The sequence below is a fragment of the Olea europaea genome, unplaced genomic scaffold (assembly GCF_002742605.1).
Source record: "Olea europaea var. sylvestris unplaced genomic scaffold, O_europaea_v1 scaffold1507, whole genome shotgun sequence".
NCBI lineage: Eukaryota > Viridiplantae > Streptophyta > Magnoliopsida > Lamiales > Oleaceae > Olea > Olea europaea.
Window position 1 is genome coordinate 38,261 of NW_019232646.1, and position 72,089 is coordinate 110,349.

Sequence of the window (72,089 nt, forward strand, 5' to 3'; positions counted from 1 at the left end):
AAAAAGAGGAAGAAAGAGCAAAAATAGTAAGATGAAAATATGGTGACCATCTACAACAGTCTAAGCATTAAATACTCAAATACATAAAGTGTAAGAAAATTTGATGACTATATATAACATAACAATCAAAGTTCAAAAAGGCCAAAGAATGTAAAATAAACCTTCTTTTTCTCAAGTTTGTCGTGCCCAAAAATGGTTAATCTTTCTTCAACAACATGTAAGTGTTATGCCTTAAATCCAATCGATTTAGGTTGTAAACACTTTTAATGTGTTTAATACATTTATATTTTGGCAAGATCTGTTATTTATTTAAATTAATATTCTGATAAATAACATTAAATAATAAAGTCTGAAGATTCAAGTTTAAATGATTTGTTAATCAAAAGAAGTTGTGATTATGAGATACAAATTACATATGATTGGATCTTGAATAATTCATGGTCGTAAGTAATAATGAAATACGGATATCGTTATTACGGATAAACCATCACGTGTGACATTTCTTACTTGTGAAGTAAGGAGCTGACCTCAAGAGCTACAGTGTGGTGACACTTAAATGAACGCATGGATGTTTTGTTATAGAACGAAATATTGGAGATCCACTAAGAGATTTCACATGAATAACTATCTAAGTGTCAGTAATTAATCTCTAACTTTCGGTAGTGAAATTGGTCCTTTCACTTGAGGTCGTCATAGTGCCTTATATGAGGATAGTCATGCTTTGACGGTGTTGGATCTACCAAGGGCAACTAATACAGTATCCTTCGAGTATGTCAAGAGCCATATAAAGGTTGTGAATGACCAATTGAGGATTCGTCACTCTTAGATAGTAAGAGATTGTGATTTGTATTTCGTTCAATTAAGTCAATAACGAAATCATTGGTCAAGGTATACTCATAAGTCGAAAAGGAGTTTTCGACTCACGTTGACTTAATAGTAGAATGAAAGATATGATCGATAATCGAGATTGACACACTTCAATATCTCGTAATTGATCGGATCATATTGACGAAGGGATTGTAGTTTCATGGTAAACAAACAAGATTGATTTTGTCATACCACGTGACATTTTCCCTCAAATGTGTTACCCTAATGCATTGCTAGATGTCAATCTAGGACGGCGAGTGTGAATTGGTGATAAATTAAAAGGGAGTTTTAATTTATTAATTTTGATTATATCAAAATAATATTTCACATCGTTAGGTATCGTGATCGGGAACCTAATGGATCGTACACAAAAGAGAATTGAAAGATTGCAATTTGTCAATTAATTAATTTAACAATCGTTGAATAAATTAATTAATTAGATTGGTTATTTATAGGCCTGAATTAATTAATTCACGGATCGAATTTAATTAAATGAATTAATTAAATATTGAACCGGATCGGACTAGGCCAAGCCCGTTTGAGCTTATATAAATACATGGCTAAGGTTTTTAATCTGTAGAGAATCTCATAATTCTTACTAGCACAAGAGTAGAAAACCCTAATAGTTGCAATCTGCTCTCTGTGTGGAATTCATTGGAGACTAGACAATTGGACAACTGTGGGAGGCAAATCCAAGTTGTTGGAACAAAGATAACGCAAAAGAGTTTGCAGATCTAAGAAAATCTATAACTTTTACACAATTCCAATCTAAATACAAAGATGAATCCTAGTGGGATTGAAATTAATTTTTATTTTAGCTGTGCATATTTAAGTAAATTCCCAACACAACCTTAGTTGAAAGACCCTCACTGGTAGATCTTAGATTCTCAAACACTTCCTCAAATGGGAATGTTGACCTATAACTACTGTAAAACAATTTACTCGAAATAGAGTATGAGTCTAAACAGCAAGCTTAAATCCATCATGAAGCATAATCAGAAAAACCTAAAAAGTAAACAAGAAATCTTGATTTAAAGTTTGTGATTCTTGATGCACTGGAGAATTCGTACCAAAAAATAAAATAAAATTAAAACACGATGTATACAAACATAAAAATAAGCCCAAGACTATAAATTCTTAACCAACAACACTGAACTAAAAAACTCTAATATATACGACCAAAAAATCAATTGTAATCCCAAAAAAAAACAATGGATTCTAACCCAACTCAGACAATAAAGATAGAGGCTTCAATTCCACCGATTATAACCCTAAGCTAATCTAAACATGAAGTTTTCTGAATTTCGGGGAAACTTTCACAAAATTTGAAACAAACGTACAGGAAAATAAATCAAACCCTCAAGAACATAGAGTTGGAAAAATGAGACAATACAGAAAGAAAAAGTATGAGAAGAATATACTTGAGGTTGACACTCTTCAATTTCCTATAGAAATATCCTCTATTTGTTGTAGATTTTCAGCAAAGGTCGAAGAAAAACAATAAAAAAATTGAACGCTTAACTATATCAACCTAAAGAAACCGAAATAAGAATGCACAATGACAGTAAAATGGGGGTGAGGATTCTAATTGCAAGTTTAAAGATCAATTTAAGGGGAATTATTTGTAGATGTTTTGTATGAGAATTGAGAGAGAACAGAGGAAATTAGGGTTAATGAAACAAGTGCGAAAAGAAAATGGATGGTTTTGTCATTTTATTCTAAGAAAGTATCTAGAAGGGTATTTATAAGTGTAATTAGATATGGATAGTTAACTAATTAAAATTTTGAATATGACTATTAATTCAAATTTATATTGATATTTCAACAAATTTATCATGAAATTCGAATTTAAGAAAATTTTATCTGAGGATAAGATTTCAATGCGGATATATACAAATTTCAAGTTTTATATATATTGGTGCAAATTGTAGCCCACTATTAGATGTGAAAGCTATGATTTGGTTACGAGACATACCTTGCAAATTCTAACACAAAATTTCAAGTAAACGGATATTTTGAGCGCAAACACCAGGGAATTAGGTCACCAAAATTGATTGAGTGGTTTGGGCCTCCCATTCATCACTAGGGGTGGGCAAAAACCGACCCAGCCCGATCGATCCGACTGACCCGACCCGAACCGATCGGGTTGGGTCGATTTTTTATTTTTTAAGGCCGATTTTCGGTCCATGTTCTGAACAGTCGGTTCGGGTTGGGTCAGGTTGCGGGTTGGCATCTCAAAATCGACCCGACCCGACCAAATAAAAAAAATGAAAAAAAAACGACAAAACGCGACTTAAAACTGAAAATGGAAAAAGCCCTAAATAATCAACATACTACAGACCGAATCACCGAACCTCACTTCTCTGTCGCCTTATCTCTTCCCGTCACCGACCCAAATTGCCGACGCTGATCCAGATGCTGGCTTGCTACCTTGCTGGTCATCGTTTTGTCTAGGTTGTCCACGCGTAGGGTAAGTGTATTTCTTCGTTTTCGAACACTTTCTCCTGTTCTCCACACGTAGGTTGTCAGTGTAAGTTGTCTAACTGTGTTTATGAGTGATTTACGAGTTAACTATGTAGATCTGAGTAGATTTATGAGTAGATTTACGTTGTTGCTGCCTTGACTCCTTGAGTACATTTACGAGTTAACTGTGTTTCTCCGGGTGCAAAAATCAGTTCTAGATTTGTTGCATTGTGTTTGAGATTCAGAAGGTGGATTTAGTCCGATAGCAGAAATTTGTTTTTAAATTTAAATGGACATGGAATAAAGGTAAAATTTGAACTCGCAACCTATGTCTGAGCTTGAGCACCTGGCTTATGTTGGTCTAAATGTCTAAAATTGATTCTACTGAAAGATATCCAGCTTTGACAGTGTTTTACTCCTTCCAACATAGAACAGTGTGAAATAGAGCATGTTTGGGATGGCTGAAGCTAAAAAATAAGCTCCAAATGTGTGGCTTATTTGAATGTAGGTGGATCCACTAAATGTAAGCCACTGTTTGAGGCAACTGTTTGAATAGGTGATCCCTTGAAATCCTTGCATACAGCTATTGGAAGTGACTGTTAAAAAATGAACAGATGTACCTATTCAAAAACTTTTGAAAATAAAATTCTCTTTCAGGGGCGTTGCCCCCGAGCCCCCACAAGGGGCGCTGCCCCCGCGACTTGACCGGACAGGTCGAACCCCGTTGCGCAGCGGCAAATACTAATCCGGGCGGCAAATCATTCGCAAAACAAAAAATCAAACACATGCAAAATAATGAAAAATATCTAACAACGCATGTGGTGCTTATTTTTAAGCCTAAGGCGTCCCAAACATGCTCATAAGCCGGCAGTGGAATGAAGAGATAAACTTGTAATGTTAAAATAGAGCAGAGGTGTAGCATAGCATAATAGTGAGCCTTTTTCACCACTTTCTCTATTATGAGTAATGATGATGCTTTGACAGTTGCCTTAATATTCTCAAAGAGGATAAAATTACTTGAAAAGAGTATCGACTATTGACGCAGTCATATGAAGATCAAAATAGAAAATAGTATACCAAGTCCATAAAGACATACTGGAACCGTCTTTATAAGTATATTGTTTGGTTTCTTTAAATATATCTGCCTCTTCAATCTGTCCAAAGAGCAGAACACAAAGATGGCATTAAGGATAGGAATGGCAGAGTGTGAATACAGCTGGACTAAAGTATTAGGATCCTGACAAAAATATATGCCTTCAAAATTGGAAGCGTGATAAAAAAATTACAATTTTATGACATACAGTTATCTCAGTGAAGCAACTTACCTACAAGTTTTGAGGAGTCTCTCAATCAACTTTCTGTCAATGAGGCTATCGTCAACTGCTAATACATGGAACTGTGTTATCTTTAAAAAAATTTCTGATTTGCTAATACTGTATTATCTTTGGTTGTATATCTTTGCAGAATACTGCCTTAGTTTTAGAATACTGTATTATCTTTGGTTGTTGTTAATATGTTACTTCTGATTTACTGCTTCTTTGGTTGTTGTTGTGTCTAAGGTTGCAGAAGACATGCTCTTGTTATTCAGTCTTCTGGAAATTGCAGTCAGAATAACGTGCATTGTGCTTAAGTAATGGACTCATGTGCAATAATTTTCCTTGTAATGCATTAATAATTGTTAGTTAATAGATGTATTTTGGGGTATTCATGATTTTTGTGGTATGTTGGTAGATATGGATGTACAGGAAGAGTGTGGCACACAGGCTCAATGAAAAGATACCGATTTGCAATCTGGTCTTCCTCCACGTGCTCCGTCAACATTGGGTAAACGAAAAACTAACAGATTATCTTCTTATGTTTGGGATCATTTCACTCTATTAGGCTCAAGGGATGATCCAAATGTTAGGTGTAAGTGTAATTATTGTGGAGTGGATTATGCTTGTGGCACTAAGAAGTGTGGTACTAGTACATTGAGTAATCATTTGACAAATAAATGTAAGAAATATCCTGGTAGATTGGTGGATAAGAAGCAGAAATCCTTATCATTTGAGAACAAAGAGGGTGGAAGGAGCAATCTTATTGCTGTTGGTCGAAGCAAGGAGGAGTGTAGAGTTGCATGTGCTAAATGATAGTTTTGGATGAACTACCTTTTAGGTTTGTTGAAGCTCGTGGTTTTAGGCTCTTTTGTAGTGTAGCATGTCCTCAGTTTCTGGCTCCATCTCGTAGGACTCTAGTTAGAGACATTTATCAGTTGTATTTGGATGAAAAATTGAAATTGAGAGATGTCTTTTCTTTTCACCGTCAAAGGGTTTCCCTTACAACTAATAGTTGGACGTCTATTCAGAATGTTAATTACATGTCTCTGACAGCACACTACATTGATTCTGATTGGACGCTTAATAAGCGTATTTTGAATTTTTGTGTCATTCCAAATCATAGGGGAGAAACTATTGGAAAAATGATTGAGACTTGTTTGCATGATTGCGGGATTGAGAAAATTTTTGCTATCACTGTTGATAATGCAAGCTCCAATGACACAGCCATTTCTTATCTTAGGCAAAAGGTAGTTGCTTGGAGTAGTGATGGATGTGTTCTAGATGGGAAGTATTTACACTTGAGATGTTGTGCACACATTATCAATTTGATCGTTGGTGAAGGGTTGAGGGAAGCGCATGACTCCATTGTGAATGTTCGCAATGCAATCAAATATGTGAAATCTTCTCCTTCTAGGTACGAAAAATTAAAGAAGTGTGCAAGAAAAGAGAAGATTGATTGTAAGCCTATTGTGTTTTTTGAATGTTCCAACTAGGTGGAACTCTACTTATTTGATGTTGGAGACGGCATTGAAATTTGAAAAAGCTTTTGATAGGTTAGAAGAGGAGGATGCTCAGTATTCACATTACTTTCGAGAAGATGATAGCGGTAGGAGGAGGGGCGGACCTCCGTCAAGTTTAGATTGGGAAAGTGTATCTGTGTTTGTTAAATTTCTTGAAAATTTCTTTAATGCGACTTTGGTTTTTAGTGCTTCATTGCATGTTAGTGCTTGTGCTTATCTGCATGAAATTTGTAATCTTGTAATCGAATTGGATGAATGGAGATTAAGTGGAAACTTTTTTTTTGTTGAAATGGCGACTAACATGAAAAAGAAGTTTAATAAGTATTGGGGTAAAATGGAAAATGTGAATCAAGTGTTGCTTTTTGCTACTATCCTCGATCCAAGATACAAAATGGATTATGTTGAATATTGTTTAAATGATCTATATATGGATGTAAAAGTTGCTAGTAATATGATGAAGTCTTTGAAAACCAATTTGATAGATATTTATGAGTGGTATGTTGGTCATGAAGGTATTGATGGAAATAGTAAAGTGTCAACCGAGGAGTCTTTAAGTTCTATCAATACATATAAAGGAAGTTCTTCTTCTATTAGTAATGCTCGTCTCAATAGATTTCTGGAAAAACAAGCGGTGAAGGATTCAGTTGAAATAAAAAATGATGTGGAACGATACCTGTTGAAAGCATAGAGAACAAGGATTTTGAAGTTCTGGATTGGTGGAAGGTTAACAGAAATAAGTATGGTGTGTTATCCAATTTGGCCAAAGATGTTTTAGCAATTCAAGTTTCAACTGTTGCTTCAGAAAGTGCATTTAGTACTGGAGGAAGAATACTTGATCCTTTTCGTAGTTCCTTAAGTACTAGAATGGTTGAGGTCTTAGTATGCACTCAAAATTGGTTGAAAGCATCTCCGAACTTGGATGGTTTTTGCATGGAAGATGTTGAGCATTACAACCAAATGGATGAGCTTTTAGATTCAATAAATTCAAAATCAATTGAAGATGACCAAGAACCCGACGCTAAGTGAATCATTTATTTTACAAGATTTCACTTTTCATGTAGGCATATTAATCGGTGAATAATTTCATAATTATTATGTTTCCATCAGTTTTCCCATTTCTGTAAAACTGACTTGTACAATTTTTTATGATAACAGGTTAGTGCATAAAACTTTTGCTTCAACAAACAATGTCTTTTGACTTTATCACGTGTTACAAAATGCAAAGACACTATCAAACTTAAAGAATGTAAGTTCCAGTCTTCCAGAGCTCTAATATCACTGAATACTTTTGTTATATATTACTATAATTGAGTTTACAAATTTGAAGTGCGCTAAGCCTCTAACTATGTTTGAAGGATATTTTGGCTAAAAGTTGCTTACACTGGGTGAGATACTGAGATGGATGCTGTTTTTGAATTTGATTGTGTAGTGAAAATCACTATTTTGCATGACAAAAAATGTAAGTAATTCCCATTCTTGTTTGTAGAATATTGTTTATTTATGCATGAATAGGAATTGAGTTTACATATTTGAAATGCTCTAAGCCTCTAACTATTTTTGAAGGATATTTTGCTCAAAGTTTCTTACACTTGGTGAGATGGATCTTGTTTTTGAATCTGATTGTGTAGTGAAAATCACTCTTTTGCATGACAAAAAATGTAAGTAATCCACATTCTTGTTTGTAGAATATTGTTTATTTATGCATGAATAGGGAAAGCATATTTATATGTCCTATAGCAAAACGGTGGTACTTTCTTTTGACACATTAATTGTTTGCTTTTCTTAGTTCTCATTATCCAGATTTTTGTTAAAAACCAAACATTGAAAAGCAAACCAGGTGGGGGATTTGACAGGAAATGCCAATTTATGAATAAGCTTGTATTTGAGGTTTCCCAGCCTTCTAATTTCTAAATAAACATGGCATTCCCAGCTTTTGAAACAGATTCTAGATAAAGATGGTTCACATTCGTCACAAGGCAAGATCTCCAGGAAGGTTTTCATATAGGTAATCTGGAAAGATTAGTTTTATTCCTTTCCCTTAAGAAATATTTCGTAATTCCATGGACATCAGCAAATGAAAGCTCGAGCAACTCAAAAGCCTGTAATAACTTTTCTTCAAAATGTTCTTTGTCAATTACAACTGGACAGTTTTATTCATAGCCTAGGATTTTTTATTAAGTAGAAACAAGAAGCTGTTAGGAGATGTTTTCCTATTCATGCATAAATTACCTGCAAAGGGAATTATTATTTATTTATAAGCGATAGTTTTATCTAATTACGACAAATGTTTACTTTGTTATTGCCATCAATGTTGCTGTCTTGCTGACTTGCTGGCGTTGGAGTTAAGGGTCCCAAATTACAATGTTGCTGACTTGCTGGGAATCTGAGATGTTCTTACTGCTGCTGGCTTGCTGGGAATTTAAGTTAAGGTCCCAGATGGGTTTACTTTGTTTTGTCATCAATGTTCCTAGACTGCTACTAACTATTGAGTGCTGAGAATCTGAGAATGCCTGATTATGCAACTGCCCCAACTCTCAAGTTCAATGTATTAATTTTCAAGTTCTTTTGACAATGGATGACTGTATTAATTGTATGTTGGTGAATTTTTATTTGGATAGTTGTATGCTATATTAAATATTATTTGTATTTTAGTTATTTGGATGACGAGTTGTCTTTTTTTGAACATAATATGATAATAAATTACACTTTTGCTCAAACCGACCAACCCAACCCAACCCGACCGACACTTGATTAGGTTGGGTTGGTTTGATTTTTTATCAAACCGACAATGTTGGGTTAGGTTAGGGTTGGGGCAAAAACCGACCCAACCCAATCCACGCCCACGCCTATTCATCATTGTAAAAAAATGGATTCACATCATCAATTCATTATTTTATATAAAAAGAACCTTTTCCAGAGGAATCAGAGCAGAGAATATGTTATAAATTGAAGATAAAAAGAGACAACAAAAGATAAAAGTTAATAAACTTATATTTTTTATCAATAACCAAGCCACGTATTGGTAAGGGAAAATTAGAATTACAAGGGATACATTATTCATAACAACTAGGGCTGCACGAATATAAAAATCATCCATAAAAATTACTATAATTAAAACATTAAAAATATTGTTCGAGGAAATATCATTTTTAATTTCATTATTTGGTTTTATACATGTTTTAACATATGATCTTTGACACATGACATACATGATACACACAAACTAAACAAAAGTCTATACCATAGTTCAGGTTGCAAGAGTCTTGAGGAAGAGACTTATCAATGCCTAGGAAGTTAATTTAGGCTTATCTCTGTCGAATTTAAAATCACTCGAGATTAGGAGATCCTTGCTATATCTTTGATTACATATCCTCCCACGGAAACATAATCCCAATGTCAGAATTCTTATAGTTTTAAAAGTACAACATAATCTACAAATAATCTAAGGGTCCGTTTAATTGCAAGAATGAAATTTGAATGGAAAGAAAATGATTCCAGGAAATTGAATTGTTTAGAGCTTGTTTTATTGAGAATTATTAATTAAAAGTGTTTAATTTGTATAACTTTTCACCAGAAAAATATTGAAATTTTGAATCTTTTGGTATTCGTTTGACTTTTTTTTCATGAAAACTATCAATTAAAGGAATAGATTTTTTTACAATTGTGGATAGAATTTGTTCATATTGCTGAAAATTAAAGAAATAATATAAAACTGGTCCATAGTTTTAAGGAAAATGGGTCACTTGAGGGTTGGGGGAGGAAAACCAATTCCCAGGAAAATCTAAGCAATCAAATGGCAAAAAAGGTGGAAAATGGAAAATTTTCTATGGAAAACCCACCGAATCAAACAGGCCCTAAGTGTCAAACTTTAAACCAATTGAGAAGCATTTATGTTGAATTAAAAGAAAACACTAGGATTTTAAATGCCTCTATATTCTTGTATTTTAATATCAATTTCAAAATTTGAAAACACATATTAGAACTTGAAGATTGATGTTCCTAATTTATTTAAGGCAAGTTTGACCTCCTTTACTTTAATTTAATCTATTTTACATATTCATTTTTAATCACAAATTTATACAATGAAATATTGTTTACGTAAATCCAAAACATTTTCTTACTTTTTAATTACACGTTCTCAAAAAAAAAAAAAAGCATTTTAAAACTATGTTTTTAAAATTTTATGGATATCAAACAATGGCTTAACGAACTCTCTCAATTAATATTAAACACATTCTCACGTATGACCATTATCTCTATAAAATATGTTAACCTATGAAGATGAATTAAATCACAAGAACACTCATAAGATTTTGAACTTTGACCGCAATTATTTCTTTTTTTAATTTTCTTAAGTTAGACTCATTTTTGCATTTTTTGAAAAGATTTTGACCACAATTATTTATTTTTTCTTCCTTTTTTCTTTTTATTTATTTAAATGTGAAGCTAAATTCTTCATTTTACATGACTTTATGGAAAAAGATAAAGGATTGTATCCTATAAAGTTTGACTGATTTAGAAAAATTTTGCTCCTAAATAAAATTTTAGGGGGTATTGCTTGAATTGGATAAACGTTATGAAATATTGTGCTGGTTAACATAAACTAAACAAGAGTTTGTTATTACTCTACTGGAGGAAAAAAAAAAGTTACATTTTTAATGTAACCAGTATGTTAAAGCTTTAATATTTGAATACCTTGTCTCTACAAACATGGTTGCATACAATTTCTACGAGAACAACGCATCTAGCAATAGTGGTGCTAAAGTATAATTGGTCCTGTCATAAGTTCCAAATGAATAATATATTTAAATAAATTTATCATTTAATGTCGTACAATTATAACTTATATCAATACTCAACATTGATAATGTTGAATAATAATACTCTTCCTATAAACATGATTGTATGTATTGCATTGGAAGTCTGGTTCATTCTTTTATTAACTGGTAGTATAGAACTTTATAGAAAGACCTCGTCTTTTCTACAGAATGTTATTCTTTTTTATTTATAACTCTTTTTTGTCAAAGATAATGACAAACGGTCCCCAAGGATTTTTTTTCCCAAGAATGCCGGGAAACTCCTAGAGCCTGTTTGGGAGTGATTTTGAGAATTGATTTTTTGACCGTTAAGAGAAAAGTGGGGTCCACTTATGAGAGAAGAAGTCAAAAATGACGGCTGAAATGGTGAAATAACGATCAAAAAATCAATTTTTTGAGTGAAAAAATGGGGCCCAAACAGGCCCCTAGAATCATCGTCTTCTTCCCATATATATCTAGACTCTCTAAGCTACTCTGATTATAGAGAATTTGAAAGCCTGGATTCAGCCATCATAAGAAAACTCATATCCTTATATTGCAATTGAAGAAATCCACTAGATAAATGTCTCTGATTCCAAGCTTCTTTGGTAATCGACGAAGCAACGTTTTCGATCCATTCTCTCTCGATATTTGGGATCCCTTTGAGGGCTTCCCTTTCTCAAGCTCGGTAGCCAATGTCCCAAACTCTGTCCGCGAAATATCTGCATTTGCCAATGCTCGCATAGACTGGAAAGAGACTCCAGAGGCCCATGTTTTCAAGGCTGATCTTCCCGGACTCAAGAAGGAAGAGGTTAAGGTGGAGGTTGAAGAAGGAGGAGTGCTTCAGATAAGCGGAGAGAGGAGCAAGGAGCAAGAGGAGAAGAATGACAAGTGGCATCACGTGGAGAGAAGCAGTGGCAAGTTCCTTTGCCGGTTTAGGTTGCCGAAAAATGCCAAAACAGATCAGGTAAAGGCTAGCATGGAGAGTGGTGTGCTTACTGTGACTGTGCCTAAGGAGGAAGTGAAGAAGCCTGAGGTGAAATCCATTGAGATTTCTGGTTGATGTTTTGATCTTGCTGATAAATTTATGATGTCTGTCTGTGGTGTGATAATGCTAATTCAGTGTTTATTGTCTCATGTTTGGAAATGAAGGGGTGTGTTTGGTGTTGAAAGTAATGTAAAATTTTCAAATTAATATAAAAGTAAATTTCTGTTGTTCTTGCACATTTGTAAAAGTTATTAGCTATCCATTTATTACCAACATTACAGTTCTTACCCAAAATTACAGTGAACAAGAGATATTATTTCTTAGAAAATTAAGAGATTTTCGGTTGATAGGGCAATAATTTAAAACTTAAGCTAACATTCTACCCAATTAATATAATACCATATCAAAATTTCAAAAAGAGACTCCACTGTCCTTCCACGAATACTGAAGGCTTACTAGAGTCATAAAATTCTGAAAGTACAATTCAACTTCTTGTGCCAATTAGTATATACCATATCTAGATCTTCGAAGACAACTCTACTGCCCCTTCGCGAATATTGTATGAAATTCTGAAAGTACAATTCAACTTGAAGGATGCTGAGCAACATCAATTTACCATCCACAACACAACATCAGGAGTATGGTCGTTTATTTGACTCTGCTTTATGTATGTATACACCACACGTCTGTCCCTTGAAGAAGGCACATGCATCACCTGAATTTGATCCAACTTCAACCTTCCAGAATGCCCTTTATGCAGCACTTCGTACCTACAGAATATTAAAAATGGCACAAGTAGCATGTAAATTTGTAGTGTAGTTCAAATTTAAAATAGTTTTTGTATATCTTTCTTGATCGAATGATAAGTCTTGTCACTCTGAAACCATAGTGTTATTTGAATGATTAAAATCAAATCTTCTTGACAAAGATGGAAGTATCCACAAATGCACAATACAAAGAGAGTTATAGGATTTTTTAACGGTACTCTAAAGGCTTGAAAGGAAATTAAGCAACTAAAATGTTAGCTTAAAAATAAAGAATCGAACAGAAAATTAGCACAAAGCCAGGTAGGCAATCAACAAAATTACAAGATACACATCTCGATGCTGACAATCTTATAACAAACAAAGGAATCGTAATTTTGTGACATGCTACTCAAGGATCCATGGAAAGTATCAGATGATCATTCATGCTAGACTATCATTGTTTTGATGTAGTCAATAAGAGCATCCAAATTGTGATACGATGATCCACCTTCATTAACAGCTTTTCTTGCAAGATTTGCCACATTTTGTGACCTTTTCAAGAACTCATCCTTCCTTTCTTCCATAAGCTCTTTGACAGCTTTCTCAATAATATCTCTATCACAAGTATCTTTTATGTCTAACCCAATCTTCCAACCCTCACTCACAAACCTACTGTTAATTGTTTGATCACCAAAATATGGCCAACAAATCATTGGCACACCAACTACAATACTCTCCAAAGTCGAGTTCCATCCACTGTGAGTCAAAAACCCACCCACTGCCTCGTGGTTCAGAACTTCTTCCTGAGGAGCCCATCCTACCATGTAACCCCTGGCCTTCGTACCCTCCTCTAATTCTATTGGAGTTTGATTCTTCACACCTTCCCCTACAATTGAATCTGGTCTCATGACCCACAAGAACCTCTGTCCACTATTCACCAATCCATGCCAGAATTCCAGTAGCTGCTCTCTTGTCACAACTGTAATGCTTCCAAAACTAACGTAGATTACTGAATTTGACGGCTGTGCATTAAGCCAATCCAGACAACTCCGGTCTTCAGCCCAGAAGCTTCCTGAAAGAACTGAATTATCGACCTTCTTCTCAGCCAGTCTCGACTTCAGGTGGGAATGATTTGGTCCAATGGTGAAGACTTTTGGTATGTGCTTCCGTATATGAGATATTATTGACCCTTCTAGATCTTCAAAAGTGTTAAAAATGGCTGCTTGCGCTCTTGTGGTTTGTCTGGTCAGGGATTTCATCATGTGAAGTTTTGGCTCATTGATGTCGTTGACACGGCAAAAGCTGGGCAAGTCACGGATCCTTAGAAAACCTTCCATTCCCGGTATACTTTTTACTAATTGGTCCATGCCAATACCTGCAAAATTCATCAAGACAAGAAATTAAATATCTTTACACCTCTTTTTGACTAAATTAAAACAGATTGGTTGACTAGAAATCAGAAAAGAAAGTGGATACCTTGGACGAAAATTTCACCAGCTTCAATGAGTTCAGGTATACAAAAAGAAGCCCAAAAGGAGCAAGAACTTATAGTACGAAAATATATGAGGGGAATCCCTTTCTCTTCAGCAAAATCACCGGCAAATGTCAGGACCCCATCAGCTATGATGCAAGTAATTGGTCTTCGGGTTCCGGAACCGAATAAATTCTTCTCTGACATCATCTGCTTGAAGAGTGGTCCTGTTATGTTTTTGGTTGAAGTCAGGATGTCCACGACTTGCTCGCCAACTCGAGGATGGTCATCAGGAAGCCCATCGGTAATGGACTGGAAATGGAACCCAGGATACTGCTTGAAACGCGAAACGACTGTGGTGTGCTTCAGGAGGCGGTTGTAGCTGAAATCAGAGACCATGAATGTAATGTCAAGGCCAGAAAGACACAGGAGTTCGGCTAGTTTGAGCATGGAAGTCACATGGCCTTGAACTGGCATCGGAAAAATGAGTACATGAGGAGGGAGTATGGCACCTTGAGAAGCCATTAGCAAAAACAAAAAATTTGTAATGAAATGAGGATATTGCTGTTGCCAATATTTGTCACGTTCCGTCGTTCCTTAATGTATTTTATGCAATAATACAACTAATCAGAGTCTTGCGGCAGAGAACGTCAATTACTTTGTCCTACTAGCACAATAATCACATCTAAGAAAACATAAGACGCCACTAATGACGTCAAAATGTATTAAGATAGAATTGTGCTCCCCCTCACAATAGGGGGTCCACAAATTTTTTACATGTGGGGGAGCACGTGTGAGGGGCTCTATACAACCACGTTAATCCACTAAGATATAACTCGAGACCACAAAATTTGGGTGGCACTTACGGCATGGTTTGATTCTGTTTGCCTTTCTTCTCTTTTTATTTTTATTTTTTTGATCAAGAAAACCACAAAATGTTAGGCCACCGTTTTTTGGAGACTAAAATTAGAGTTTTAAAATATTTTGATAAAAATTGATGAAATGTATTATTAAAAAGTTACGAATCTCATAAAATAGGTAGTTAAATTAAATATTGATTTTGATTTAAATTAAAATCTAGATTATAATTCCTATCAAATAGGGGGGCTAAATGTTATAAATTAAAGAGAACAAAAAGGAAAAATCAATAAATTTGTGGGTTTATTAATAACCAAAGCTCCATATTTATAGGAAGAATTAAAGTTACCAAAGATACAACAATCATAATGACAAGGGCTACAGAAGTATAGAAGTCATTCATAAATACTACTATATTTTTGGCACCCCTTGAATGTCTATTTATACAATAATTATATCGTTGAAATAATATTTGACGAAAACTCGATTGGACAAAAATGCCAACAAATGAAAAAAGAGTACAAATAATTTGGAGTAATAAAATGTTGTCTCGTTAAAACATTGTCAAAAAAATTCAATGGGACAAAATGTGATTGAAGGAAAACGAGTATAGCTACTTTCTTTGATTTCAATTCTTGTATCAATTATTCATATCTTGTATGTCAATGTCTTCAATATTGGAATCGTGTATGTCAATATCTTCAAGAAAATCTAGTGGGACAATTCTATAATTGTAGTAACATAATTATTCAAAAAATAGCTCTTGTTGATCTTCTAGAGACTGAGTTTTATATATATAAAAGTATTATTTTGAGGGTAAATGTCTTTAGAGGTGGGCGCAGGTCGGTTAGGTTCGATTCGAACCAAAATTTTTGGGTATCTAGTAAATGGAACTGTCCGGTCCAAATATAATTATGGAACCGTTCGGGTTCGGTTCCGTTCGGCTCTATACTATAATTAAAATTTTTAATATTTATAACAACATTATATAAATACAACTAATGAAATATTCAATGGTTTTGGAATGTTAGAGACTAGTAGACTACTTTGTTCAAATGATTGCTACAGTTAAAGCTTCGATCGGAGGTCACATCGTCAGCCGACGATTGTATAGGTTTTGGAATGTCAGCGAGGCTACGAGAGTGAGTGCGAGAGTTGAGACAGCGTTATGTACTTTAGTGTAGGTGTTTAGGGTTATTTAGTGGATTGAATCTTGTTGGGCTAAGAAATGAAACAATAAAATGGGTAATTAGGCCAAAAATTAAAAAATTAGAAATAAAACAAATTATTGGGCCAAAAATTAGGATTTAGAAATTGTTATTTTGTTAACTTGTTTAGAAAAAATTAAAATTAAAATAATTTGATTTATTCAATATAAAAAAATAGAAAGATTCGGTTTTTGGTTTAGAACCAAGAATCGAACCATACCCGTTGGTTCTCTATTCAGATACCTGTTCGGGTATTTAATTTGACAAAAAATCGTCGGGTTCAGTTCAGTTCGATTCGAATTTAGTTCGGTTTGGGAGATTTGCCCAACCCTAAATATCTTATATATTATGGATATTCATTATTCAAAGAATATGTTTTGTTAAAATCTTATTACAAAAATCCCTGTAAAAAAATCATAAAGAGGGAAAAAGAGTACTTTTTTTTTTAAGTAGGAAAATTTAAAGGGACAAAATATTGGTTAAGGAAAAAATAGTACAACGCATATTCACTTCCTCTCTTGATAGTATCACTTGAATTATACTTCAAAAATATTAAATCCTTTAGGGATAACATTAATAGTAATCACAGATGAGTTGACTATCACGTATTTCAAATTAAATGCTTTGAATTTTTTGACTACAAATCTAGAAATTTTAGGCTTCTCTAGTGAATTCGATTTAGGATTACATCTCTTTTATTTGGTCAATCATTACTTCGATCGATATTTCGACTCCTTGCTATATGATGGAGTACATCATATACAAAAGTGTTGTCGACAACTTTTTCTTTTCAATTCTATTTCTTTCTTCACAACGATATAACTTATTCAGATATATCGATTTCAACATATCAAGTACCTGAACATTTTCTGGGGTTTTATAATTTGTTGTATTTAAATACTAATTAAAAGTATATCTCATTTGCTAATTAATTCATTTTCATTTGAAGATTTATTTTTGTATTAGAATCGAATACTATCATGTTTCATGCGTATAATAAATTTATCAAATATAATATTAATGAATTGTCCTTTCAGGAGTCAATTCGAGTTGGGCATTTAAAGTTAGTGTGTATGATATTGTTGATCTCTTTGTCAGTAAATGCATCAACATGAATTATCCTTTAAATTTTTTGAGAGAATTTATGTGATAGCGCATTTGTACATTATTTTCAATTTCTTAATTCCTCCCCCTAATATTGAGAAAAATGTCCAGTCAAATTTGCAATCAACAAATCGCTTTATAAAATATCACCTGTTAGGTTTTGAAATATTGTACAAGGGTTCAAACTACTCATTTATTTTCAGCATTTTATATTTTTTATCTCAGTGCATTGTAGTGATCAATTTTACATATACTATACTATAAAAATAATTAGATGAAAAAATTAGGATCTCACTATAAGCCAATTATAAAAAGGAGAACTATAATATTTGTATCATGCGTAATAGTATTTCCTAAAACAAAATTGAGAACTATTTTGTTCTCAATTTCATTGGAGATGTTTAACAAGTAATATTATTAAACCACTTATCAACATCTCAACTAACATTTATTAAAATGCTCAGATTTAGGATCACTAGCATTAATAAGTCATATCGTTTTGATTGTACAATCTAAAAATTATGCTTACAATTTGAAATTTGAGTAATAATTTCACAAATTTCAAGTTGTAATCACAACATAATCATATAGTATATCTATCAAATTTATAAGATACAAATAATATTTAGATGGTCAATGTGGAGGATGGATATGGCCCTATTCGTTACCCTAATTAATTATCAGAAATATAGAGAATTCAATCTCTATCTTAACTAGTGATATTTAATGATCAATTTTCAATGAAGAGAACAAATAGAATATAGGAATTCGTTCGATTAAAGAATCTTCAAGTTCTTCTTCGAATGTCCATTTGAATTTTTAATTTCATATAATTATTGATCCAGTGATGGTCTGATTGGTCATGCTTAGGGATGACGATCGGACTTGTCGGCTTGAAAAAAGCTCGAGCCTGTCCGACTCGAGGCTCGGGTCAAGCTCCATTTTGGGGTGCCGGAAGGAATGTCAATGAACCGAGCCAAGCCGACTTGCGAACCAAAATTAGAGGCTGGAGCTCGGCTCGGCTCGGATAAAATAATCGAGCTTTTCTTCGGGCACTAGCCTGATCGAGCAAAAAAAATAGGCTCGAGCAGGGTCGAGCCCGACAGGCTTGATTTTGGTGTCTTTTTTTATTATTATTATAACACATGGCAATAGGTTGCTACCATGTTTGGCAGCAACCTGCTGTCTTAAAACACTTTTTTTTTCTATTTTATTTTTTATTTTTAAATATAAGCTGTGAGTCATATGGGTCGGCTCAAGCTTTGCCCCACACCTTAAAATGGGGCTTGCCCCGAGCCTCAAGCCTACGAACCCGATCGTCATCCTTTGATGCCGGGTAAAGCTCCAGTCGACCCGTGTGACTTGGGCTCACGAGCCTATATTTTAAAAAAATACATAAAAAAAATAATAAATTTAAGGGCAACAACACATTGCCTTTTAAGGCAGCATGCTGCTGCCTATTTCAACCTACTATCTTAATTTTAAGGCAACAGAGGTTGCCTTTTTTATTAATAAAAAAATAAAAATCGAGCCTGCCTGGCTCTAGTCGAGCCTAATTTTTTTGGTCGAACTTTTGCTCGAGCTGGCTAGGGCCTGGAAGAAAGTTCGATCATTTTACTCGAGCCTTGAATTTTGGCTCGATGACATCCCTAGTTGTGCCAAATAATAAAATCAAATTGAACTTTTAGTTCAATATAGTGTTTGTTACAATTATACCATAAATTTTAGAAACTTATCATATTCTCTTTAATTTAGTTTAATTTAGTAGAGAATAAATTATTAATAGTAAAAATTTATTATCCTAGATAATGCATTATTGACTTTTATATAATATCAAAATAATATTTTTCTAGAATATTGATATACACCTAGTTATGATTATTCACAAGTAATAGAACGATATTCTTCAAGAATATTGATATTGAATTAATTATAATATTATTTCAAATAAATTTGTTCTTCTTCAAGAACAATATTCTTTAAGAATACTAATATGTATTATTTTTGCTTCTTCTAGAGTAACATATCATATTCTCCTAAAATATTGAAATTTTAATGACATGCTCTTCAAGAGCGGATAATTCCTTTTGGAACATTTATATAAGATGGGTTGTATTTTTTTCTAGAACATTAACACCATATTCATTTAGTATAAATATAATTTCTAGTAATGATTTTTTCTTGGGCACAAGTTAAATCAAAATATTTAAGCAATCTAAAAATTTACATAATATATAGTAGAAATAGAAAAACTTCTAAAAAATATACTTACTTGAATTTGAAAGGTTTAGAAATTCTTAAATAGTTGACAAATGTTATATTCTTTAAAGATACAATTCAAAAAAAAAAAGAAATTATAGTATTTTCTCCCAAAAGAACCATTGGATATTAATGGGAATATTTGGATTTGAAGCAAAATGAGTTTTGAACGTTTTATCCAAATTTCATGATGATTGGACAATGACACACAGAGATATCAACATTTTGTCACAAGAGTCCAGGCTATCCAGATTTTGCGAATTTTTGCACTATTGATTGTTTCTACAATTATTCCATAGTATATTGAATCACTATAGAATTAACGAACTTCGAGTTTGTGATAATGTCAATTTTATGAATTCATAGTACATGCTAAAAGGGAGCGCTAGTAATTTTTCTATTATTTACTTCTGATCATATACAAAATAAATGTAAGAATATTATATATTATTTTCTTGTATCATCTCAATGTCATATTAATTGCATCGCTATCTCAAAACTAAGCAAATTTCATCTGAATCCGCTAGAATAAAGTACATCGGTAATATATAATTTTGTATTATTTGATGAAATAATATAAGCTTTTCTGAAGCCTTCAACGACATTCAATACAACTGATGTCATATTAACATTATCTCTACTATTATTATGTCCAGAAAATACTTTTTGTCTTCAAGAATTGTGTGCATATTTGCACTATCAAATAGATAGTTATCTTGACAGTTCATCTTCAACTTTGGGATGTTTAGCATTTGAGTAACTTTACAATAAAATAAAATAAAATACAATTAATTTTGAAGATTATGATAATATTGTATAATCATATAATAATTAAATACGTGTTCAAACAAGTCAATGTCAACATGACATTAATTATATGTTTTTTCAGGGATAAACACTAATCAAAATTATATTTTATTCAAAATATATGCTACTTCAAGGGTACGTTATTTATTATTATTACATATTCAAAAGTAATGTGTCAAATATTCTGCTAAAACATTGAAAATTACAATTCATACTCTTTGATAGCAATCACATATTATTACAATAAATTATACAATGATTAACTATTCAGAAGTAAAAATATTTAAGTTAGATCATATTTATTATGCTCTTTTGGAGCAAGTAAAACTTAACTAGAACATCGATATATAAATACATACACAGAAGAATGGACATGTAAAGAAATTAAGAATTTAATTTGCGATTTTACATTGAAATCGATCAATATTCTTTTGAAATATTTCTGCTACTTCAAGAATAATAATAATTTAATTACTCGTTAGGAGCAAAAATATAATGTATTAAATCTTATAAAATTATGCTCTTCGGAAGCAAATAATTCTCCAATACAATATTCATATTTTACAGGGTCATACTTTTTCATGAACAATAACACAATATGTATCAACTTAATACATTAAAAAAAACCGAAAATTGATTGGATTCAAAGATAACGAACATCATTTAATATATTAAATCGATTAATCAATTTAATATATACTCACAAACGATAAATAATTGCTTACAACCGACCATTAAAATTGTTACCAAATTTGATTCTGAATATCGACTCAGTGAACATGATTATGTAAACACATATTAAAAGTTCCATGCAAAGTCCTACAATGTAACGACTCGAAACTTATGTGACGAAGGTTACTCAAATAATTCCTTTAGCTAGTATAAAAGTTGATTGATACGTTATAATGCCCAAAAAAAAATGAAGATCATTGCACAATAAAATAAGTTATTTTATTTTCTCATAAAAATGTCAATTCATCTAATCCACTACTATAATATAAATGAAGCACTTATTTTTTAAAAATTTAACGGCAATTTTGAACATTAAATACATAAAATTCTAAGTTAGACAATAGTTTTCTAACTAAATACTAAATATCGAAAGAAAAACTTAAATTATTGATCCAGCAATACGGACTATGTCAGTAGTCTCGACCTCCAACTCCGATCTATCAAGCATATGTTAAAATAATTTAAAATATGGAATGAGTATATGAACACGCTTAGTTGAGATTTTATGCTAATATTTTCACAATTTAATATAAAAAATAAGTAAAGTATGCACATAGCATAATTTTTCTAGTGGGATAGAAACCCAACCTCTCATTCTCCCTTATGTCATACCTATTCTCAATATCCACTTAGTGTTTGTAGCCGCATGACTGATTTCGATGTAGATCTACATAATAATACCTTATGGTATTACTCACAAGATTCTTATTTATTTTGGATTACATAATAGTACATAAAATACTTAACTTAAAATATAAAAAGGTGAAAATACAAAAACCCTTGGCATTTAGGAAAATTCATACATTATTCATTAAATTTCTTGTGTATTTGAACCATAGTTATAAAACCTGCCGAATGTCACAATTCCAATTTAGTTATTTAACTTTATGTATAAAGATTTCAAAATTTTGAATACTCTGTGAAGAGAAAAAACTTTTGGCAATTTATGGAGTAGGCAAGCAACAATAAATATAAGATAGTTGAAAATTTTCTTATATACTTTGTTATATTGCAAAAAGTATATTAGAGACAAGTGGATATACAAAAGTTGCATTACAAAAGTTTTCACTATGCAAAAGTCGCACTACGCACCATATTTTACTATCATAACCAACCGATTTATACTAATATTTATACTACATATCAAAGACCACCGGGACACATTTATTCTCCAAGAAAATCATTTGAAAATAAGTACTTCATAGTAGTGGCTTCGAAGTAGTCAATATAGTAATGAGATCCCACAAAGTGATAGAAACCCGAAAAGTCTTGATACGTCATCCATGTGTGGACTTCTTTGACATACATGCAATATCGGCCATCTTCCGAAATCGTCCATTCACCCAAGGTAAAGTCAATGTTTTCAATATGATCATCTACAAGAAAATAAAATAATGTGAATAGATTTATTCAGCGAGTAATCTATACCATAATCTTTCTTTAATTTGAATAAGAAAGGAAAATAATGGACCCCGATTATAGATGTTCAATCCTACCTGTGCGTGCAATATGAAAGTAACAATATATAAGCTCATTAGTTGATTACACCACTTTGGTATAAAATCAATAATATCAATCATTATCCAATGCAATGTCAATATCAATGGGTAGAATCTTGGATCTATAATTAATTTGAAAAGCAAGAAGTAATCCAATAAACATAATTGCAATAAATATGTTTGAAATAAAAGTAGGTATAAACTACTCACCTTCAAGTTGCAAGACAATTGAAATGCTATCTTTTTGAAGTTACTTGACTTTGGTTTTTGTTGTATGCATTTCCATTTCTCTGATTCTTCTCTATTTATAGTAATAATTTAGAATTAAATTAATAATTAATTTATTTTTTCTCAATCATTATTTTGCCACCTTTTACCCTATTATGCCATTTGTCATTGTAGTATATAAAGTGGCAAAGTGATATGTGTAGGGTAGCCACCTTATACCATTTGTCATTTTCATATTTAGAGTGACAATGTCATTTATGAAGAGTAACCACCTCATTTTCCTTAATTTTTTTCACATGGTTTTTAACCAAAATTTTAATTCAATTCTTTTCATAAGGTTATAATATTAGTAATAAACCTTTTACTATGTTACATGAAATATACATCACAATACAATGTATGAATATGCATTATAAACTTACTAAAGTTTTGGGATGTCACAATTTCCTCCCCAAAAAAATATTTTGTCCCCGAAATGACCTTAGTCAAAGAGTTCGGAATATTGAGCTTTCATTTCATCCTCTCTTTCCCAAGTTTCTTCTTCGATGGCATTACTTTGCCACAAAACACGAATTATTGGTATTTCCTTCTTGCGAAACTTCTTAGTGTCCTTCATTAATAATTTGACTGATTTTTCTTCCCAAGTTAAATCAGGATGAATATCAGTTGGTGCCTTTGTTAACTTATGAGCTGGATCTGGAATATATTTTCGAAGAGTTGACACATGAAATACATCATGTATTTTCTCATCTGTTCAAGTAGCTTTAATCGATAAGAAACTTTACCAATACGTTCAAGGATTTCGAAGGGTCCAATGTATCTTGGTGTCAATTTCCCTTTTTTCCCAAATCTTAGTAAACCCTTGATAGGAGATATTTTAATAAAAACATTATCTCCTATTTCAAACTCGAGTGGTCGTCGTCGTTTATCTGCATAGCTACGCTGTCGATCTTGAGCTGTTTTTAATCGTCTTTTAATTTTCTCAACTGCTTTCACCATATCTTGAACCATTTCGGTGTTTGTGATTTTATTTTCACCTACTTCATTCCAATATAAAGGGGATTGACATTTTCGACCGTATAACGCTTCAAATGGAGGCATTTGGATTGATATGTGATAACTATTATTATAAGAGAATTCAATTAAAGGTATATAATAATCCCAACTATACTGAAATTCCAAAACACGGGCACGAAGCATGTCCTCCAGAGTTTGTATAGTTCGTTCCAGCAGTCCATTGGTTTGTGGATAGAAAGCTATATTGAATTGAAGCTTCGAAACTAAACAGCTCTGCATCTCCTTCCATAATCGTGACAAAAATTGTGGATCACGATCTGATGTAATCATAACGAGTACACAATGGAGTCGGACTATTTCTCATATATACAACGTAGCAAACTGTTCCATTTTGAAGGTAATTTTAATGGGTAAAAAGTGTGCAGACTTAGTTAGTCGATCTACTATTACTCATATAGCGTCAAAACCTTTTGTAACCTTGGACAGACCACACACAAAATCCATTGTAATCTGTTCCCATTTTCATTCTGGAATTTGTAAAGGTTGTAGCAATCGTGCTGGTCTTTGATGTTCTACTTTTACTTGCTGATAAGTTAAGCATTTGGCTACGAATTTGGCAATTTGATGTTTCATACCCGGCTACCAATACAATGTTTTAACGTCGTGGTATAATTTGGTGGTTCCAGAGTAAACAGTATAAGGGGTTGTATGTGCTTCGTATAGAATATCATCCTATAGTCTGTTTATATCAGGTACATATATTCGATTTCTATATAGAAGAATTCCCTGATCTGAAATACAATAATCTGTTGGTTTTTCGCTAGCTAAGTTTTGTTGAATCTTAGTAGCAAAAGAGTCGCTCTTTTGACCTTCTTTGATTTTCTCCATTATGATTGATTGAGCAGTAAGAGTGATTAATTGTTTTCCTTTTGGTCCCTTTTCTTTCAATTGGGAGCTTTCTCGATCTTCACTTGAATGGTCAAAGGTCTCTTGGTGGAAAAGTTTTCTACTTAGTGCGTCAGCAACTACATTTGCTTTTCCTGGATGGTAACTAATGGTATAGTCATAATCTTTGATTAATTCCAACCATCTTCTTTGTCTCATATTCAACTCTTTTTTGGTAAAGAAGTACTTTAAGCTCTTATGATCCGTGAAGATCTCACATTTTTCTCCATAAAGATAGTGGCGCCATATTTGAAGTGCAAAAACAATGGCTGCCAATTCTAAATCATGTATAGGATAGTTTAGTTCATAAGATTTCAGTTGTCGGGAGGCATAAGCAATTACCTTACCATGCTTCATCAACACACAACCTAACCCATTTCTTGAGGCCTCACTGTAAATCGTAAATCCTCCCGCTCCATCAAGAATAGTTAAAATGGGTGCAGTAGTAAACCGTGTTTTAAGTTCTTGAAAACTCCTATCGCACTCATCTATCCATCTGAATGGAATATTTTCCGTGTGAGCCGAGTCAAAGGAGAAGCGATCTTCGAGAAGTTATGTACAAATCGTCGATAATACCCAGCTAGCTCGAGAAAACTACGTACTTCGGTAGGCGTAGTTGGTTGCACCCATTTAAGAATTGCATCAATCTTACTAAGATCTACTGAGATTTCTTCTTTGGTGATAACTGTCCTAAGAATGTCACTTTTTCCAACCAAAATTCACATTTTGAAAATTTAGCATAAAGTTGTTTTTCTCTTAAGATCTGTAGAACTGTACGAAAATGGTTTGTATGATCATCTTGAGTTTTTGAATAGACTAAAATATCATCAATGAATACAATGACAAATTTGTCCAGATAGTCCTTGAAGATTCGATTCATTAGGTCCATAAATATTGCTGGTGCATTTGTCAGTCCAAATGGCATTACAAGAAATTCGAAATGCCCATAACGAGTGCAAAATGCGGACTTAGGAACGTCTTCCTTTTTAATCTTCAATTGATGGTATCCAGATCGCAAATGTATTTTCGAGAAAATTGAGAACCATGTAGCTGATCCAATAGATCATCAATACGGGGTAACGAGTACTTTTTTTAATAGTGATTTTATTAAGTTCCAGATAATCGATACAAAGTCATAAGGATCCATCATTCTTTTTAACGAAAAGAACTGGAGCACCCCATGGAGATGTACTTGGTTGGATAAATCCTCGCTTTAAAAGTCATCTACTTGGCTTCTTAATTCCTTAAGTTCGGAGGGGGCCATTCGGTATGGAGCTTTGGATATAGGGTGAGTACCTAGTTGTATCTCTATGTCGAACTTAATTTCCCAATCAGGGGGCGGCCTAGGAAAGTCATCAAGAAATACATCCTAAAATTCTTGGACAACAATTATTGATGATAGGGTAATTGCTTTGTCTGCACTAAGTTGGTACAAACTTACCCAATACCCAGCATGTCCTTGAGTTAAAAGCTTGGTAGCCTTGGTTGCCAAAATTATAATTCTAGATGTTTTCTTAGGTATTGGAAAGGATACAGTGTCTTTGCCTAGAAGCTTCAATGTTTTGGACTTACAATCAATTAAAGCCTCATAGGTGGTTAACCAATCCATGCCTAATATAATATCAAAATCATGAAAGTCAAGCAGGATAAGATTTGCTGGAAGTTCCATATGTTCAATATATAAGCTAGCTTTGGGTAAAATAAATTTAGCATGGCAATTTGGTCCATAAGGAGCAACGATGTCCATATTATGTGGTACTAGAGTTGGTTTAATATTTAGATTATGCAAAAATTTCGTGGATATGAAAGAATGAGTGGCACTTGAATCAAATAGGGCAAAAGTAGGTGTAGCATAGGCATATATAGTACCTGTAACAACTTTCGCATCTTCGGTAGCTTCAGGTTGTACCATTGCAAATACTCTACCTACTGGAGGACTGGGTTTCTGCTGATTTTACCTTTTGTTGTTTGGACAATCCTTTACCAAATGACCCTCTTTTCCACCACCAAAACACAATCCAAGTTTAAGTTAACAAAGGCCCACTATGGAATTTTTCACAATGAGGACATGATGAAGGTGTTGTCTCCTTGGATTTGTCTTCCATTTGAACCTTTTTGTTTGGGAACCAAGGAGTATTTTTGCCAATCCTGGTACTTTTAGTGGTATCGTTCCAATGCCTATTGCTCAAGATTTTCATTTCTCGAGCTTGAGTTATTTTGGCCTCTGCTTGTTCTGCCACTAATGCCTTATCTATTACCATGGAAAAATCCAAGCCTTGAATTTCTGACATTTGTACATCTCGTGTCAATTCTAGTTTTAGCCCTCCAATGAAACGATCAATTTTTACTTCGCTAGTAGTGGTCACGTGAGTTGCAAAACGTGATAATTCTTCAAACTTCGTAATGTATTGAGATACAGTCATTAATTCTTGTTTTAAAAATAGAAATTCATTTAACTTTTGCTGTTTGGCTGTCGAAGAGAAATATTTTGCTCGAAATTTTTTGCAAAAAGTTTCCCAAGTCATGTCTTGAGCTTCTCCAATGCTGGTTAAGGTATCCTACCAATGTCTAGCATTTTCCCTTAACATAAATTATGCACATATAACTTTTTCGGATTTTGGAATATGTGCATATGTAAACATACTCTCCATGGTACGAATACAATTTTTCGCTTCAATTGGATATTTCGCATCATCAAACACCGGGGGTTTTAATCGTTGACAACGATTACTAGTATCATTTTCTTCCCTGGTCCTGGAAGATTCTCCATTGGAAGTGTAGTTGTTGATTAGTTGATTTATATGTCGAGCTTTACGTTGGACCAATCGAGTCAAATGTTCAATTGATGCAGTGTTACTATCCCTTTGACTATTCTGAGACATTTCCTAGCTATTGCAAAACAACAATGTCCATTAATGATCTGTAAAAAAATTTCCTTGTAATTTGTTGTCCTTATGAGGCATTATATTTATATTTATATCTTCTTTTTAATGAAAAATTCACTTTGTATTACCGACTTCTAAAGCAATAAGAAAAGTTTCACGTAAATTATAAGACTTACCTTGTGAATGGATGCCAGAAGATGGAATTTGCATGTATTTCACGTTACAAGATCGAGTTTAAAACCTTGGCTCTGATACCATAATTGTCACAATCCCAATTTAGTCATTTAACTTTATGTATAAAGATTTCAAAATTTTGTATACTTTGTGAAAAGAGAAAACTTTTGGCAATTTATGGAGTAGGTAAGCAACAATAAATATAAGATAGTTGAAAATTTTCTTTTATACTTCGTTACATTGCAAAAAGTATATTGGAGACTAGTAGATATACAAAAGTTGCGTTACAAAAGTTTTCACTACGCAAAAGTCGCACTACGCACCATATCTTACTATCATAACCAACTGATTTGTACTAAGATTTATACTACATATCAAAGTCCACCGAGATACATTTATTCTCTAAGAAAATCATTTGAAAATAAGTACTTTATAGCAGTGGCCTCGAAGTAGTCAATATAGTAATGAGATCCTATAAAGTGATGGAAACCCGAAAAGTCTGGATACATCATCCATGTGTGGACTTCTTTGACATACATGCAATATCGGCCATCTTCCGAAACCATCCATTCACCCGAGGTAAAGTCAATGTATTCAATAGTGATCATCTACAAGAAAATAAAATAATGTGAATAGATATATTCAGCGAGTAATCTATACCATAATCTTTCTTTAATTTGAATAAGAAAGGAAAACAATGGGCCCCAATTACAGATGTTCAATCCTACCCGTGCACGCAATATGAAAATAACAATATATGAGCTAATTAGTTGATTACACCACTTTGGTGTAAAATCATGGGTAGAATCTTGAATCTATAATTGATTCGAAAAGCAAAAAGTAATCCAATAAACATAATTGCAATAAATATGTTTGAAACAAAAGTAGGTATAGACTTACTCACCTTCAAGTTGCAAGACAATTAAAGTGCTATCTTTATGAAGTTACTTGACTTTGGTTTTTGTTGTATGCATTTTCATTTCTCTTCTTTTCCCCTATTTATAGTAATAATTTAGAATTAAATTAATAATTAATTTATTTTCCTTAATCATTATTTTGCCACCTTTTACCCTATTATGTCATTTGTCATTGTAGTATTTGGAGTGGCAAAGTGATATGTGTAGGGTAGCCACCTTATACCATTTGTCATTTTTATATTTAGAGTGACAAGGTCAGTTATGGAGAGCAGCCACCTCATTTTCCTTAATTTTTTTCACATGGTTTTTAATCAAAATTTTAATTCAATTCTTTTCATAAGGTTATAATAGTATTAATAAACTTTTTACTATGTTACATGAAATATACATCACAATACAATGTATGAATAAGCATTATAAACTTACTAAAGTTTTGGGATGTCATGCCGAACCGGTTGATCAGGCTGAAAAATTGGTGACCTGAGCCCCTAACAGAGCTGAGTAGAACATTTTCATAGAGATGCAACTGACTTGGTCAACAATCGAGTTGACCCGATAATTTGATCGAGTTAACCAACGATTTTTATATTAACTCGACCGATTGACTGGTTTGACAAAGATTTAAAAGTTTGTCCATAAATTTTTGGTTCTCAAAAGATTTGAACCTTAAACCTTCAGGTAAAGTGAGTATCACCTAACCACTAGATATAATTATGTATATGTAAATCATTTATAGTTTGTTAAAAATATTTTTAAAAAATTATATATATATATATATATATATATATATATATATAATAAACTTTGTACTATTTTACATGAAGTATACATCACAATACAAGGTATGAATATACATTATAAACTTACTAAAGTATTGGGATGTCACACCGAATCGGTCGATCGGGCCAAAAAATTGGTGACCCGAGCCCCTAACAGAGCTGAGTAGAACATTTTCATAGAGATGCAACTGACTCGGTCAACAATCAAGTTGACCCGATAATTTGACCGAGTTAACCAGCGACTTTTATATTAACTCGATCGATTGACTGGTTTGACCAAGATTTAAAAGTTTGTCCATAAATTTTTGGTTCTCAAAAGATTTGAACCTTAAGCCTTTAGGTAAAATGAGTATCACCTAACCACTAGAGATAATTATGTATATGTAAATCATTTATAGTTTGTTAAAAATATTTTTAAAAAATTATAGTAACTATTTTGATTAAAATATATTGAATATTAAACAAAATAATATATATATAATGACAGATAATTTTTTTTTATTTTGTATAAATGAAAAACTTTATTCTTTAAAAAATCTTTTATAATTATTAAGCATTGATCCACCGATCTAGTCACTAACTCATCGGTTCAATCAGTAACTCCAGATCTAGTGCCTTGACCTGGTCGATGGTTGGGTCGAGTTTAATAACTAAGATTTGAACTATTTAGGACTGAAAATTCTTGCAAACGAATCTCAAACGTGCTAGAAAACTTCTTTTTCCCTTTTCCTTTATTTCCTTTCTTTTCCCTCTCTTCCTCTCTTTCATTTATTTCTCCCTTTTCTTGAGAACCTCACCCCCTTCCCCCAATGTTGTTTTTCTATCTGAATGTATGTGAATTAAAGTGCAATAACAAAAGAGTATTTATAAATGTAATTGGATATGAATAGTTAACTAATTATAATTTTGAATATGACTATTAATTCAAATTTAAATTGGTATTTCAACAAATTTATCATGAAATTCGACTTTAAGAAAATTTACATTGTATGAGGATAAGATTCCAATGTGGATATATACAAATTTCAAGTTTTATCTAATTACTTTTATTCTGATAATTCAACAATAATTTAATAGATATTCAAAATAATATTAAAATTTAATTTCGTGTAAAACTCATATATATCCTATTGTTAGAAATATTAACACAAAGTCTCTAAAAAATGGTAATATATTGTACGTATGTTTGGGGTACTAGAGCAAATTCCAGCCCACTATTAGATGTGAAAGCTATGATTTGGTTACAAGAGATACCTTGCAAATTCTATCACAAAATTCAAGTAAACGAATATTTTGAGCGCAGACACCAGACCTGGGAATTAGGTCACCAAAATTGATTGAGTGATTTGGGCCTCCCATTCGTTAATGTAAAAAAATGGATTCTTGTAATCACGTCACTGGAATTTATTACTGTTAAAAAAAGAACCTTTTGCCGAGGAATCAAGGCAGATAATATGTTATAAATTAGAGATGAAAAGAGAGAACAAAAGAGAAAAGTTAATAAATTTATATTTTTTATTAATAACCAAGTCTCATATTTATAAGGGAGAATTAGGATTACAATGAATACATCAATCATAACGACTAGGGCTGCACGAATATAAAAGTCATTCATAAAAACTATTATAATTAAAACATTAAAAATATTGTTCGAGGAAATATCATTTTTAATTTCATTATTTGGTTTTATATATGTTTTAACATATGATCCTTGACACATGACATAGAGGATATTCACAAAATAACGACACAAACTAAACAAAAGGCTATACTATAGTTCAGGTTGCAAGAGTCTTGAGGAAGAGACTTATTAATGCCTAGGTGGTTAATTTAGGCTTATCTCTGTCGAATTTAAAATCACTCGAGATTAGGAAGGGGCCGAAAGATCCTTGCTATACCTTTGATTACATGTCCTCCCACGCAAACATAACCCATTAGCGTGGAAAAGGTAGTTGTTTGCCTAAATCACCAGTGTACGGTACTGTGATAAATAGCAATATCAATACGGATGCGAGTTCAAGTATTATTCCCTTATAGACTACGCTATTCAATTAGATTCCACTTAATCATAACTTTAATTCCAATGTCAGAATTCTTGTAGTTTTAAAAGTGCAACATAATCTACAAATAATCTAAGTGTCAAACTTTAAACCAATTGAGAAGCATTTATGTTGAATTGAAAGAAAACACTATGATTTTAATTGCCTATATTCTCGTATTTTAATATCAATTTCAAAATTTGAAAACACATATTAGAACTTGAAGATTGATGTTCCTAATTTATTTAAGGTCCATTTGACCTCCTTTACTTTAGTTTAATCTATTTGTCATACTCATTTTTAATCACAAATTCACACAATGAGAAATTCTTTATGGTAATCCAAAACATTTTCCTATTTTTTAATTACACATTCTCCAAAAAAAAAAATATACATTTCAAAACTATGGTTTGAAAATTTTATGGATGTCAAATAAGGGCTTAACAAACTCTCTCGAGTAATATTAAACACATTCTCACGTATGACCATATTATATCTCTACAAAATATGTTTAGCCTATGAAGATGAATTAAATCACAAGAACACTCATAAGATTTTGAATTTTGACTGCAATTATTATTTTTATTTTTCTTTTATTTTCTTAAGTTAGACTCATTTTTGCATTTTTTGAAAAGATTTGAGACTTTTGACCACAATTATTTATTTTTTCTTTCTTTCTTTTTTCTTTTAGTTTATTTGAACGTGAAGCTAAATTCTTCATTTTTACAAGACATTATGGAGAAAGATATCGGAAGGATTTTTATCCTATAAAGTTTGGCTGATATTAGAAAAATTTTGCTCCAAAATAAAATGTTAGGGGGTATTGCTTGAATTGGGTAAACGTTATGAAATATTGTGCCGATCAACATAAACTAAACAAGAGTTTGTGATTACTCTGCCGGAGGGAAAAAAATTATATTTTTAGTGTAACCAGTATGTTAAAACTTTAATATTTGACTACTTTTTTTCTACAAACATGGTTGTATACAAGTGTTCTAAATAGCGAGTGCCTTGCTTGGCACCTTATTTGGTGGTCAATGGACACAATCAACAGATGTGAGGCGAGGCTAAGGTGCAATGCGCGCCTAGGCACGCATTATTAGGTTTTTTTTTTTAACAATTCCTTTAAGTTAAAACTTATAATTATTAAATAATTTATAATTATTAAATAATTTTTTTATTGATTAAAAATTTAAAATAATATTAAAATAAGAAAACCTTTTTTTACACATTTGTCTCGCTTAATCTCGCATTGTCCTTAACTTGGCATCAACGTATCGCGACACATAACACCTTTTAGAACATTGCAATTTCTATAGAAACAATGCATCTAGCAATAGTGGTGCTAAAGTGCAAGTGTAATTGGTCACGTGATAAGTTAAATTAAGCTCCTGTTTGATTCTCATTCTTAAAAAAAATACATTCTTTAACAGTGTTTCGACATCATTTCAATCACACATTCTTCAATAAAATAATATTACACGTAAATTTAAAATTTTTCCTTATTTTTTAACCACACATTTTTCGTCAATACACTATTCAAAAATTCATTCTTATCAAAAGAATAGAGCACAAACAAGGGCTAAATGAATAATGTTACTCATGACTCAACACTCTTCAAACCCGAACTTGACCTATCGCCCCAGACCTTGTTCCCCTCCGAATTCCTCACAACTGAGGTCAGGCCTGTTGAAAATAGGTCGGGCATTATTGTGCGTATCAAACCATAAATCCCTTGGCATAATTCCTGAAAATGTTAGCCCATTCTAATTACAACTCCTCATAATCCTTATCCTAACCATTTTGACTTACTCTTACTTTGATTGAACTTCCAACAATACACTTTGAATAGAACTCAAACACCTTACACAATAAGGGTAAGGATTGTAGGTAATTAAATCCTACCGCAACTCTACCACCACCACCTATAAATACAGGGTCAAAGCTCATTACCCAGGTACGTTTGTTCATTATATCCAATTCATAGCTTTGCGCACTAAATTTCCCATCTGACCTAAGCATTGAAGGGGCGATGAGAGCACACCTCGTTGCCTTTGTTTCAGGTATCAGAAGACCATTCATGTTCATCTAAGATTGGAGTTTAGAAGTTAAGTTCGAGGTCATCCAGGTACGATTTTTGATAGTATGGGTTACATTGTATTTAAATGAATCTATCATTTAATGTTGTGCAAATATAACTTATATCGATACTCAACATAGATAATGTTGAATAGTATTACTCTTCCTACAAACATGATTGTATTACATTGGAAGTCTGGTTCATTCTTTTATTAACTGGTAGTATAGAACTTTATACCAAGACCTCGTCTTTTCTACAGAATATTTTTCTTTATTATTTTTAACTCTTTTTTGTCGAAGATAATGACAAAGTCCCCGAGGATTTTTTTCTCCAAACAATGCCGGGAAACTCCTAGAATCATCATCTTCTTCCCATATATTATTATAGGATATGCACAAATCACAGCAAATCAAGCTACTCAAATCTTGCACAAATCACAGAAATCATGCAATTGTTCTCCATACATAGATCATTTCCATTACATTCTTCATTTACAATGTATAGCTTGCAATTTCACATATAAATATGTACACACTCATTGTAAGAAATATGAAAAGGAATATATGAAAATTTACCGTGTTCCTTCATCATCAATATTTCTCTATATCATTTTAATATGGTATCAGAGCAGTCCCCTTCTTGCGGCCTCTTCTAGCTTCTCTGAATTCTGGAAACGTTGAAAGTAACAGTCACCATGGCTAATCCCACACCTTCACAATTGATCAATGACCTCACGTCCCCGTATTTCTTAACTCCTGCTGATAATCCTGGTCTATACTGTCACCGATCTTCTCACTGGAGAAAATTACCCTACATGGAAACGTTCTATGAGTATGGCCCTTAATGCCAAAATAAACTTGTTTTTGTCGATGGTACTCTAAAGAAACCATCCGACACTCAAATTGCCAAACTTTGGGATCATTGCAGTGATATGGTTCTCTCTTGGCTCTTAAACTCCATTGACAAGCACCTTTGACAGAGCTTGATATATTGTACCAAACCTTCTGAGGTTTGGGCTAATTTAGAAAATTGTTTTTCCCAAAGCAATCACCCTCGTCTTTATCGTCTCCAACGTGATTTGGCTAACCCCAAACAAAACATCATGTCTGTTACAACATACTACAACACAGTTAAAGGAATATGAGATGAAATCACAGCCCTAACCGATCCCAACCACTGCACTTGTGATGCTTGCAAAAAAGCCTAGAAAACAACCAATACTGAACGACTTTTTCAATTCTTCATGGCCCTTAATGATTCTTTCTCAAATGTCAGAAGTTAGATTCTTGCAATGGATCTCCTTCCTACAATCTCCAAAGCATATGCTACTATACATCAAGAAGAAACTCAACGCAACCTGCAGATTCCCTTATTGCCCAACCCCAACAACTCTGACATGGCTGTGACGCGCGTACAATCACCAGTCGGCAACGGGCCTCGACCTCGCAGTGGTAAGAAATGTACCAAATGTGGAAGGGACGGCCATTTAGAGTCTTATTGCTTTGAAATTATTGGTTACCCAGCTCACTGGAACACCAACAAGCCGAAGCAACCTCCACAATCAGCCCCTTTTAGAAATCGGCCAAATGATTCGAGTAATAACCTGCGACCCACAGCGAACATGGTATCTAATACCTCAATTCCCCACACATCAAGTGCAATCCCTGGCTTGACTGACGAGCAATACCAACGATTGATGGAACTCCTGCACCTAAGCACCAATGTCATCTCTGCTTTCTCTGGTATCCCATTTTCAATTGTTGAGATTCCTTGGATAATTGATACTGGGGCTTCGGCCCATATATCTTGCATCTCCAACCTGTCCAAAGCCATAAATGTTTCGGCCCACTCACAATATCTCACACTACCCACGGGTTCCACAACCCAAGTTACACATATGGGCCATATTCCAATTTCCTCACATTTACGAATTTATAATGTTCTTTTTGTCCTGAATTTCAATTATAATTTAATTTCGATCAGTCAAATTACTAAATCATCTAATTGTATTGTCATTTTTCTTCCTCTGTTTGTTTAATTTAGGACCAACACACGAGGAAGCTAATTGGGATGGGTGAAGAACGTGGAGGCCTCATTCATCTTAAGCATTTTACTCCAGCTGCACTCCAAATCACGACCAATCCTACTACTGCTCCCGACCTATGGCATCTTCGTTTAGGTCATCCTTCACATTCTTGCATTCCAGAATTTTTATGTAGTTCAGATAACATTAAACATTGTGATATTTGTATTCGAGGCAAACACACACGCCTCCCTTTCAAATTGGTTGAGAATAAAAGTACATTTATATTTAACTGCTTTTATTACAGCATTTGGAGCAGATATCCCACGCCATCCATAACTGGTGCACACTACTTTCTTACAATTGTTGATGATTTCTCACGTGTTACTTGGATATATCTCATGCATTTTAAATCTGATGCATTCACTTGTCTCACCAACTTAATTAAAATGGTCCACACACAATTTAACTGCCCTATCAAACATATTCGAATCGATAATGGTCAAGAATTTCTTTCTCATCGCATGCAACGGTTCTTCCTTGATCATGGCATCATTCATGAACGTACTTGTGTTGAGACACCCCAACAAAATGGTGTGGCTGAACGAAAATATCGTCACCTATTAAATATAGCTCGATGTCTTCGTTTTCATGCACATTTACCTATCTCCTTTGGGGGTGAATGTATACTCACTGCTACCTATTTAATCAATCGCATACCAACCCCCTCTCTCAACAACAAAACTCCATATGACCTACTTTTCAACAAACCACCTACATATGATCACCTTCGTGTCTTTGGATGTCTTTGTTATGCACACACTTTGAACGTTCGTCGGGATAAGTTTTTCCGTCATGGCACATCATGCATATTCTTAGGCTATTCTCAAACCCCACATACCTATCGTGTCTATGACTTAGAAACCAAAAGGATATTTCTATCTCGTGACATACGCTTTGTGGAATTTATTTTCTCCTTTGCTAATATCATGCAATACTATGACCCCACATCACCACCCACCACGATGAATAATTCACAATTGTTAGATATGCCATACACCACCTCACCCTCACCCCATGATTCACATGACGCCTTTGCCTTATATCCCCAGTTATCGTCCCCACCAGCTATTGAACCACACAGCCTTCACAACCAAATGAAGATAATTCCAACACCACCCCAGACACCTTCACATCCCCATCCTCGCCCCAGTCCCAACAATCTGGACCTCGACGCACTATCACTCGTCCTTCGTATCTTCAGGATTATATTTGCTCAGACCTGCCTTTGAAGGGCCCACGTTCGTCATCCCATTCCCAACCTTTCTCAGGTACGATTCACTCTCTACCTAATTTCCTCTCTTATCATCTATTTAGGCCAAAACACTTTGCTTTTCTTTCTTCTATCTCCAAAAATGTTCAGGATCCTAGTCATTACTCTCAAGTTGTCTTTAAGCCTCATTGGCAACGGCCATGGCTTCTGAAATTCAAGCCTTGGAAGCTAATCATACATGGACTCTTAAAAATCTCCTTTCTAGTAAGAAGGTCATTGGTTGCAAATGGGTATATAAAACAAAGTTGCATGCAGATGGTTCCATTTAACGCTATAAAGCTCGTTTAGTTGTCAAGGATTTCACTCAGTTAGAAGGTCTTGATTATAATGATACTTTTGCTCCTGTGGCTAAACTTGTTATTGTCCATTGCCTTATTACAATAGCTACAACCAAAAATTGGATTATTCAATAGTTGGATGTTCATAATGTCTTTCGCCATGGTGATCTTGATGAGGAAGTATACATGAAACCCCAACTAGGATATTTTCGTCAGGGGGAGACGCGTGTCTGTCGTCTCCACAAATCTCTATATGGCCTCAAACAAGCATCTCGCCAATGGTACTCAAAGTTATCTCATACCCTCATCTTTTCAAGTTATTGTCAATCTATGGTAGACCACAGCCTCTTCACCAAGACCCAGGGCACAACATTTACTTTCATCCTTATCTATGTTGATGATATTCTAGTTGCTGGACATGACCTGTCTGCCATCATAGAAATCAAGCGGCACCTTGCACAGACCTTCAAAATTAAGGACCTTGGTGATCTCAAGTATTTCCTAGGGATTGAAGTTGCTCGATCCCCTGCTGGCATCTTTATTAATCAGAGGAAATATACATTGGACATTCTTTCTGATTCTGGTTAGCTCGGATCTCGTCCTACTTATTTTTCCATAGAACAGCGTTGCAAACTCAATGACTCGGATGGTAATCTTCTGGATGACCCCGGCCTATATAGATGACTAATTGGTCATTTGATCTTCTTGACTATTTCTCGACCAGATATTACCTTTACTGACAACATTCTAAGCTAATTCATGCATGCTCCTCGCAAGCCTCACCTCCATGTTGCTCACCGCTTGCTCCGTTATTTGAAGACTACTCCTGCTTATGGACTCTTTTGCAATTTTCAGGTTTCTGCGTTTTGTGATTTTAATTGGGCCAGTTGTCCACTTACACGTCGCTCTACCACTGGTTTCATCATAAAATTGGGTGACAATCCCATCTCTTGGCACGCAAAGAAACAAACTACTGTCTCCCGCTCCTCCGCTGAAGCTGAATATCGTGCGTTGGCCACTACTACTTGTGAATTTGTCTAGATTCTCCTCCTTCTGTAAGAACTCATTGTGCCACATCCGCAGCCTATTCCACTTCACTGTGACAATCAGGCTGCCATTCACATAGCTCGCAATCCGATTTTCCACGAACGAACCAAACACATTGAATTGGATTGTCACTTGGTTCATGAGAAAATTAAATCTGGTCTTCTTCATCCTTCCTATGTCTCAACTTCTCAACAGCAAACTGATATTCTTACTAAACCTTTGGGACGTGAATTTTTTATTTTTTTCCGATCCAAGTTGGGCAATACGGACCTCCATACTCCAACTTGAGAGGGGGTATTACAGGATATGCATAATACAGCAAATCATAGAAATCAAGCTATTCCAATCTTGCATAAATCACATAAATCAAGGAATTGTTCTCCATACATAGATCAATTCCATTACATTCTTCATTTACCATGTATAGCTTGCAATTTTACATATAAATGTATACACACTCATTGTAAGAAATATGAAAAGGAATATATGAAAATTTACTGTGTTCCTTCATCATCAATATTTCTCTATATCATTTTAATATATATATATATATATATAGACTCTCTGAGCTACTTCAATCATGGAGAATTTAAAAGCCTCGATTCAGCCATCATAAGAAAATTCATATCCTTATATTTCAATTGAAGTAATCCATTAGATAAATGTCTCTGATTCCAAGCTTCTTTGGTAACCGATGAAGCAACGTTTTCGATTCATTTTCTCTCGATATTTGGGATCCCTTTGAGGGCTTTCCTTTCTCAAGCTCGGTATCCAATGTCCCAAATTCTGCTCGCGAAACATCTGTATTTGTCAATGCTCGCATAGACTGGAAAGAGACTCCAGAAGCCCATGTTTTCACGACGGATCTTTCCAGACTCAAGAAGAAAGAGGTTAAGCTGAAGGTTGAAGAAGGAGTAGTGCTTCAAATAAGTGGAGAGAGGAGCAAGAAGCAAGAGAAGAATGACAAGTGGCATCGCGTGGAGAGAAGCTGTAAAAAGTTCCTTCGCTGGTTTAGGTTGCCGGAAAATGCCAAAACAGATCAGGTAAAGGCTAACATGGAGAGCGGTGTGCTTACTGTGACTGTGCCTAAGGAGGAAGTGAAGAAGCCTGAGGTGAAATCCATTGAGATCTCTGGTTGATGTTTTGATCTTGCTAATAAATTTATGATATATGTATGTGGTGTGATAATGCTAATTCAATGTTTATTGTCTCATGTTTGGACATAAAGTGGTGTGTTTGATGTTGAAAATAATGTAAAATTTTCAAATTAATATACAAGTAAATTTCTGTTGTTTTTGCACATTTGTAAAGGTTATTAGCTATCTATTTATTACCAACATTACAGTTCTTACCCAAAATTACAGTGAACAAAAGATATTTTTTCTTGGAAAATTAAGAGTTTTTGGGTTGATAGGGCAATAATTTAAAACGTGCAAGCTGACATTTTACCAATTAATATATACCATATCTAAATCTTCAAAGACAACTCCACCGTTCCTCCGCGAATACTGAAGACTAACTTACTAAAGTCATATCAAATTCTGAAAGTACAATTCGACTTGAAGGATGTTGCGCCAATTATATATACCATATCTAAATCTTCAAAGACGACTCCACTGTCCCTTCGCGAATATTGAAGACTAACTAAAGTGTATCAAATTTTGAAAGTACAATTCGATTCTGAAAGTACGGATTTGCGTAACCACAACACAACATCAAGAATATCGTCTTTTATTTGAGTTTGCTTTATGTGTGTGTATAACATAACATAACATTGCATCTACAAATCGCATTCAATAAGGCTACACGTCTGTCTCTTGAAGAAGGTACAAGCATCACTTGAATTTGATCCAACTCCAACCTTCCAGAATGCCCTTTATGCATCACTTCATAGCTATAGAATATAAAAAAAATGGCACTAGCTGCATGTAAATTTGTGGTGTTGTTCAAATTTAAAATAGTTTTTGTGAATCGTATTGATCGAATGATGAGTCTTGTCACTCTGAAACCATAGTGTTATTTGAATGATTAATATAAAATCTTCTTGACAAAGATGGAAGTATCCACAAATGCACAATGCAAAAAGACTTATAGGATTTGTTGATTGTACTCTAAAGGCTAATGAAAGGAAATTAAGCAACTAAGTAAAATACATTACAACATGCAATCGGCCTATACTCTCCAATGGAAGATAAGTGATTGTCTAAGGAACCAAGGCTATCACTGTATGATTAGTTTGTTTAAGAAGAGGTGACGAGTTGAAAAACTCTTTGATAGCCTTCTTAAACTCACCTCCAACAATGTTCCAAGCCATTTTAAAAAAAACAAAATATATATCCATCCGGGCTCGACGACTTATCATCTCCAATACTAAACAAAGCCTCTTTAATCTCTTGATTCGAAATTTGATGTATAAGTGACAAAGCATGCTCATCCATTACACGAGTCCATTCTTGACGACCTCAGCCTTAATAAGATGAACAAGGCAACCTTTTCCATCAAGTCACTATAAAAGTACATGGATTCATCCACCACTTCCTTATGAGAAGAAATATAGATCCCATCCCTTTTCAAAATGGTTGCAATATAGTTCCTCTAGTTATTTCTCTTTACCACCTAATGGAAAAACCTGGTACACTTATCACTATTTTTTAGATAAGTACACTTAGCCTTTTGGTAGTAAAGACTTCTCTCCACTTCACCAAGAATCGTGGCATCTTTCCTCAATCTAGCCACCTCACATTGAGAATAAACATTAGTTGGGTTACCTTGCAATTCCACTTGCGCCTCTTTCAAAATTTTACATGTAGTTTCGGCCTGAGAGGAGATATGTGAGAAGTGCTTATCATTGAGCTTCCTAAGTACCCTTTTAAGACTTTATAGCTTTTTACAAAGAGTAAATTGCTTTGTTCCCATTGTCTCTTTGTTCTAATAATCTTGAACAAGGTAAAGCATAATTTTATGTTCCGTCCACGTGTTAAAAAACCTAAAAGGTTTTTCTTTACTATCATCCTGTTACAAAAGTAATATAATATGAGAAACATCTTGAAGGTAAAAATTCAGCAATGTTATGAATCCTTGATTGTACCAAAACATCATTAATCATATCTCTATCAATTTTGCTCCAAACCGTAGAGTTGGTCCACGTGTAAAAAAATCTAATATACTTCATATCCGTAAAGCCAACATGAAGACAACAATTTTCAAAGTCCTAATTGCATATGGTATAACATCCACTCCATTACATTTCTTATCAAACTTAAAAATCACCCATAATCAACCATGATAATGAGCAATTAGTCCCAAGCTCTATGTTAATATTCCAAAGAGACCTACAAGCAACAATAGTATGGAAGGCATATACAAAACTAACTTAAAAAGATATGGAAGTTGCCTTGCATTTAATAATGCAATTATGGCTTGTACTGTTAACTCCATCACTGTCATGTTCACCTTCAAAGGGTTCCACAAGATCAAAACCCTACCAGCACAATGCATGATGAAGTTATTCACTTGCAAATGTCTTACAAACTTATTCCTCAACACACTTTGTAGCTTAATATGCCCAAGTTTTGTCTCCAAAATTCCCACTACATCAATATGATGCATTTTTATCAAATGTTGAACCCCATTTTGATCGAGGGGACGGTTCAACCCCCTAATGTTCCAAAAAAACAATCTTCATGATGATGAAGCAAGGGTAATTCTCTTCTTATCTTTAGTGGCATTTACTTTTCTTTGCTCCTCAAGCTTCCCTTTCAACTTTTCATTACTAGATGCCTTAGACGTAGGTACATGTGAATTTCAAGAACAATCTGCCCCGCCTCAATCAACTGATTGTTTTCATTGTCTAGAACCAGAGTTCGAGTAATTTGTCCACCATTCTTCCCAAGGGTTCGTCCCCTTTTTCCTGTTAACAACTTGGATAAATGGAGCAGCATTCTTGTCCATTAGTTTCCTTGGATGATCAACACTTTGATCAACCCGCTGCCCTAGAAGGCTAGAACTGAGTTACCATATTTACGAGAATTATATCTAGTCGTGTGTGTCTACTCCAACAAGAGAGCGGGCTCTATGGTTTCAAGTTGCTTAAAGTATAAAGAAACATTGTCATCATTCCTGTGGTTATTATTTCAACTGTCTCATCTATGTTAAGGAATATAATCTCACATCAAATAAAGATGAAAATATAGACAAATTTATAAGGGTTTGAGCTACTTCTCTTAGCACAGTATCAGAGCCCATTAAATTTTAACGAGCAATTGGATCCGATTAAGACTTGAAAAATGAGCCCCACCATCTTACGGGGGGCATATTAAGAGATATAATTTCATATCGAATAAATATGAAAACAAAGATCAATTTATAAGAGTTTGAGCTACTCCTCTTAACAAGGTTGACCTTTTAAGATGAGTAGTCCAAGTCTTAACCATCTATCCTTGTGTGATATGCTAGTTGATGTGACAGTGTGTGTAGCAATTGAGAGATCTTGGCCTTTGATTTCACTTTTAACAGTTAGTACCATTCATGTTTTCAAATTGCTTTTCTTCTCCAGAGGTGTTTAATCGTAATTTTCAAGATTTTTAAAGCACTATTTTATAAAGGTTTAGGTTTTTCGATTTTGAATACCCTTCTCAACTATCGGCTCACTTGTTATCATTTATTTATTTAATAAGCAAAGATGTTTTACCAGAGCGATTTGCCAAATTAATAGGGTTGCTTATGACATTGCCTCTAATGGGTCCAGTGAAGTAGTACTTATTTAATAGTAGGCCAATTTATGTCTCCATATCTCCCAGATGAAGTGAAATGTCTTATAGATAAACATTTTCAAAGAGGGGCCAGTTAGGATGCCAAGTATAGGTCTAGTACATGAACTAATTAACTGACCTTTAGATGAGGGAGACGATGGTTAGACTTCAATTGTAGGCGAAGTGTGCAAGGCCAATTGTGACAACAAGGATGATTGGGCATGTACAATGTCTCATTTACCTCTATAGTACTACTAAGTTTGCCTCAAGAGCTCGACATGAAAGTTGACTTGCGATATTCCAAAGACAAAGAATTTATCCTTCCAGAGCCTTTACAGAATGTTGATAGTCGATCCTGAGACATGTGGTATCTGTGGAGTCTAGACTTAGGTTGTTGTTTCACTATGTATTTAGGGAGGTCTTTCCTTCATACAAAGATAGATGGGCAATTAACTATCAATCCATTCTTCGAGCGAAACCCTTAAGCGTACATGATCGTTGACACGTAATAGGATCGATGAGTTAAGAGTATCATCCTACACGGAATAAATTGTAATTCAAGTTTACTAGTTATGTAAGGAATTCAAATTATGTAAAACAAAAGATAGATTTTGATTTTATTTTTGCTAAATTAATCTAAGAAAGTAATAAAAGTTTGGTTTTTAATCAAATTATGGATGATTGTATTGGATTTAGAATCCACCTATCAATATCTATTTCTATTCTTGATTTGTAATTTAATTTCATTCATGCGTTCATGATAATCGATAAAACTAATGTATTTAACTTTCTTTTTCGAGACAAATTAATTTTATCCTAAACACAACCAGAATCTATTCCTAAACCGAATTCGAATGGTTAGAATGCATCAAATTTTAGATTATATATATGATTACATAAGTGATAAATGTTATTCCTAACATATATTGCACATATGTTAATTTTGTCACCTTCTAAACTTATTGTAAGTCTATCAACGCTATAACAAATAACTAATTGTCTAATTGGTGGCCAAGTAATTAAATAATGCAAAAGGTATGCAAAATTAATAAAGAAAATACTAATCTACTAGTCTTGAATTAGAAATAAATAATAAATAGTGTTTATGTTCTTTCAATACAAAAGTAGATCTAGCATAGCATATTAATATATAAATTACAAGAAAAATAATAGAAAAATATCACTCGGATCATGAAAGAATACAAAAGATGTTGATCTTCAAGTTTAAGGTTGAAATCTTTAAAATCTTGATGTAATTAAGCTTCAATTCCTTTCTTGGTCTTGGTCTTGATCTCATCTACCAAAAGTAATGAATTGACCCATTGTTCTTGATGAATTTGATGATACTATTGTTTATGAAGAGACAAGATAGGGCTTTTTAAATGTGTAACCCTTGTTCTCAATTTATAATATCAGAAAATAGGTCAAAATCGAGTCCAATTTAAGTCTCAAAAGAGTTTGAAACGCAAAAGGAAACTGCTGATTCGCCCGGACAACTTTTGATATTTTGGTCATAACTTTCTCTTTTGATATCCGATTAAGGTGATTCAAAGTGCATTGGAAAGTTAACTTAAAGGATACAATTATTTTATAAATACAGATTTTCCAATTCAAATGTTTGTTATCCGAAAAGTGGGTCTCAAATTGAGACTAAAAATTCAGTTCATATCTTCTTCAGCTCGAAGTTGATTTGTGCAAATACTTTAACTTTATTTCACTCCTTTGACCTCCAATTACATCCAATTGATCCTATATTATCTTCAATCATCATTTTTATGGTCCGAATCAACTACTGAATGTTTACACTTTGATCTCCATAATTTGAATTTCTTTCATTTTTACCCCTTTTTGGTTCCTTTCTTCCAATTCCACCAATTTGCATTGAGTTCAACCTAACAAACATAATCAGTATTTAGTTAAGCGATAACTCATTCAAATCACTGATAGATAGTCCAATATACTGGCCTGGATAAGTAATTCAAATTCATAAAGTAAAATCTACTTACCCAATGCAAAATCGAAGTGTGTGTGTGAAAATCCACGTCAAGCATCATAAATTCATAAAGTAATTTAAATCTTGACCCTAAATAGTCAAATTTATCCTTTCTCCTCTTGTGAGATTCACACCTCCAGACTAATATATTTAAATATCTTCCCAATGTGTGATCTAAAGTTGAATTTATATAATAGTCCTCACACTCTCTAGTTTGGTTAGATCTTACTAATTGCAGTTGAACATATCAACAAGTAATAATTCACCTTATTTTTTATTGCTTCAACCCCCAATAATCAATTAGGCTAATAATCCCTTATTAAAAATTTAATTCTTTCAAATAAATGTTTGGGGCTTAATCAAGACATGTACCAATATTTTTTCCTTTTTTTTATGTAGATATTTTTTCTCTTTTTTTCACATCTTATGTGTGTATTTCTCTTCGTTAAGCTTTCTAAATGACTCCTATACCGAGCTTTTGACCAATGACTTATAAATCCGATGACTTTAGGCCACCAAATTTTAAATACCCTTGCAGACCTAATTACTCGAGTAATAAAGGCTACGAATAGATGTTTCACAATGAGACATGTTTTTCTATTCTTTTATATATGACTCTTATAAATACTCATTCTCAAAAAATCGATCATTAACTTAAGATTTTCAACTAATTTTCATTTTATTGGCCTTAGACAGTCTACACAAAATTAAGGACACATGGAATCTATAATTATCTCAATGTCTTCATACAATAATTCAATCACTCCCAAGATATTCTAAATTTGGTTTTAAAATATATAATTTAGTGGTTGTTTGGATTTAGCATATAAGGTTCGCTAGATTTTTTTATTATTATTTTTTTTTAACCTATTCAAATTTTGAATCAAATTATTCTTTCATGATGCTAAACATAAATTTTTTGCTCAAAAATATCAAATTTTACATGAATAAGCATAAATCAACCCTAACATACGATTATTTCACAATTTATAGTCTAATACATGGTTTTAAATATATTCATCATAGTAGGCAAATTGTTTTAACCCACAAAAAAGAAAAAAGCTGAATAATTTTTTTTTTCGATTTTTTTTTTGCACTCGAACAAACACACAAACCAATAAAAACTCAATGTTTTTCTACCCTTAAACTTATAACAAGCATTGAGAGATTTACACTTGGTGGATGAATTGGCATGAAAGTACTAGATCACTTGTTATGTATCTTCTCTTATCCAATATATCCAGGTGTCATGGTCCTTCAAAATAATTAGAAAATTAATGATAATGTGGGTCACTTTATAATAAGCTCCGACACACCTTAAAGGAAAATATGAAGATGAAAATATCCAATTCTACTAAAACCAATAAAAATTACTAATCATATATCTAAAAAGCAAAATAAATAAAAGAGAAGAAAATTGGATTGCCTCCCAATAAGCACTTATTTATAGTTATTAGATTGACTTTGATGTTCTGCATCATGGAATTTCAAAGAAAGCTTACGATGACTTGCTTCTTTTGACTTTGATTCACTTTTCGTTAATTCTTCAAATCTTAACCTTGCCTTCTTTAATGCGACATGAGTTGCCTATTCCATCTTATTCAAAATCAAGAATGTATAGTTCTTCCTCCTCGAGCTTAATCACAAATTCAATTATTGGACAATCGATGACAACAAAACAATGTGTGCTAATTTCATCATCATTAATTGCCACTTCTTTGCTTGGTTCCTTTGTAATTAGTTTGTCATCTTCTTTATGTTTTTCTTCAATAATTGATATCCCATCAGTTGAATGGTTGGTTCACAGTCTACATTCGTCGGCAATGGTAATTCTTTCCTTTTAACCTTTTCAAATGAATTATATCCCCACCTTTTAAATTCGTCCCATTCTATAGAGGATATCAGTGTTAGTTGTTAAATTATGTAAAACATTGTGATCCAAGACTACCATGTCAAAGCATAACTTTTTGGGTCAACGAATTTCGAGTTAGTAGCGTCGTTTGATTCAATTGCTTTTATGAATGTATAATACATGTTAGAGGAAAGCGCTGTAAGTTTTTCTTTTTGTTTGCTCTGATCATATACAAAAAAAATTTTATAAAATATTCAATATTATTTTCTTGCATCGTCTCAAAGTAGTATATTGCAACAAGTATTTTTACAGCTAAGCAATTCCCCTGGATCTATTGGAATAAAGTGTGAAGTCTAGACACAATTTTATATTATTTTGTAAGATAATATTAGCTCTTTCAAAGCTTTCATTGATTTTCAATGTACCTAATATCGTGTTAACATTATTTTTTATTAATAATAATTTCAAAAAATATTTTTTGTCTTGGAGATTTTTGTGTTAGCTGTACTATTGGCTAAATAAATATCATAACAATTCATCTCATTTTTTCATTGGTAATTCTTTTTTTAATTAATTCTTTAATATTATTTTTTCTTTCGAGCTTACATATTTCTTAGATTTTTTTGTGTTTTTTTGAAAAAATTCAAGGTTTTTTTGTTTTAAAGTTAAGTTTGAATATATTTAATTTTTTTCTTTAATGTTTTCTTTTGGCGATTTTGCTTAAAAGTCATTTGTTTTGAATTGTTTTGGGGGATTGGATTCTTCATTGAGTATCTTGACGTATTCTGTTGGGAATAATGAAGGATCTATGGAGAAGAAGTTTCGGGAGACTTATGGAATGGTAATTAAATGTTAATTTTATTCTTAATATAATAAAAAAAAAATAGAGAATCAATGCAGTAAGAATGGTTTGTCATTTATATGAGCTCTTTTCTTGCTTTTCCAACACGCGCATACGCAATTTGTTGAATGTAAATATGATTTGGCAATTGATGTTACTTGCTAGCATATTTTTATAGCTGGAGGAATCTTTTGAAGTTGAAGCAACGACAAAAGTGTTGGAAATCTACTTAGCATGCGCAGTGGAAATTAAAATAATTTTTGATTCCCACCAAAAATCGTCTCTGTGTTTAAATAGAAATTGTGATAAGATTGTACCTTTTCCAGATCTACAAACTTCTTTACCATTCTTTTCGTTCCAGCAATTTTGAATCGCCGCCCACAGCTGTCCAATTGTGCAGCCTCCAATGATGATCCACACAGAGAACAAGATTGCAACTACCAGAATTTTCTCCTCTTGTGCTAGCAAGAATAGTTATGAAAAACCATATAGATTGAAAACCCTAACCATGTATTTATATAAGCCAAAATGGGCCTGGCCTGGTCCGGTCCAATATTTAATTAATCCATTTAATTAAATCCGGTCCGTGAATTAATTAATCTAATTAATTAATTCGGGCCTATAAATAACCAAATCAATTAATTAATTTATATAACGATTGTTAAATTAATTAATTGACAAATTGCAATCTTCCAATTTTCTTTTGTGTGCGACCCATCAGGTTCACGATCACGATGTCTAACGACGTGAAATATTATTTTGATCTAATCAAAATTGATAAATTAAAACACCCTTTTAATTTATCATCAATTCACACTCGCCATCCCAGATTGACATCTAGAAATATGTCAGGGCAATACATGTGATGGGAAATGTCATGTGATATGACAAAACCAAACTCGTTCGTTTACCGTGAAACTATAATCCCTTCCTCAATATGATTCAATCAATTACGAGATATGAAATTGTGTCAATCCCAAATATCGATCATATCTTTCACTCCACTATTAAGTCAATATAAGTCGAAAACTCCTTTTTGACTTATAAGTATACCTTGGTCAAGGATTTCATCAGGCAGATCATAATCTCTTACTATGTAAGAGTGACGAATCCTCTATGGGTCATTCACAACCTTCATATGATTATTGACATACCCGAACGATGCCGTATTAGCAGCCCTTGGTAGAACAACATCCAACACCGTCCTCATATAAGGTACTATGACGACCTCAAGTCAAAAGAACCAATCCCACTATTGAACGTTAGAGATTAACCACTGACACTCAAATAGTTATTCATGTGGAATCTCTCGGCGGGTCTTCAATATTTTGTTCTATAATAAAACATCCACGTGTTCATTTAAGTGTCACTACATTTTAGCTTGTGAGATCAGCTACTTACTTCATAAGTAAGAAATGCCACACGTGATGGTCTATCCGTAATAACGATATCCGTATCTCGTTATTACTTACGACCACGGACGATTTATGATTCAATCAGATGTAATTTGTATCTCACAATCACAACTCCTTGTGATTACCAAATTACGAAGATTTGAATCTACGAACTCTATTATTTATTTAATTGTCTATTAATTAAATAAAAGATCTGCCATTAAATTGCATTAATTATATATCAAAAATATTTATGTTCAAAGTTGATTCGACCTAGGGCATAATACTTACAAACTCCCACTTGCACAAGATCCATCACTTATGTATCCAATATCATAAGTCTACATGACGATCATGTTTATGCAACGACAACTCTTTGTCAGTAGATCTGTAATATTGTTAAATGTGGGAATTTATTCTTCTCTTTACATCATTTCTATGTATTATCTCTCTGACGAGATTATACCGCCTATACATGTGTGGATCATTGATGAGACCTTAGTTCCTTCACTTTCGCAATGGTTCTATTGTTATCACAATACAATGGCATGTGATCAATAATATCAGAAACTACTCCAAGTTCATTTATGAATATCATGATCCAGATTGTAACTCTTTGCTACTTCTGAAGTAATCATGTATTAGGTTTCTACTCTTGAATCAACGGTTGCTTCACGTTTGGAACCTTTCCAACATACCGCTAAAGAGTAAACCAGTTTCTCCATATGAAATCTTCTCAAGATTTCATCTATGTAAATTGAGATGAGTTAAGCATTCTTATAGATCTACCTCTATAGATCAAGTTGCTTCTCCCATATCATTCATGAATAAATCATTTAACAACCATTATTTCAACGATTAAAATATAGAATACGACAATGCTCCCACTATCTTCTTGTAAACACACAATTTGTCTTCAAATTTGATAAAATCAAACACTTCGACTTTTTCATCAAATCTAAGATTTCAGTTCCAAGAGACTTCTCTTAACCTATAGTCACGGTAAGCAACTGTTGCAAGCAAAACCCCAATGGACTTCAGCAAGGCTACAGGAGAAAGGTTTCACCAAGGTCAACACTTAATCTTTGCTTCTAGCCTTGCTTTGTATATATGGATATTCCCATCCATATCGACCTTTTCCTTGTAAACTATTTACAAAGATTTATAGATTTTATTCCATCAGGATGCTTGACCAAGGTCCAAACCTTGTTCACATACGTTGAATTCATCTCGAGTTTCATGACCTCTTGCTGTCTCTTTTAAATTAACACTTGACTTTATTTTGGTGCAACTAGCAGGTTCATTATCCTCAATCAGTAATGCCTGATTAGTAATCATGGATTCGCACTTTCTTGAAGGTCGAATGATCCTACTAGATTCACATAGAGCTGATATGTCCTCATGAGTCTTTACTTCCTGATCAAGAGTATGTCCCATATCAGATATGGGATCAAACTCGAATTTATCTACTTGGTTAACTATATCTGTGGACTCTTGAACTCTTTCAAATTCTATTTTGCTCCCACTGTCCTCCCTAGAGTAAATATTTTCTCTAAGAAGACGATATGTCGTGAGACGAAGACTTTTTTCATGATAATAGAATTTATATTCAAATGCCTCCTTTGAATATCTCCACAAATACGTATTTATCAGATTTAATGTCAAACTTATCCGATTCAAGGCGCTTCAAATAAGCGTCATGGCCCCAAGCTTTCATATAAGATAAATTGGGACTATTGTCTTTCCATAAATCGTATGGAGTTCTGTTAACCAATTTAGATGGGACATTATTTAGTGTGTTGTACACTGCAATTAATGCATGACCCCAAAACAATTTTGGGAGATTTGCATGGCTTGTTATTAATCGCATTATATCTAATAGTTAACAATTCCTCCTTTTAGATACACCACTATGCTGTAGTGTATGTGGAGAAGTCCACTGCAAGGGAATCTCATTCTCTCTTAGATAATCTAGATTTTATCATTAAAATACTCTCACTTGATCGAATCTTAATGTGAGAGTATCTTTACCTATTTGTTTCTCTACTTCTAGTTTGAATCCCTTGAACTTTTCAAGAGTTTCATGTTTGAGTTTTCATCAAGTATATATGATCATTGATGAAATGCGAGAAACATTACATGACATTAATTGACACGAGTCCATATGCATCACTATGCATTAGACCAGTAATTATACTGACCTTTCTTCCTTTCAAGTAAAAGAAGATTGTGTCAAATATGCATAATTTGTACTTATCAAAGTCAATTAATCCCAAGTGTGCATCTCTATGTAATTTTGGAATTGCTTTTCCTCTATATGAAAAAGTCCGTCATGCCAGATTTAGGTAATAATTAGATTATCGCATTTATACCTTATAATTTCTATACTCATTATGGAATCCTTAGTATTAAAGAATATAAACGTCGTTTTGTAATTTACCATAGCCATTAGAATCTTTATCAAGATAAACAAAAAAAACAATTGTCCTTAATATTAAAATAGTTCATGTCCAAACATGAAATTCATTTTAATGTTCCAGTTATGGTGGCTACAAAGCGATATTTCTTTAATTCCAATACTAAACCAAAAGGCAATGGCAAGAAGTATGCTCCTACCGGCAATGCAGCAACTGTTGCTCATCTTCAACGTGTAGATTAATTTCTCACACTTGCAGTGGTCTAGTTCCATTTAGTTTCTCCATATTTGTATAAATATGAGATTCACATCTGGTATTTAATACCTGAGAAACTAATGAAATAGACATAAGCCTTGCAATATTCCTTCCAATGACCTTTCATTCTATAATGAAACTAAAGGTTATTAGATTTGGTATTGTCCTTCGCTTAGATTGTTTTAACCATATTGGGTGCTTTCTCAAAGGCCTTTTAGAATTTCTCTTAATTCCCTTAGAGGAATCAATGACTTGCTCATTTCTAACTTTGTTATTGGGCATAAAGTCCTAAACATGTTAAGCAACTTAATGAGTATGTATTCGAACTTATTCATATCATAATTCAAAATTAGTATGAATAACTCTATGACAGAGATTGCAGAGCTAAGTTAATACTTAGTTCATAATTAATGATTGAACTCAATTGAGACACTTCTCATGTCAATCATCTTCAGTACATGAGGCTGAAGATTCTTTTGTCACTTTACATCAGTATAGTTGTTTGAAAGTCTCATATCCTTCCACACATAGTTATTATCATACAACTCTTTGTAATAAAAAATTATGTGTTAACATCTATACTCTAAGTTGCTTTTGTAACTCAGGTGACATAGTTGCAGGTATCACATACGTTGCAGTACTATTCTCATAACTGCGTTTATTATAGCAGCCACATCTTCCTTAATCGAGTCATCACCAGGTGTCTCTGGAAAATGGCTACTTAAGGACAACCAACTTTTTCATGCTTGAGAACAATTTTCAAATTGCAGAGTCAATCAAGAAGATTTAATTTGGTTGTTGGCATCCAATATGCCTCTCAAATACACATGGTTACTCACGATTCAATAAATATAAATGACGAAAAGAAAAAGAATAATATTCAAAATATATCAATTAATTTAACATGGACTTTTATTAAATTAACTATGCTCCCACTGTTTAATTCAAATTTATAACCCTCTCACATAAATTTATGGAGTCCATACTCAACTCCTAGTGGGTTGGGATCCCATCTGTTATACTAAAACATTGAATGTATTCAACAAGCCTTAATATAACATTTGGGTAGATACTATTATCAATTGTATCTCCATACAACTTCCAGATCATTAAGCTGACAATTCATTGTCTTCACACATCTTATGTGTTGGCTTAACATGCCTCTAAAATTTATCTGCTTGAGTGTACTCAACAAAAGATAAATTTTAATTAAATCAAACCCGTCATTTAGAAATATCAAATATTTCATATTGTAAAACATATTCCTAATAGAACAGCCTTGAGTGTACTCAACAAGTTGAGACGATTTGAAACTCTGGTTTTTCACTATAATGACGGAAGGCGATTATAAATGTGACTTAATATTTTATGGAGGGATTTTGCATTCAAAGGTCTTATCGTGACAATAATATATATTTTATTATACGTCCACCATGCAAATAAATATATAAAACATAATATAATAGTGTGGACGATTATGGACTTTACTATCTAGTCTTCCCGAGCCATAAGGAAGACTAGTTGGTCAATTCTTAAGGAGTATTATATTGATTAGTATCAATTCACCATCTCCATTGTCTCCTTCTCTTCTTGTTTCTTCAATTAGTCCAGTTGCAACATGTATCCTATACTAATTGGCACGCATGTTTAAATGAAATTGGACTTGCATGCCCATAGCAACAATAATAATAACGGACTCGCAGGTCGAAAATGACCAAGAGCTTGCAGGCCCAAAATAATAACAATAATAACGGGCTCGTAGGCCCACAAAATAACAAGAATAAAAATCAACAATTCAACAATCCATATGGTCGAATCCATAATCATCCACCAATAATACATTCATCACACAAATGTATGTATATATAATATCTAATATTATATGCTAACACGTTTCAAGTTTCTAGCAATTAAGATCGTCTAAACTCTTTTAGACTTATGGATCGGAACAATTAAATAATTAATTTATCATATTAATCAATTATTTAATTAGCGGGCATGTTTAACTAAAATCAAATTTTAATTAAATACCGAATTAGAGTCCAACTCTAATTCAACAATTATAGGGCGGGATAATTTAATTAAAATCAAATTTTAATTAAATACCGAATTAGAGTCCAACTCTAATTCAACAATTATAGGGCGGGATAATTTAATTAAAATCAAATTTTAATTAAATATCAAATTAGAATCAAACTTTAATTTCAAAATTTAAGGCGGTTGAATTTAATTAAAATCAAATTTTAATTAAATAACAAAATTGGAGTCCAACTCTAATTTCGAGATCTAAGGGCGAACATGTTTAATTAAAATCAAATTTTAATTAAACACAAATTAGAGTCTAACTCTAATTTTAAATAAAATTTTAGGGCAACACAATTTAATTAAAATCAAATTTTAATTAAATGTCGGATTAGAATCCAATTCTAATTTCAAAAATATAATCGGGTGAATAATTAATTAAAATCAAATTTTAATTAAGTATTAAATTAAAGTCAAACTCTAATTTAAATTGAATTAATATTTTAATCTAAGGATAACACTCCTAAATAAAATAAAAATTCAATTGGGTCAAAGTTTAATATTTAAGTTAAAATCATATTTTAACGAAAATATAAAAAATCGTCATTTTTTAATAAAATTTTATTTTGGGTCAAATTAAAATTATGGGTCGAGCCCAATTAAAAAAAATTTTAAAACCATTTCAAAATTCAAATTCAAAACCATTTTGAAAACTTTGAAATTTGACCCATTTACAAATTATCAATAGGGCCCTCGAGATTTTAAAATTTGCATAACAACCCTTTATTCAAAATTTGCACAATAACCCCCTTATCCTGTAATTGCAGAACAGGTCCCCATTATTTCGATAATTGTACTGTAGTCCTTCATTTTAAAATTACAACCAGACCCTTATATCATATTGCAGCAAGGGGCGTGCAATTTCCCAAATTGCAGCTGAACCCCCGGCCTCCATTCACCCAGAACGCGATTATGAAACCCTAGGAAATTCACCACGCCGGCAATAATTTTCAGGAGCGGCGACCGCCTGCAATTATTTCAGTGGCGGCTTGGCTCAAGCGACGGAGGACAGCGGCCGCTTCCTGCCAGCATCCCATAGCGACGAGCGCCGCTGTCACAGAGCGCGACAGCGAGCCACCCATGCCGACGGTAACAATTGTCGCTAGCTCCTCCGCCATATATATATATACACATACATTATTAATTTTCCAATCCAAAATAATTTCCATTCAAAATTATTTATTTCCTTAATCGCTAAAACAAGGGAAAAAATTAACATTTAATTGTTCCAACATGTAAAATAATTTCTAACAAACACAAAGTAGGCTCTGATACCACTGTTGGGAATCTACTTAGCATGCGCAGCAGAAATTAAAATAATTTTCGATTTCGACCAAGAATCGCCTCTGTGTTTAGATAGAAATTGTGATAAGATTATACCTTTTCCAGCTCTGCAAACTTCTTTGCCATTCTTTTCGTTCCAGCAATCTTGATTCGCCACCCACAGCTGTCCAATTGTGCAGCCTCTAACGGTGATCCACACAAAGAACAAGATTGCAGCTACCAGGGTTTTCTCCTCTTGTGCTAGCAAGAATAATTATAAAAAACCATATGGATTGAAAACCTTAGTCATGTATATATATAAGCCCAAATGGGCCTGGCCCGGTCCAATATTTAATTAATCCATTTAATTAAATCCGGTCCGTGAATTAATTAATCCAATTAATTAGTTCGGGCCTATAAATAACTAAACCAATTAATTAATTTATCCAACGATTGTTAAATTAATTAATTGACAAATTGCAATCTTCCAATTCTCTTTTGTGTGCGACCCATCAGGTTTCCGATCACGATGCCTAAAGACGTGAAATATTATTTTGATCTAATCAAAATTGATAAATTAAAACACCCTTTTAATTTATCATCAATTCAAACTCGCCGTCCCAGATTGACATCTAGCAATGTGTCAGGGCAATACATGTGACGAAAAATGTCATGTGGTATGACAAAACCAAACTCGTTCGTTTACCGTGAAACTATAATCCCTTCGTCAATATGATCCGATCAATTACGAGATATGGAATTGTGTCAATCCCGAATATCGATCATATCTTTCATTCCACTATTAAGTCAATATATGTCGAAAACTCCTTTTCGACTTATGAGTATACATTGGCCAATGATTTCATCATCGACTTAATTGAATAAAAGACAGATCATAATCTCTTACTATCTAAGAGTGACGAATCCTCTATGGGTCATTTACAACCTTCATATGATTATTGACATACCCGAACGATGCCGTATTAGCAGCCCTTGGTGGAGCAACATCCAACACCGTTAAAGCATGACCGTCCTCAGATAAGGTACTATGACGATCTCAAGTCAAAAAGACCAATCCCACTATCGAACGTTAGAGATTAACCACTGACACTCAAATAGTTATCCATATGGAATCTCTAGACGGGTCTCCAATGTTTTGTTCTATAATAAAACATTCACGTATTCATTTAAGTGTCACTACACTTTAACTTGTGAGATCGGCTACTTACTTCATAAGTAAGAAATGCCACACGTGATAGTCTATCCGTAATAAAGATATCCGTATCTCGTTATTACTTACGACCACGGACGATTTAAAATTCAATTAGATGTAATTTGTATCTCACAACCACAACTTTTTGTGATTACCAAATTACGAAGATTTGAATTTACGGACTTTATTATTTATTTAATTGTTTATTAATTAAATAATAGATCTACCATTAAAATGTATTAATTATATATCAAAAGTATTTATATCAAAAGTTGATTGAACTTAGGGCATAATACTTACAGAAAAAGAGAGTGTGGATAGCAAATTAATCTATACCGATTCATCATAAACAAGCATGCCAAATCATTTAAGGCTATTGATGTCATTCATTACAATTTTCACTCATTTCAATTGATTGTTTAATTTGTTTTAATTTTTAGTAGAAGTGTTATTAAAATCTTAATATTGATTTATTTTAATTGGTGTAGGGTTTTTAATTATTTGAATAATATTATTTAACCTCATTGGGTTATAACCACATAGACTGGAGACATATTCGAGCGAGATTAAATAACATTTTTTTAATTATTGTTGAAATTTAGGGGTGAAGGATTCGTCAACAAATTATACATATTCTTTACATGTTCATAATTCATTGGAAGTCAAATTTTGAGTGTTCAACAAAGTAAGTGAAAGATATAAAAATGGTGTGGTCATGTTGTATCACTTTACAAGTGAGGAGCCACTGTCTGAATGTTCAATATTTGAATGATAAAATATTACACTACGTTGTTATAAAATTACGGGCAATTCACGTCTTATATCCTAGTTTTTTATATAATAAATAAACAATGAATTTCAGGATATGTAGTAAAATAAGAGTTTGTAAAAAGTTTGAATCTTACTAAATCCTTGTTTGAGTCTGGTTATTTAAAAATTTATTTTTCTGGTTATTTAAAAATTTATTTTTCTTAAATTCATTTTTAATAGTGCATTCTCCAATAAAACAATTTTACTGCAAACTCGGAAAAAAAATTAATTCTCCAAAAAATTACTATTATAATATTTATTCTTCCAAAAAATGAGGTTCAAACAAACCCCAAAATGTGTAATAAAAAAGATAAGATAACTTGTAAGTAATTATAAATTTTAATGAACTTGCATAAAAGTAAAATTATTATAAAATTAAAACAAGACCAAATATAATTTGATCTTTATGAAAAAATTCAAAATATATGTAGACAAAGGCAATCATTAGTTCCCAACGTAGGGTTAATGAAATCCAATATATAAATTCGTTAATAAAAGAATTGAAAAAAAAAATTGTGTCATTTAAGTTATATAAGAATTCCATAGTCCAAGAGTTAAGAATAACAACTTCCTTCATTACTAAAAATAGAATAATTGTTTAGAATAATGAAACAAATTATATTTGTCAAGAAATAATAAATTGTATGAATACGATCTTCATTGTATATCTTGATTAATTGGATCGTTTCTTTCTGGATACCTATACCAAACTTTTGTAAATTTGTTTCTGATCGTCCAGGAAGAGAATATCCTCTAATTCTACGAACATTTATAGAATATTCTTTTCTTGAGTATCATTCAAATTAGTTTTGCTGAAGAAAAAACAGAAAATAAAATATAATCAATATGCTAAAACTTTTAAGAAAAATTGTAGGTACGGTATCAAACATTTCATTTCGTAGTAAACTTGACTCCAAACATTTCAGAAATGCTCACCTATTGTCCAAATCGATGGTTTCCGTTAGTTGACTCTAAAAAATAATTTTGACCAAATTTACAAATGGCAAAATGGTAAATTAACTATTTTCTATATAAACTAATTTTTAAAAAAATAGAAATAAAGCCATCTTCTTCTTCCCACCCCAACCTACTTCTAAATCTTTCTTAAGAAAATCCATCCGGCCATCCACTATCCACCGCCAACATACCCACCATCGACAACCACCCACCTACCACTGTCGATCACTACTGCTACCTTAATTTAGATTGTGCCTTCATAATCTTCGCAAACTCTCTCTTCACACTGTGCCTTCATCATCATCACAAACTTCCTTTTCATCCCAACCTGAATTGAAGACAAGACAATTTCACCTAAATACATATCCTTCCCATTGAAACTAAAAAGTAACAATTTCAAAAAAAGTTTCAATTACAACCACTATCCATCACTGTTATCATCAACATCACTGCCTCAACCTACAACCCAACGCCACCTCAAAACTAGACATCACTAACGCCTCAAAACCAGCAACTTCCTCAAGCATTTGGAGATATTGAACCTTCAGCTCCCTCAAGCAATAGAACATTCTTGCTGTCGCCGCCGCCACCATCTAACTGCCACCTCTGCCATCGCTTTTCCTCATCAGTATTACCACTTTTATTCATTAGAACCACCACTTACACCACAACAATAAAAAAACCCCAAAATCAAATCTGATTTCAAAGTCAGCTTTGATTTTTAGATCTAAAGAAAAGAAATCTGTCACGCTCTCATTCTTCCTTTATTGGGTGGTAGTGGCGGTGACGTTTGATGGCCTGAATGCGCGATAGTGGTTGATTGCCTAGGTGGTGGACTATATTCTATTGGTAACTATCTAGTTGGACTTTAAGTGAGAATTTAAGAAAGATTTGACATAGTTGATATCACAAATGAAAAATCTGGGTCAATTTGTGTTAAATGAAAGGTTTGATACAATAGCTACTGCTTTCCCAAACTTTTATATTCGACAACCCTTGTTTCCAAATGCACGTAGTTGTATCCCATTAGAAAAAAGTAATTTATTATATTATAGAATGTTACAGAAAGATCTCGTCTTCTCTGCAATAATTTTTTATTATTATATTTAATTCTTTTTCGTGGTTGATGCTGACAGGCGGTCCCAAGGATAATTTTTCCAGAACGCCGCGAAAGTCCTAGAATCACCATCTTCTTCTATATATATCGTGACCTTCTCAACTACATCTCTTATCGAAAATTCGAAAGCCTTGATTCAGCCAATCCAAAAATATATAAATCCTCGTATTACAATTTAAGAAATTCATCAGATAAGATGTCTCTTATTCCAAGCTTTTTTGGCAACAGACGAAGCAACGTTTTCGATCCATTTTCTCTGGATATTTGGGATCCCTTTGAGGGATTCCCTTTCTCAAGCTCGGTAGCCAATTTCCCGAGCTCTGCTCGGGAAACCTCTGCGTTTGCTAATGCTCGCATAGACTGGAAAGAGACTCCAGAAGCCCACGTTTTTAAGGCTGATCTTCCAGGACTCAAGAAGGAAGAGGTTAAGGTGGAGGTTGAAGAAGGAGGAGTGCTTCAGATTAGTGGAGAGAGGAGCAAAGAGCAAGAGGAAAAAAACGACAAGTGGCATCGTGTGGAGAGAAGCGGTGGCAAGTTCCTTCGCCGGTTTAGGCTGCCGGAAAATGCCAAGACGGATCAGGTGAAGGCTAGCATGGAGAATGGTGTGCTTACTGTGTCCGTGCCGAAGGAGGAAGTGAAGAAGCCTGAGGTTAAATCCATTGAGATCTCTGGTTGATTATCCTTTTGCGTTTTGAGCCTGCTGTTGAGTTTATGCTGTCTGTCAGTCTGTAATTTGATAATGCCGAAGAACAGTGTTGAGTGTTTCATGTTTGGAAATAAATGTGGAAGTAATTTTGTGTTGTTCTTGTCAAGTGTTTTTAGCTATACGTTTGAAAATATTATGGTGAGTTTGAGGTTGAAAATATTGTGAAGTTCTTAATAAGTGTAGAAGTAAGTTTCTGTTTTTCTTGTCCATCTGCAAGTGTTTATAGCTGTCTTTTGATTACCACCTTTTATCTCATATTCAAAGTTACAGAATTTGTTTCTTGGAAAATTAATAAATTATAAGTTGATATTGTTGGAAAGTAGAGTGATGACTTGAAAGCAAAAATCGAACTTACGGCGTTACCGTGAATTGATCAGAGCGACCTTAATACAAAAATATCGAAGGAAAGAATACTGAAGACAAAGCCAAGTGAAATGGATGCAGAATTTGAGGTTATGAGAAAGATACAAAGCCTGTTGACTCTGATGCTTGCTTGATGGGAGAAATGGGTTGGGATCCTGCCTTGCCCACCTGAGTCCAATCCCTTCTTTTATGGTCGGAGGCCAGCCCCATGGGATAGGAAACTTGCCTCAATTGGTGCTTTCCCTCCTTCATCCCTTCGTTCCAATCCATCCAGACATATATGGCAACCCGTACTAATTGCCCTTGCACTGATACCACCTTGGCTTTTCAAATGGATGTGACCCCCCGACCTCCTATCGTCGCTCGACCCCGAAGGGCTGTTTTGTTTGAGTCGTATCCGTGCGCAGAAAAATCCTTGTTCCTCTTCTTCGAACCCTCCACTTGCTGGGACTGAACGAACTATCCGAGGCGTCGATGCGCAGGTGTGAGACGCGCATGCGGGTCTCAACGGTTGACGTAAGTGTGAAAGCGCTTTAACGAGCGAGATTTGAGGCTCTGGAAGAGCCCATTTTTGAAAGGATGCTAGCGCTCCATTTCAGTTCATATCTAAGTTCCTTTCCAACGAAAGAGTTAGTAGTAACGATGATTTGGTGAATGATGGATCCATGTGATTTCAGATAAGAGGAATTGAAGAACTGCTTGAAGCCTATATTCTCTTAGGCATTTCAGTAGTACGGATAGGTTGGAGAGAAGCACATTTCTCTTGGTGTATATACCCGACAAGGAATGTCTGTATTGAACCCAAAACGAGTGGGAGAGAATTGAAAGAAGAGGATGTGAAGCAATTTTGAGGAACAATTGGCTGAAATTTCTCTCGAGGATCGACGGGAAAACATCAAATTGAAAGAAGTCGAAGGAAGTAGTGCAAATCACAGAAATTCAAGATGGGAGACAGAAGGTACGGAAGGCAGTCGCTAAAACAAGTGCGGCAGCTATAGTTAATTTATCAACTTACAATTAACAAGGTTGTATTTTGATTAAATCAACATTGTAGAGAGTGAACATTTGGTAGATTTTTCTATAGTTAATTATAATGAATGCTTTGTTTCTTTTTCTTTTCCTTCTTTTTTGTGCTGGTCAACATGGATGAATTGGATCGACTCAGAGACCTGACAGAGGGCAATTTAGATCTCAAGAGATCAAGAATTAGGAAAACCCCCTCGAGGATGGAAAGATTTCGAGTGCAGCGATAGAACCTTTGATATACTGTGCATAGTTTTTGATATAGACAAGTAGTTTTATCTCTTAATTTTCAGATGTAGGAATTGTATATGACAAACAAGCAGCCGGTATATCTATTGAATGATGTTTTCTTTTTTCTCTCTCTTTTTTGATCGATAAATAAAATTGTGTTGTGCCAGGGGGTGTTTTTTTTCTTTTTGTTTATTTATGAGCTGGTTATGTTCATGCTCGGTTCATTTAACTTAGATTCTCTCTGTACTTCTGCTGATTCTGAATTTCATGAAGAATTTCTGTGACTTGGGCATTAAATTTAACCCGGTTTAGGCACAGCCATAACCCGTGGCCAAGGTGCCCTGGGTATTGCCATAGGAATCGACCTTGCCTATTGTGGGCACGGGAAGAATTTCTGTAACTTGGGCATTAAATTTAACCCGGTTTAGGCACGGCCGTAACCCGTGGCCAAGGGTCAGTAGCCCTGATAAATAGTCTTTGGCCGTGGCATATTGCCATAGCAATCGACCTAGCCTACCGTGGGCATGGCAAAAAATCTATTATAGCTCTTCAGCACTGGAACGAACAATGGAGAGAGTACATGATTTCATATACAACTTTTCAATACTCTCTCTCGCCTTGAGTCCCTTTCAGATTTAAGAAGACTTTTACACTCTTAGAGACTTGCCCAACGAGAGTAGGAAAAAGATTACAGGTGCATTCTAATTGATTCTTGAAATCAAACAGACCCTCCCATCATAAGGCAAAGAAATTTATACTAGTAATGAAAGGAAATTATTAGATTTTATGTGCAATAATAAAGAAATGAAAGAGAGAAATCAGCACAAGTATTTACATGGTCGACGGAGTGCTTACGTTCATGAGAACGAAGCGGATATAAATTTTATTTAGCACGAAAAAAAGAGTTGCAACATTATTATTTATACCGACCTTATTCTAGACCTATAAAGGCTTTAAGGTCCGTACAAAAAAATATCCATGTATCGTACCGCGGGGGCAACTCAGCGTCCCTAGCAACTAAATAATGAATTAAACTCGTCCAAGGTTGATGCCGTCACTTTGCTCCGACATCGGCCTATTTGATCTAGAGAACATGTGTTCTACTCTATATGAGACACATGCACAACAAAAATTAAGCTCAATCTACAAAATGCACAATAAGAATAGGCCAATCTAAAGTAGATCTAGGATGCTAAGAACATACATCCTCACCCTACTATATTTTGAGATGTCATATTGTGAAAAATATGGGAATTAATAGTAGTCGAGCTTTCTTCTCTATTATTTGTTAAAAACTTGAAATGGTTCAAGCAGTCAACACCTCAGTATAGTTAATACACTTATTTAGGTTGTTAAATGAAATTAATTGTAATAAATTTTGATGATTTATATGATTTTAATTAGGTGTAAATTTTGTTTGTTAGGTAAAACTTGGGGCAAATTGGTGAAATTCGAAGAAAGGAATGAAAAAGTGCAAAAACGAAAGAAATTCAAAAATCGTCCAATAGTTGATTCGGACCATAAAATGATGATTGAAGATTACATATGATCAATTGGAAGTCAAAATGAGTGAGATATATTTGAAATATTTTCACACATCAATTTCCAACCAAAAATGTCATATTCTGTATTTTCAGAGTAAGCTTGAAACCCATTTTTCGGATAATAAACATTTGAATTGGAAAATTTCTATTTTTATAAGATTTTTAATCCTTTGAGTTATCTTTTCAATGCACTTTGAATTACTTCAATTGGATATCGAAAGAAAAAGTTATGATCAAAATACTGAAAAGTTGCTCGGGATGAACCAAAGTGAACTGTCGGGCGAGTGCGGGCAATTCATGGCGCACACAATACCTTTTTTTACCAACTTGAGAGCCATTTGGTTCAATGGTGAGCGCGTGTTAGTTATGTCGGTGGGTGTTATTTTCGCAGATGAATCAGCAATTTCTTTTTATGATTCAATCTCTTTTTTAACTTAAATTGAAAGTAATTTTGACCTATTTTTGACTCTTATTAATACAAAATAGGGGTTACATATGAGAAAATTCTCTCTTGCCTCTTTATACACAATAATATCATGAAATTCATCAAGAATGAGAGGGTAGTTCATTATGAAGAGAAGATCAAGTCATAGCTAGGAATTGAAGCGAATTACATCAAGATTTTGAAGAATTCAACATTGGAATTGAGTATCAAGATTTCTTGTATTATTTCATGATTTGGGTGATGATTTTTCATTATTTTTCTTAATTTATTTAAAAGCATACTAGACTAGATCATTTTTGTATTGGATGGGATAAACCTATTGTTATTTATTTTAATTCAAGACTAATGATTTAGTATTTCTTGAGTTTTTTGATTAAATTTGTATATCTATTGCATTATTTAATTACTTGATCATCAATTAGATAATTGGTTGCTTGTTATGATGTTGGATGACTTACAATAAGTTTTAATGTCGAGAAAATTAACATATAGAGTTAGTTTATCTTGAAAAAGAAAATCAAATATATTAGCTTTCTCAATTATAAAAAATGCATGAATATGATTAAATTGCGTAATTAAGAATTAAAATAAATAGCAATAGACGAATTCAATTTCTAATACAATCATTCATAAATTGTTTAAAAAAATAAAACACCACCACCACCACCACTTATAGTTTTCTTGGGTTAATTTAGCATAAATAAAATCAACTCCTTTTTTGTGTTACGTATTTCAAATTCTATATATAACTAGTAAATTTGAATTGAATTTATTTCTTGTGTGACGACAACTCTCAACTCATCAATTCCATTATTTGTCAATGATTCCATACTCTTGCAAGATTTTATAGAACATATAGCAAGAAATTAGCCCTTGAAATATTTGTGCAACTCAGCAGATGTTGCATATGAAAATGGCACTGGTTGATAACAAAGAATAGTGTAAAACGACAAAAGAGATCGCAAATATATAATGGGATGAAGCAGTGGGATTAAATTACAATAAAGGACATTCTCACAATTACAATAGATAACAGAACAACAATACAACACGAACTACCAGTCCTCAATATACACAACCTGGCAGCTAATAAGAGTTCGTAGAGCAAAGTGTAAAAACAGATGCCAGAATGCCACCGTGACCGAATATAAAGTATTGAAAGGAGCCTAGATGTTTTCTTGAATGACCATTTTGTAGCCCCTGAGAAGATCTCATGAGGGTACATTGAAGTGAAAAAGCCAGGAGATGACAAATGCAAATACCATACAAGCTAACAAGAAGTTCAGAAATCGATGACCCTGCCAAAAGTTTCGAGATGCTGTTTGAGAAGCCGATGTCGTAGCTGTGGCAGCATTATCATTCGCTTCATTCCACTGCTCCATCAACTCAACCTCGTTCACACCAGAAACATTTCGTGCAATTGATCCGCATATCTCACAAGTTCTGCAAATCAAAATGTATAGAAACCTTAATGCATAGCATGACAAAATTGCTTCTAAAGAATGTGTGCATTATACCTAAAACTTGAACAGATAGTAACAGGGCTAACGAGGAGTGCAAGATTAGCCAAGTTGGTCAGAACTGCCAAATAAAGAGTAAATTTAACCAATAATCACTGAACTTTACACTTGATTACTACTTGCTCACTCATCTTTCACAGATTATTGAATGCTCACTCATCTTTTCATATAATTACTCATTCACCACTCGTCTCTTCAAATAATTGGGCGACTTTTACGGCAAATTTTCGACAACTTCCGACCACAAAGAATGTCGAATTTGGATACCGTTGGAAAGTCCGCGATATCCTCTTCAATTACCACCCAAAATCTCATTATAACTCCAAGGGATTCGATCGAAAAATTGCCTTAAAAGTTGTCCAAAAATTTTGAAAATCTGCCCAGATTTTCAGATTTTTTAGGCGACTTTTAAGGCAATTTTTCGACAACTTTCGACCATCAAAACTATCTAATTTTGATACCATTGGAAAGCCCACAATGTCCTCTTCAATTACCATCCAAAATTTTCCCATAACACCAAAGGATTCGGTCGGAATAAACCTACAAAATCAGCATCTTGAAAAGGCAAAAATCTGGACAAAATTCGGGACGCTGACTTTGTGGGTTTATTCCGACCGAATCCTTTGGAGTTATCGGGAAATTTTGGGTGGTAATTGAAGAGGACATTGTGGGCTTTCCAATGATATCAAAATTAGATAGTTTTGATGGTCGAAAGTTGCCGAAAAATTGCCTTAAAAGTCGCCTAAAAAATCTGAAAATCTGGGCAGATTTTCAGATTTTTTGGACGATTTTTAAGGCAATTTTTCGATCGAATCCCTTGGAGTTATAATGAGATTTTGAGTGGTAATTGAAGAGGATATCGTGGGCTTTCCAACGGTATCAAAATTCGACATTCTTTGTGTTCGGAAGTTGTCGAAAATTTGCCGTAAAAATAGCCCAATTATTTGAAGAGACGAGTGGTGAATGAGTAATTATATGAAAAGATGAGTGAGCATTCAGTAATATGTGAAAGATAAGTGAGCAAGTAGTAATCAAGTGTAAAGTTCAGTGATTATTGGTTAAATTTACTCGCCAAATAAAGCAGCAAAATAAAATAGAACTGCAAACCGCCAAATTCACAAATTGAAGGACTAATCATTGTTCTAGCTCGAGCTAATATTTGGTAAATCAGTTGCATTATCTGCAGATTTTTTGGAGGACAGAGTCTCATGAGGAAATATAAAAGTCGAGCTAATATTTCAGTGCTCTGGTAATAAAAAAAAGGGGAAGTATGCTTCAACTTTTAGAGATTATGAAAGGTGGTCTGACTATAGATAAGGCGTCATTTTTTCCTTTATCAATCCTAAAAAGTTGAACATTTCATAGCAATGAAGTTTCATTTGATGAGAACGAAGTTTCAAGAAATAAAAAGGTGACACAAGACTCCACAAGGAAATTGGTAAGAGCATCTTATTTTATTTTGGCATAGTAAGAGATTCTAGAGAAGGTGAAAAAGAGTTAAGACTCTCACATCAATTGATCCAAAATTTTCTACGCCTCATGGTTTCCACAGATCATAGTTAAGACTCACATGGTGGGCCATCTGAAAATTAAATAAGAGGTCCAGTAAATGACATAGATATTGACATTCGAGACAGCCATTTAGCTATTATCATTGCAACCTCAAAAAACTGCTCTAGGCATCAGAATCCATTACCATGTGAATAAGCTCTCATCCATGGAAGTTGGACCCGTCAGCAAATATGTCAAGGAATTGCAAGCATTTACAAGAACAGGTCATCTAAAGATAATTCTCTAGTACTTTAGCTACCAATTCTCCAAAATACAAAAGGTTGCATTGAGAGTTTGAGTTGGTGCAGTAAGCATCAAAATTCTTGAAATTCAATGCTAATCACTACGATTAAATTGGCAGAGATATATCATTCACTCGAATGCTTGCGGATAAGAAGTCTCGAGGTTACCGATAACAAAAATTAAGAAAAACCCAGTAAGAAGAGTGAATCTGAAAATGATGAGAAGTTCGACCGCAAGAAATACATTGTAGAAAAAATTATCCTTGATTTCCATTCCTTTTACCGAACACAGCATTTCTCTATGAGTTTCTTTTCTTCAGTGTTTATTCACAATTCTTTTATTGGCTGGGCGAGAGGGGGCTGATGTAGAGGGTGGAGAGATTTGTGAATAAAAAGTCTAGTTCGGGGAATTGATTTAATTATATCTAAGACCAAGACAATCTGATTTTATTCAGAGGAACTCCAAGTAATAGCTACCAAGTGACGATGACGATGACAATAGACCCTCTTAAAAAGCACTAGAATTGAAGGAGAAGAGGAAGAACGAAGAAGGAGAAATACAGGGGGAAAAGAGGGAGAAGAAGAAGAAGAAGAGCAATTAAGAGAGAAAATATGGTTTATTCAATTCATCAAAAGCCCAACTCTTATTTATAGTTGAAATCTTGACCAAACAAGAAAATAAAATAAAATACATAAAAATATTGCCTAATTGCTTTTTCGAATATAACCATCGAATTTTTGGTAATATTGCAATATAATATCATTAAGGATCTCCATCACCAAGTCAAAGGATAGAGACATAAGATCATAGCATCACATGAAAATATCTTGAGTGACAATTTCGTCAATAAAGTTCTTTAAAGAAATGCCTTGCCTAACATTCATTTTATTGCTTGCTTTATTTTATGTCAACTATCTAATTTCTCCATATCTGGCATGTTTTTTCTACACCAACATAGACAAGAATCTAACAAGTTGACGAACTGATAGCAGCTGCATATTTTTTAACGAACGAAAGCTCAAGGATACGAAAATTTAGGTTATAAGATTTTTACTACTGCACATCCTCCATTAATCCAAGATGAAAATTTTAGCTTAGATAACTGGAAACCAGCAACCACTCTTATCAATTCGGTATCCAATTTGATGGATTCCAGGATTCCTGCAAGTACAATATATACGATCTATAACATAGACATGGTATCCATCAATTGAAATCGTCCACGAACAACCAAGTGAAAAATCCATGACCAGTCCAAACTCTTAAGGAAAATATTAAAAGTCCCATAAAATGAACATTAAAGAACGCCGGCCATAAAGGTAGAACTTCCTGGGGCTTTTTTATATTTTTCGCTATTCACAGATTCTTCCGATTTCACACCCAACTTTTTCCTTTATACCACATCAGATAAGTCTTTTATTCTCATCTAAAGTTAACACTTTTCTACCAAAACAAAGTTACATTTTATCTTCCTAACAAATCACCCAGCCCTTTTGGCCGTATGCCATCAATAATTGACACAGCCAATACGTATAGAAACTGAACATGAAAAATCAAAACGTTATTAAACAACTTACTTGATTTGATCGCCAGTCCAGCAACTTAAAAAGAATTACCGTACTTTTTAAGCACAGTAAAAGTTGGTTAATCCCCAGATGAGTTCGCAAGAAACTTAAAAGAATGATTTTTTATTTTTTTTATTTTTGATAGGTAAAAAAGATGAATTTACAGAATTCAAAATTCATAAAGATTAAGACTTGAATATATATGACTGATTACTTACTTGTTTCCTTTAATCTTGAACCAAGCCTCAGCACATTGATTGTGAGCAGCAGCCAAATCACCTTTACAAGAACAACCCAATTCAATGGGTAAACCAGAGTCTTGATTGGCTGCATCCAAGCTCAGATGACAAATTCTACAATCCCTAATAATCTTGAACAAATGCAGCCTGCTTTCTGGTGGACCATCTTTCAGATCCACCACCTCCACCTCCACTGAACACTCTGACACATTCGATTCTCTTCTCTTACTGTTTTCATCAATACTAGTATTTTCAGAAATACTCACAATCTCACTTCCACAAGGGCTTGATGTAGAATGGTCATTTGCATTAGAGGAGTTTGAGCTGCCGCCTACACCGCCGCCGCCATCGTTTCCACCGCGATTAAAACTAGCGGCCTCTAAATCTACATTATCAAGGGACTTGTGTAAACTTGTCATTTTTACAGAAGCCCAGATAAAGAATCTTCATGTAGAGGAAAAATCAGACCGAGATCATTTATAGACAGAAACACTAGTGCACTCGATGAGCCTACAGTAAACTGCTCGTATATGAAGAGAGTCTCTGCTCCAAAACCCAATTTCTGCCTTGGCTGAAAAATCTAACATCTTTATTTATGTACTAGCAGATACTTATACGTAATTAAACATGGTTGGATATACTGTAGGACGAATAAATTGCTAAAGCAGCCTCATAATGAAAAGGAAGTAAATTTCTTTAAAAAGGTTCACGGGGTTTAGGGGTAAAAAAATAAAGTTTTGCTTTGTCTAATTTGCAATAGACATGACGTGTATACTGTGTCATGTGGTAGCGGGCCTGCCCTGAATTCGACACTTCAGGTTAGTCGAGGCAAGATTCTTGATAGTGGCAGATTACAATATATGTCAAAAATGACGAATATAAAGAGTATTTATTGAGAAGATCATCTCTAGTATTTATAAATTTATATTCGTTATGAGATGTTCAAAAAACAAAAAAATGTAGTTTTTATTTGTAAAAAATAAATTTCTAACTTTTGAAATAATATTTTGCTTAAATATGTTTTCTAGATAAAATTATACAAAAGCTATAAATTCACAGGGAATCTGCCCACAAGTTAAGATTTAATGCGTGGCATGGGCACATGTGACTCATAATCTTGCCTTAACATTTTTCCAATATTCTTTGTAATTAAATAAGAATTTTGTAACTCTATACAAAATTTCTTTAAAAATTCAATAGAAACTCTGGTTTCAAAACGAAAAACTTGGTTACAACTTATTCGTATGACATTATATATGATGAGATTTCAACTGTTTTCAGAAAAAATAATTAATAATAAAATTTCACTTGCATTTTTATATCTTCATATAATGAAAATTAATATGATGTTACACGTGAAATGTGATGAAATTTAAAAATATCGCCGAAAATCACCGCGATGGGAGTTGAGCGACTTAGGGACTTTCTCTCTTCCTTTGGGGAGAGAAGGGCCTATTCATCGTTCATAAATCGAGCTATCCCCACCCCGAGCTGCTCATTTACAAAATCCCAGAGGTCAGTTTGACTTATTGCGTGCATATCCATACAAGACCCGAGTTCCCACTACCGGACGATTTGGGATTGAGATGGGGTCAAATGGGTTCCCACTTCATCTCGGCAGTTAGCGGAGCAGGCATTGCTTGGTTCCCGAATGGGGCTTCTGCCTATATCTCTCATGGAATTCATTTGGCATTCAACTCGAAAGGTAGCCTAAGCATGTAGAGGAGAATAGGTAGATGCTCTTGAGCCACCAATATAAGGTTAAAAGAAGGAGATGGATGTGCAATTGTGAAAGAAGATTGACGCGAACCCAGTCTATGACAATAACAATGTTTGGGTAAACATGTCCAATCGCTCTTCTTCCTGATGAGATCCGATTTCGATTTTGATATCTAAAAAAGAATCGATTTCATTCAATGTTTGATTCAAAGAAGAATGCAAAGTAGGCCTTGCTTTCTATTTTGGGAAAATCGCAACCACGATACCAAATTTATCACTTTTCTGCAAATTTGACCCAAATCTTTAATTTGTATCAACTTTTCAAAAACTCACTTGAAGTTCAAATGGATGATTTCTATTAGTTTGAGCGTTATTTGACTTTTGACTAGAGAATTCACATTGATCAAATTTTTGAATAATTTTAAAATGTTAAAATTGTAACTTTACATTTTTTTTCAACAAAAAAACATAATTATAATATATTAATAATTAAATTAAAAAAACATAAATCAAAACAAAAACCGTCCACCACCCTTCCCTTCTTTCCCAAGTCCCAATCCATTATCCTAAAACCACCACCAGCAATCGACGCCACCACACCCACCCAGAGCCGGTCCTGTGTCTAATGGGCCCTGAGGCGAACGATGAAAAGTAGGCCCCCCAGCGACAAAATTCAAAGGTGTATTATGCGACTCATTGCTAACTTAAAAAACTAACATTAAAATAACAACGAAATATATCATAGAAACGATTTATATTATAAACCATCAAACCAAAAATTTCAAACAATTAGTTAAATACTATTCGTCTTGCTGTTTTAGAGGCAAAAATATCAATCAAATCTGAATAACTTAACTGCTCAACCATTTCTTTTTCTATTGATAACATAGCCAATCCGTTTAATCTTTCTTGCGACATAGTTGATCGGAGATAGGTCTTGATCAACTTTAATTTTGAGAAACTTCTTTCCGCAGATGCAACTGTAACCGGTATGGTTAACAAAATTTGGTAAGCAGTATAAGCATTTGGAAAACAAACATCCAATGTCTTCAAATATTGTAGCACTTCAATTGCTCTTGTTGCTTCACTTGGTATATAACATCTCAAGACTTGTAATTCCAAACATAAATCATCTCCACTAATATCCGAACGCCCATTATGTTGAAGATATTTCTCAAGATTTAAACAAGATTTCAACAAACTTGAAAAAGTTGCATCCCTTAACCTCTTCAAACTAAACAAAAATCCAAATGTATCATCATATTGTTTGAATTGTTCAAATCGAGTCCTCATAGAAGATAGAGCTTAATCAATTATAAAAATAAAGTACTCAACTCTAAAAGATTCTTCTGCTGATTGTTTTACCTCATCACTACCGCTTTCATCAAATTGTTTTTTCTTCAAATTATGCGTTTTTCTGTAAATACAGCTTCAATTCCCATTTCGCTTGCCTTTTTTGTCGCTTCATCTTTGGCAATAGCAAATCCAATTTCTCTATATTCTTCAAGAAATGAAACAAGCCCTTGCAAGAGGTCAATAGCATGATCAATATCCATGGATTCGGTTTGAAGAAATTTACTCACAATATTGACAGCATGCAACAATCTGTACTAGAT

General features: G+C 33.5%; 5 protein-coding genes, 1 long non-coding RNA gene and 1 pseudogene across 6 annotated transcripts; 4 read left to right on the forward strand and 3 right to left on the reverse strand.

The window, feature by feature from the left end:
- Positions 1 to 11,483: 11,483 nt before the first annotated feature.
- On the forward strand, positions 11,484 to 12,122 carry LOC111376446 (17.3 kDa class I heat shock protein-like). Its single transcript, XM_022999407.1, has one exon. The coding sequence runs from the start codon at positions 11,546 to 11,548 to the stop codon at positions 12,023 to 12,025; it is 480 nt and encodes a 159-aa protein (XP_022855175.1). The 5' UTR covers positions 11,484 to 11,545; the 3' UTR covers positions 12,026 to 12,122.
- An 861-nt stretch (positions 12,123 to 12,983) lies between these two features.
- On the reverse strand, positions 12,984 to 14,763 carry LOC111376445 (7-deoxyloganetic acid glucosyltransferase-like). The gene is made up of 2 exons (XM_022999406.1): positions 14,173 to 14,763; positions 12,984 to 14,071 (listed from the first exon to the last, which is right to left on the reverse strand). The coding sequence occupies exons 1-2, from the start codon at positions 14,690 to 14,692 to the stop codon at positions 13,143 to 13,145; spliced, it is 1,449 nt and encodes a 482-aa protein (XP_022855174.1). The 5' UTR covers positions 14,693 to 14,763; the 3' UTR covers positions 12,984 to 13,142.
- Positions 14,764 to 14,774: 11 nt separating this feature from the next.
- On the reverse strand, positions 14,775 to 24,209 carry LOC111376442. Its single transcript, XM_022999403.1, has 6 exons — positions 23,723 to 24,209; positions 23,418 to 23,612; positions 22,632 to 22,756; positions 22,442 to 22,511; positions 15,375 to 15,403; positions 14,775 to 14,831 (listed from the first exon to the last, which is right to left on the reverse strand). Exons 1-6 carry the CDS (start codon positions 24,207 to 24,209, stop codon positions 14,775 to 14,777), a joined length of 963 nt encoding a protein of 320 aa, XP_022855171.1.
- A 14,832-nt stretch (positions 24,210 to 39,041) lies between these two features.
- On the forward strand, positions 39,042 to 39,518 carry LOC111376457 (annotated as a pseudogene).
- Positions 39,519 to 59,408: 19,890 nt separating this feature from the next.
- LOC111376449 (18.2 kDa class I heat shock protein-like) lies at positions 59,409 to 60,239 on the forward strand. The gene has a single exon (XM_022999408.1). The coding sequence runs from the start codon at positions 59,521 to 59,523 to the stop codon at positions 59,998 to 60,000; it is 480 nt and encodes a 159-aa protein (XP_022855176.1). The 5' UTR covers positions 59,409 to 59,520; the 3' UTR covers positions 60,001 to 60,239.
- An 807-nt stretch (positions 60,240 to 61,046) lies between these two features.
- LOC111376450 lies at positions 61,047 to 61,810 on the forward strand. Its single transcript, XR_002699484.1, has 2 exons — positions 61,047 to 61,351; positions 61,559 to 61,810. It is a non-coding gene; the product is annotated as an uncharacterized LOC111376450 (long non-coding RNA).
- A 2,770-nt stretch (positions 61,811 to 64,580) lies between these two features.
- LOC111376451 lies at positions 64,581 to 69,451 on the reverse strand. Its single transcript, XM_022999409.1, has 2 exons — positions 68,734 to 69,451; positions 64,581 to 65,079 (listed from the first exon to the last, which is right to left on the reverse strand). The coding sequence occupies exons 1-2, from the start codon at positions 69,171 to 69,173 to the stop codon at positions 64,848 to 64,850; spliced, it is 672 nt and encodes a 223-aa protein (XP_022855177.1). The 5' UTR covers positions 69,174 to 69,451; the 3' UTR covers positions 64,581 to 64,847.
- Positions 69,452 to 72,089: the final 2,638 nt, after the last annotated feature.

Coding starts and splice junctions, on each gene's coding strand:
- LOC111376446 (XM_022999407.1), top strand. CDS start 11,546: ATGTCTCTGATTCCAAGCTTCTTTGGTAATCGACGAAGCAACGTTTTC.
- LOC111376445 (XM_022999406.1), bottom strand. CDS start 14,692: ATGGCTTCTCAAGGTGCCATACTCCCTCCTCATGTACTCATTTTTCCG. Junction 14,072..14,172: donor TGGTGAAATTTTCGTCCAAG/GTATCCACTTTC, acceptor TGAATTTTGCAG/GTATTGGCATGGACCAATTA.
- LOC111376442 (XM_022999403.1), bottom strand. CDS start 24,209: ATGATTACATCAGATCGTGATCCACAATTTTTGTCACGATTATGGAAG. Junction 15,404..22,441: donor GAAGATGGCCGATATTGCAT/GTATGTCAAAGA, acceptor ATACTTCTGTAG/CCCTTGTCATTATGATTGTT. Junction 14,832..15,374: donor TTATGATTGTTGTATCTTTG/GTAACTTTAATT, acceptor TTGTGCTAGTAG/GACAAAGTAATTGACGTTCT.
- LOC111376449 (XM_022999408.1), top strand. CDS start 59,521: ATGTCTCTTATTCCAAGCTTTTTTGGCAACAGACGAAGCAACGTTTTC.
- LOC111376451 (XM_022999409.1), bottom strand. CDS start 69,173: ATGACAAGTTTACACAAGTCCCTTGATAATGTAGATTTAGAGGCCGCT. Junction 65,080..68,733: donor TTCAAGATTAAAGGAAACAA/GTAAGTAATCAG, acceptor TTTGATTTGCAG/AACTTGTGAGATATGCGGAT.